This window comes from Peromyscus maniculatus, chromosome 18, assembly GCF_049852395.1.
Source record: "Peromyscus maniculatus bairdii isolate BWxNUB_F1_BW_parent chromosome 18, HU_Pman_BW_mat_3.1, whole genome shotgun sequence".
NCBI lineage: Eukaryota > Metazoa > Chordata > Mammalia > Rodentia > Cricetidae > Peromyscus > Peromyscus maniculatus.
Window position 1 is genome coordinate 20,865,529 of NC_134869.1, and position 70,608 is coordinate 20,936,136.

Sequence of the window (70,608 nt, forward strand, 5' to 3'; positions counted from 1 at the left end):
GGAAGGGAGAGAACAAGGGAATCTGTGGCTATTATGTAGAACTGAATAGTATTGTAAAATAAATTTAAAAAAATAAGTTAAAAAAATAAACCTATAGTGAGAAACATTAAAAAAAATAATAATAACTGTGTAGCTGGAAGACTTTCTGTGTCCTGCCTGGCCCGTGGTCGGGACAGATCTCTCACCCACAGTCCCGCAGCCTTTTATAAAACAATCACACAGAGGCTTAATATTATTTATAACTGCTTGGCCATTAGCTCAGGTTTATTACTGACTAGCTCTTACACTTAAACTCAGCCCATTTCTGTTAATCTGTATGTTGCCACGTGTTCCGTGGCTTTACCTGTGTGCCACTACATGCTGCTCCCTGGATGGTGGGCTGGCATCTCCTAACTCAGCCTTCCTCTTCTCAGAATTCTCCTCTTCTGCTTAGCCTACCTATACTTCCTGCCTGACTACTGACCAATCAGTGTTTTATTTATCAACCAATCAGAGCAATACACACTCACAGCATACAGAAGGACATCACCCATCATAACTGTAATTTTGCTAGTTATGAATAGTATTGTAAATATATGTGCTTTCCAATGGTCTTAGGCATTCTCTGTGAAAGGGTCATTTCAACCTACACAGGTTGAGAAATGCTGGTTTAAAGGACCTTCATATCATCAAACTAATCTGTCAAATTTCAAAGTCAAGTTCTAAAGATCCAATTTCCTAGATGTTTTCCTTTCCAATCACAGATGCTTAAAACACTTAATTTAAGCGAGTATCGTGTGGTCTTTGTTTGTTTGTTTGTTTGGTCTCATGCAGCACAGGCTGGCCTTAGACTTGCTCTATAGCCAAAGATGGTCTTGGACTTCTGATTCTCTGCTCTTCATTTACCAAGTCCTGGAGTGTTACAGGTATATGTCACCAGGCCAACTTGGTACTTGTTTTTTTTTTTGAAACAGGAGTCCAGGCTGGTCTTGAACATACAGTAACTTCTCTGCCTCGGCTTCCCAAGTGCTGGGGTCATAGTTGTGATTCACTCCATCTGACGGCCTTTCTTCTTTTTGTATGTGCATATGTGAGTGTAGGGTGTAAGCACACATATATGTGGAGGAATGCATACCTGTGTACAGTGTCAGAGGATGCTGGATGTCCTGTCCTACTACTCTGTGCCTTCTCTAAGACCATGTCGCAGTGAATCTGGAGCTTGGCTGGCAAGCAGCAACCTCCAGCAGCCATTCTGTCTCTGCCTTCCCAACAGAGCTGGCATTATGGACGTGCACCACCATGACCTGCTTTTTACGTGGGTTCTGGGGCTTTAAACTCAGGTCTTTTGTAGAGACCCACAGAGGTTTCCTAGTGAGACCTTACTCAAGGCCCAAGAATCTGAGCTTGTTTTACCCAGCAGGGCTGCATAACGGGATGATTTGACCATGGAGCGTGGAAGGGTCTACACTTGGCTGTGCAGTGTGCTTTGATCTAGCAAGGGGGAGGTCTTTTGCCCCACCCCTTGGCATTGTTATAAAAAGCCCTTTTGAAGAGGCAGAAGGGGCCGATGTGTTTTGATCCAGATCCTCCCAAAGCTATCCTGTGTTTCTATCTTTCTCTTCTTCACTATCTTTCTATCTAAAAGTTTAGTATTCCTCTCTCCTCCTCATAGGAGCCCTTTAAAAGGTTGGAGCTGGCCTCTCAACAGTCCTTATGCTTACATAGAAGTAATTTTACCCATTATCTCCCTAGCCCTTTTTAAAATTTATTCTTGAAGTTCAAAGTCTTTTGCTCTGAAATGTTAGGTTCTATTAAATCTTTGCAGAGTCCCAGGCTTCCACACTGATGCTGGGAATCTGAATATCTGGAGGAAGTGATGCATAAGTGCTCTTCCTAGCCTGCATCCAAGATCATCTAAGGAAAACTGACCAGGTTTCCATGTAGCAGAGGCGGTTTCCAAGGTTGGTCCTAACCACAGCTCTGCCATTTGTATTCTGCTAGTTTCTGGGACACTCTCTTTCAAGAAGTAGACTCCATGTCACCTACGCTTGAAATGGAGTGGATGTTTTGTTGACCAGTCGATTGTGATGCCACGAGGCCACTGGCTTTCACAGCTGGGTTAAGAACAGCATCACCATCGCCTTCTACTTTTGCATACCAGAATTCCTGCTCTCTTGGAGCTCAGCCACCTGGTTGGGGGGATATTCAGGAAACCCACTTGAGAGGAACTAACTACCAGCATCAACTTGCCAGTGCTGTGAGATGGCTTGGAATTGGCATTTCTGGCCATCATCAAGCTTTCCGGGCTGGTAAAGCATGGGGCAGAGTTATATCTTCCTTGTGGATCCCAGGGAATACTACAGATTTGTGTATTTCTAATCTTATGGTGGCTCTATCTTCCTACAAGGGTACATTCTCTTATGCTTTTTTCTAAAATATTCTGAAGAGCTCTTTAGGGTCATTAACCTTCTGGGTTCCTTTAAGCACAGAACCAACCACTCCAGATTTCTGGTTACTTGAAATTCTTGTTTTCAAGTTCTCATCATTACTCCTCAGCCTTCATTTTTTCATTTAAAAGGAGCTGGGGGGGATGATGTGGGCTGGAGAGATGGTTGCTCTTCCAGAGGTCCTGGGTTTGGTTCTCAGTATCCACCCACACGGTGGTTCAGAACTGGAGTCTGTAACTCCAGTCCCAGGGAAATCTGATGTGATCTTCTAGCTTAACACATTAGACTGCATCACTGTGTCCTTTTCACAGTGGACTCTTGAGTTCAGGAAAGCATGATTCACCTTTTCTGTAGTCTTCTGCTGTAACTCTGCACTAAGCCCTGTCCTTCAGGCATTCATTCAGCATTTACTGTTTGTGCTGGGAGCCATTGTTAGGTAAGGCCTGTGTTTTGGCAGTCCTGCCTGGGAAAGCAGCTGCACTGTGGTGCTATAACCTTAGAAAACCTTAACCCCATCTAAACGACACTTTAAAATGGAAGCAGCAACGTCTCCGTAACAGTCTCATGAGCGGGGCTGGAGAAATGGCTCAGCAGTAAAGAACACTCCTTGCTCTAGCAGAAGACCCACATGGTGCCTCACAAGCACCCTTAAGTCCAGTTCAGATGGAGCTGGCTCCTAAAGGCGCCAGACTCATGTTGGTTAGTATGGTCAACTTGATAGAATCTAGGAAAAGGGCCTCTGGGCATGCCTGGCGGGGATTGTCTTGATTTAATGGAAGTACGGGTACTTAATTGTGGATGTGACCTTGGCTGTATAAACGGAGAAAGATGAGCACTAGCAGGCAAAATTCCTGATGATGGATTGGATGTGACCAGCTGTGTGTTCCTGCTGCTGTGACTATACCCCCCTTACAAGGGACTGTAACCTGTAATTTTTGAGCTGAAATCAACCCTTTTTCCTTTAAGTTGCCTTTGTGGGGTACTCGATCGCAGCAATAGCAAAAGAAATGAAAACACCCAGCAGCCTGGCGGTGGAGGCGCGCGCCTTTAATCCCAGCACTCGGGAGGCAGAGGCAGGCGGATCTGTGAGTTCGAGGCCGGCCTGGGATACAGAGCGAGATCCAGGAAAGGCACCAAAACTACACAGAGAAACCCTGTCTCGAAAAACGAAAAAAAAAAAAAAAAAGAAAGAAAACACCCAGTAATCTCTTTAAGGGCCTTCACTCTGCAGGCAATCCAACTCTTTCAGGGATCACTGAGTGCTCCGATCCTTCAGGTGGATCACTCTAGTTAGGAAATAAGATTGTTGGGCTCAGCTGTAGGTGGTGGCACAGGCCTACACTCCCAGCACTCAGCCGGCAGAGGCAGGAGAATCACGAGTTCCAAGGCAGCTCAAGGGGTACAGCGGGGAGCGCTCCAGGCCGGACCGGGTTCTATAGCGAGCCCTTTCTCAGAAAAACCAAACCCAAAGGATAAAGACACTGCTAGGCTCGAGCATTTAGGTTGCATTCCTTTGGCCTCCTCCCTTACTTGCTCCAAATCCTCTTTTTTTGGGGGGGGGTTTGGAGGGGTCAGAGGGGTCCCCCTTTTTTTTTTAATGTGAAATTTAAACACTTAGAATTGTCAGGGCCTTGATCACTAGCGAGTTCCCCAGGTAGAAGCTTGGCCATCGGGCGCGCAAACCGCGGGGGACATTGAATGAACAAAACCGACCGAAGGAATGAATGGGCTTACGTCGGGGGGCGGGGCCTTTGTTACGTCGCCCACCGGCGCAGGCGTGGTCGCACGGACGCCGCGGGCTCGTGGGCGCCGCCGGAAAGGGGGACGCTCCCCCCACCCCCACCCCACCCCTCCACCCCACCCCCCGCACCCCCACCTGGCGCAGATCCCGCCGCGGGGCCAAGAAGTCGGGCGCCGCCTCGCGCCGCCTCCCCCAAGTCCCTGCCCCGCCGCGGAGCGTCACTTCCGCCACCCACCCCCTCCCCCGAGGGGGCTAGGGTTGGGGCGGGGCGTGCGGGGGAGGGGAAAGGCCGCCCCGCAGCTCCCGCGCGCGCGCGCGCCCGCCCAAGCCGGGACTACATTTCCCGAGGGGCCACGGCGGAGGCGGCGGCGGCGGACGCGGCGAGCGCGAACGCGGCGACGTCCCCCGGAAGTGGAGCCCGGGACTTCCACTCGTGCGTGAGGCGAGCGGAGCCGGAGACAAGAGCAGAGGCCGAACTCGGGATCTGACAAGATGGCCGGGCTGCCCCGCAGGATCATCAAGGTAACCGCCCCGGGCGGGCATCTTGGGGGGGGATGAGGGGGCTGCTCGCTCGCCTTCTTCCTCCCGCCGGGCCGCCGCGGCCATCCGCTTCCCCCCCACCCTCGGCAGCCGCCGAGACGGCCCGAGGGAGGCATCGCGGAGAAGGGTCCGGCCGCGGCGGCGGCGGCGAGGAGGGGGCGCCCGGGAGACTTCCGGCCGCCGCTGAAAGCCGGACACCGGGGCCGAGGCCGGGGGGAGAGCGGCTCCCGGGGGCTGCGGGAGCCGCGGCACGGGGAGGCCCCGGCCGGTGCCGGGCGGAGGGCGGGGCTGCGGGGCTGCGGGGCCGGCTCGGGCCTCGGCGGTCTTTTCTCGATCCCCGGGCCGGCGGGCATCGCGGCGTGGCCTGGGCGCGGGGTCGGGGGCCCCGGGCTAGCCGCTCCGCCCCGGAGCCTCCCTTCCTTTGGGACGCCTGTCCCGGGTGCAGAATGAATGAGCCGGGCCCCCCGAGAGAGAGAGAGAGAGAGCCGGGCGGGGCCGCGGCGGAGCGCGAGAGGCGGCTCCGGGAGGGCCGCGCGTCCTGCCACCGACCCCGCACATGTTCGTCCCGGCCGCTCGCACTCGGCGGCGGCCTTGGGGGCTCGGCGGCGCCCGGGGGCCCTGGCTTCCGTGTCCGCTTGCCCGCGTTCCGCGTTTCCTTCCTCTGCTCGTAATCTCTGCGAAGTGATTTTACTCTGGTTGGCAAACTCTTTTTTTTTTTTTGGCCAACTGTTTTCCATTCCGAGGCGCCCGTTTAATTACCCAAGGCTTCTCGGAGGGGCCTCAGTTAAATGGGGATGAGCTGGGAAATAGTTTGCCTGCCTCGCAGGTGACCTGCGCCTTAAAGATTAAGCGCTCCCGAGGCTCTTGAGGAATACCGTGTTTCGATAAGTACATATGGAACCAGGGAGGAACTCGTATCTTGGTTTTCTAAAGGCTTTACATAACCCCGTTGAGTCTTCAGACACGATAGGTATAGCAATCCAAGAAAACTAAATCCTAAAAAAAAATATCTGGCATCTTTTTATGAAGGATATTGGTTAAAAATCTGCACCGCTCGAGGTGCCAGCGAAGAGCCCCAAATTGAAGCTTCATTTTGCTTGCTGTAATCTAGTGAACACGTATTTATAGCGGTGTTCACTCTCTGAAGGATGTCCTGCACTATGTCACAAATGTGTGAGATGGGGGTGTGTGACAGAAAGGTGCTTAAAGTAAAAAAAAAAAAAAAACAAGACCATTGTAAGAGTTCTTAGGAAGAAAGAGTACATTGTCAGTGAGCACTGGAGTCTTAACATAAACTTCCACTGCCGTATTTTGAATCTCAGATTCTTTCACAGTGGATTTTAATTGTTGGGCCGTGCATTAGAAGGCCCTGGCCGTCGTTTAATTCTGAAACAGACACATGGCCACTAGTGATCGTGTTAATCAGTATTGCATTTGAAAAATGAGGGCTCCCCACCGCCGACCAAGTTTCTATTTATTGTTACTTTGATTGTGGACTAAACATAGTACAGATTGCTAATGAATATAATTCTATAAAATGCACAGCATATCTATCAGTTGATGTAGTTTTTCATTTTTGCTTGATTCTGAAGATTGGTATTCTGCAGTAATATGAAAGTCTTGGATGGGAAAATGAATTCTGTGGAATATTGGTTATAAATTTACGGAAATGGTTTAAAGTAGAAAGTTGAAAGTGGTGCCCACAGTTGAGTTCATTTGGTACACAATGCTTAAGCATACATTCAGGTTGCCATTTTGCTATATAAAACAAGGTAGTGGTAAACTCACGCTCTAATATATAATCTTTGCAGTATTTTATTGCAGGCACCTCTTTTGATTTAATATTGACTTTAGTACTTTCAGCTTTAAAGGATCGCCGCCCCGCCCCCCCCATCACTAGGGCAGATTAAGAGATTAGTATCCATTTTTGTATTATGTAGGTTCTATAATCAGTATAAAAATTTTTTTTTCTAGTGTTGGGAATTGAATTGAAACTAGTTATGGCTTTGGTACATGCTCTGCAGATGCTTTACCACTGAGCAACACCCCAAGAAGAAAAACATATTTACATTAAAGTTTCCGTGCAAGCCTACTGAGTGCTATCCTCAACGCTGCACACAAACCCATCATGGTGTTATTTTGTTTGTTTGTTTGTTTTTTAAACAGCGGTTCTCTCTAGCCCTGGCCTGCCTGGAACTCAGATCTACCTGACTCTGCCTAGAGTGCCGGGATTGAAGGTGTGTGCCACTGCACTCATCCATCGTGGTGTTGTATACTTCGGATCCCAGTGTGATAGAGGCAGAAGGGTTTAGAAATTAATCATCCAGCTGGGAGGTGGTGGCGCACGCCTTTAATCCCAGCACTCGGGAGGCAGAGGCAGATGGATCTCCGTGAGTTCCAGGACAGCCAAAGCCACACAGAGGAACCCTTAAAAAAAAAAAAAGTTAACCATCCTTGGCTCCTTAGGGGGTTGAGGCCAGCCTAGGATATATATGAGAGGAGGTTATTTCAAACAGGTTACTATACAGGGGGTCTATGTCATGAGAACTGTGTGGTAAGGGTACTTGAGGCCATAGGGACATACTTTCTTCTATTGGATTAGTATTTTATTTCTTGGTAACCTTTAACTTTCAAAGGATAAGGTCTACTATTGCTAAGAGTTCTTTGTTTTTAATTTTTTGAGACAGTACCTCTCCATGTAACTCCTGTTAGCCTCACACTCAGAGATCTCCCTGCATCTGCCTTCCCGTTCTGGAATTAAAGGAATTAATTCCCGTTAGTAATTAAAGTGTAGGACACTATACCTGGCAGTGTTACTATTCTTATCTCACAAATACCAAATAGTTTGATTTAGACAGTTTGGTTTGGGCAGTTTAGTATGGTGCTTTCTACCTCATGATGGCTCTTATATTTGTTCATTTCTAAAGCTATTTGATGACATTTTGTGAACCAGGTAACATGTTTTTTGCAGCCTAATGACTGATTCAAATGACTTTCCTATGGTCTTAAAACTGGAAGTGTGACCTTCCTGTCTCTTATTTGAGAATGACATAAGGTATGTAAAAAATAACCTTGATAGCAGTGAAGTGAAAGATAACCCCCTTCACTTTAGATGGGGTCTCACTGTGCAGCCTTTGTTGACCTCAGAATGCTCTGCTCCTGATTGCTGGGATTAAAGGTTTGTGCCACCATACCCAGTGGAAGTGACTTTTTTTTGAGTTACTGTTCACCTGGTGGATTCTGCTCTCAGATTCCTGTGTTCACTCCATTAGAAATTCTGTAGGCTTGCTGGGTGGTGGCACCGCACGCCTTTAATCCCAGCACTTGGGAGGCAGAGCCAGGCGGATCTCTGTGAGTTCGAGGCCAGCCTGGGCTACAGAGTGAGAAACCCTGTCTTGAAGAAAAAAAAACAACGAATCTTGAAATTCTGTAGTCGCTATTTCGTATGTTAGGCAGATTTTCCCATCTGTCAGAAGCCGCTGGTCAGGTCTGTCCTTTGCTGCCTGCTTTGTTGCATTAGTGCCTTTCTAAGCAGCAGGTGGTTTCTTGTTTTAAAGATGCTGTACTGCTGAAAACTGTAGTGGTTCTCCAGCACATAATAAAATCAACGTCTTGACTAACTGTCCCCAACTACAAGACCCTGCATATATATATCTGGGATCGGCTCATCTCTTGTACTTGACTGAGGCTATTTTCCTACAGTTAGAGTGTTGGCTTGCTCTGCCTTGGGTAATGAAGGGTTAAACTTAATCCACTCATGGGCCTTCTCTGGTGTTTGTTGGCTTGCTCACTTTGGTAATGTGTATTGTGTTCTTTTCTCATAAGTCCTGTCCCTAGAGAGGTCTACAGCTGTGGAATAACCCTTCTGTACACTGTGATTCTATGTGGCTGTGATTGGTTTAATAAACAAGCTTACTGGCCAGTAGCTGAATAGGGTAAAGTTAGGTGGGAAAGCCAAACTGAGAATGCTGGGATGAAGAAGGGTGGAGTCAGGACTGGCTAGACAGACCTGAAGGAAGCAGATGAATGTGCCATGCTAATGGGTGATTTAAATTGTAGAAGTTAGTAATAAGCCTGAGCTATTGGCCAAGCATTTACAATTAATATAAGTCTGCATTTACTTTGGAGCCAGTGGTCAGAAGAGGAAAACTCTGCCTACAGTCTACCTTAATTTTAGTTGTCTTGTTTCTTTGTCCACACAATCCCCTCTTTTTCTCTGTGTAACACTTAATACTTCTTAAACCTGTAGTATGACTTTGGGTGATTCTGGTATTGCTCCTTAATGTCAAGAGAATCTTTGGCAAATACATAATAGACATTGCAATACTAATTGACATAATGAATGAGATTTATGTGGAAAAATTTTTACAGGAGCTGTGATTGTATATTATAATTTGACGTTGTTGCTGTGTTTAGTAGTGTTCATTTGAACTAGCAGTGTCTGAAAGGATATATATAGATATAGATGTTCTCTTTTCTTGGTATACAAGAGTTCATGTGAACCAGGCTGGCTTCAGACTTCCTCTGAACGCCTGATCTTCTTGCCTCCAAATGTACCACTGCACCTAGTTTTATGCGGTGCTAAGTGTTGCACCTAGGGCTTCCATGCTAGGCAAGCATGCTGCCAACTGACATGTCTCTTGTGTGCCTCCTCCAAATTCATCAGAAAACAAAAGGCTAGGACCAAATGGGGGGAGAGCTCTAGAGGGGGCAGAGATGATTAAGATTGACACATCTGCCTTTCAGGGTTTCAGGTCTTCACTGCAGACACCAGAGTTTTAGTGTCCTGTCAAAGACCACAGTAATTCAGCTCACGTGTACTCGGCTTCTTCCCCTGCTCATGCACAATCCTGATAGCCTCCCCACCCACCTGCCAACAGTTTACCTTCAGGGTGACTCACTTTATAGAGCTGCCTTGTAGGATTGTAACTAATTGCTTGTTGATAGCTTTTAAATGGTGCCCTCTAATATTAATAGCTTTGTCTATATGGCATTGTGTGGATGACACTGGGTGTTGGTAGTTGTTTTTAGCTACTAACTCCCTTGCTGCTGCTCTTCTACAAGTTCTTGCTAACTACCCCAGATTATCCTCAGACTTGAGATCGTGCTTCAGCCTTGAGAAGGCTGTGAGTAGAAGGTGTGGACTACCAACCACATCATTTGGCATTAGAATTTTTCTCAGTTTAAAGCTAATAAAGGTCACTCAAAAGTATTCTTAAAGTGAGAGATTTCTCTTATCCTGTTTATCATAAAGAAGAACTGGTTATTTTGGGAATGGATAAATCTAATTTCGGCTTTATGTTACACTGATAGGATACTCTGATCTTTAAAAAAAAAAATCTTAATTTTTAGCTGGGTGTGGTGGTTGTGTGCCTTTGATCCCAGCCCTCAAGAGGCAGAGGCTCATGGATCTGAGTTTTGGGCCAGTCTGGTTTATAGAGCAAAGTCCAGGACAGCCAGGGCTACACAGAGAACCCCTGTCTTGAACCCACTCCCCATTTTTTCAAGTGCATGTGTGCTTGCTTGCTTGTGTACACATGGACCATGGCACACACATGGAGCTCAGAGGACTATTTTGGGGAGTTGGTTCTCCTTCCCTGACTTCTGGGGATGGAACTCAGGTTGGCAGTTCTATGCTTTTACTCACTGAGCTGTCTCTGATCCCATTTGATTGTTTTTGAGACTTGGTTGGTCTTGAATTTGACATCATGCACCAGCTTCCAGAGTGTTGGGATCACAGGCATGCCAACACATCCAAAGTGACATTCTTTTGACTTTTTAAAATTAGTTATGGATAAGAAAATACTGTCTGATAAAGCCAGGTGGCGGCGGCGCACACCTTCAATCCCAGCACTCAGGAGGCAGAGCCAGGCGGATCTCTGAGTTCAAGGGCAGCCTGGTCTACAGAGTGAGATCCAGGACAGGCACCCAAACTACACAGAAACCCTGTCTCAAAAAAACCAAAAAAAAAAAAAAAAGGAAAATGCTGTCTGATAAAATGGTAGCTGAGTTATTCAAGGAGTTGATTAAAATGTAATAAGCTGGCAGTGTGGTAGCTCATTTGGTAGTGCTTGCCTAGTGTGTAAAAGCCCTGGCTTTGGTGGCCCATGGGCGCTAGTTTGAGCACTCAGGAGGTAGATGCAGAAGATCCGGAACTTTAAGGTTATACTCCTCTACCGAGTTCCATCCAGCCTGGACTACGTAAGGCCATCTCAGAACCAGCCTGTCAACCAGCCAGCCTCCTCACCTAGCACACTAGTTTCTTTTCTCCACTTTTCCTTTCTTGTTTGGTGGGAGTTTCTGCTTCTCTTCTCCCCCCTTTCCTCCTCTGTCTTTTCCTAGGATGGCTTCTTGCTTGTCCTCCTGTTTCAGCCTCCTGTGTGTTGAGATTATGGAGGCATGCTTGGTTTTTATTTCCTCAGCCCTGCAACTCGCCATGTAGTTTAGACTCACTTTGCACATTTTAAGCATGAACTCCTACTACTGATCCATAGCCAGCCCCTAGATACTTTGAAATGTTGGCTTCAGCATCTAATTGCGGATACATCTTGGTTTAAAAAAGAAAATGGGCTGTTCAAATTTGCAAGCTCTCCTTTAATTTTCAGTGCTATCATTTGTTTTGTCTCTGTCAATTTGGTTATTTTTAGGCAAATCAATTTGTATTCTCACAGTCTTTACAGATTTAGGGATTACAGCTATCATAGCTAAGAAAACACTTCAGTAACCTAGTAAGGCTTGAAGGGCACATTTTTCATTCTTCATAACTGATTTGTCTGCCTTTCTGTCCTCTACTGGAAAGTCATGTTCTTACGCAGAGGGACTAGTAAGTATGAAGTGTGGAATAAGGTAGAGAAAAAACAGGGGTATATTTTATAAATCCAGTATGTGTGGTTGTCTAACATCTTAAAAAACTTCAGGGTTAGGGTTTGTTGAAAATCATGACTGTTTAGTCACTGTGTTCCAAGTTAGCACTGATACCTGTTGAGCAGCCAGAAGTAGTGGTATGTCACTGTTATCACCTCCCAGGAGTCTGAGGCAGGAGGATAGTGAGTTTGAGTGTCACCTCAGCTACATAAGGGGTGTATGGGAAGGTGGCTCATCGGTACAGTATTTGCTTACCATGTGTGAGGCCCTGGATTTGATCCCTACCTAGTACTACAAAACAAACTCTTGGGCAGGCAAAGCTTTGTCAGCTTTTAGATTGTTAAATTCAAATTTAGTCTGTAGATAATGTTCATTAGAGAGTTGTTGTATAGAGTGACTTTTTCTTCTAGATATGGTCTTACGCTATAGTCCAGGGTATTGGTTTCTTACCCTGTTGCTATGATTAAATAAACTTCACAAAAACAACTTAAGGGTCTTTAATCCCAGCACTTGGAAGGCAGAGGCAGGCGGATCTGAATTTCAGGACAGCCTGGTCTACAGAGCTAGTTCCAGGACAGCCAAGGCTACACAGAAAAACCCTGTCTCAAAAAAAAAAAAAAAAAAAAAAAAACCAAATACAAACAAAAAACAAACCCCACAAAAGTTAGGGGAAGAGAAAGAGTTTCTTATTGTTTTAAAATTATTTTATTTGTATAGGTGTTTTGCCTGTATGTATGCCTGGTGTCCATAGAAGCCAGAGAGGGCATCAGATCCTCTGGAACTGGAGCTTAACATAGTTGTGAGCTTTTGTGTTGGTGCTGGGAATTGAACCCATGTCTCTGGAAGAGTAGCCAGTGCTCTTAACCACTGAGACATTTCTCCAGCCTGAGAAAAGGTTTATTTTGACTCACAGTTCATGGATAACAGGTCATCCTGGTGGGGAAGCTAAAGGTAGAAGTTTTGAGGCTCCTGGTCAAGTTGTATCTGCACAGAAAGCCAAGAATAGTGAATGTTTATGTTCAGTTAACATCTATCCTTCTACAGTCCAGAAACCAAGCCCAGGAAAGGAATGGGGCTACTACCTTCCTTAAGGGTGAGTGTTCCCATCCTAATTAAATCAAGGTAATGCCTTATGGGAATGCCTATGTGCTAACTTTAATCCAAATAATCTCTCTTATAGGTATAACCTAGAGGTTTGTCTTCCAGGTGATACCAGATATTGTCATAGTGATAATCAATATTTGTCATAATCAGGCTGTCCCAGAACTTACTATGTAGCTGGCCTTAGACTCTCTGCACCCCTCCAGTCTCAGCCTTTCAAATAATTGAATTCTAGGCATATGAGACACCATGCCCAGATTTGTGGCAACTATTCTTTTTTTTTTTTTTTTAACAAATTTTTTTAAGATTTATTTATTTATTATGTATACAGTGTCTTGCCTGCATGCCAGATCTCATTACAGATGGTTGTGAGCCACCATGTGGTTGCTGGGAATTGAACTCAGGACCTCTGGAAGAGCAGTCAGTGTTCTTAACCACTGAGCCATCTCCCCAGCCCGGCAACTATTCTTGAAATGAGGTTAGTCATACAGTTTTTTAATTCTTTATAATAATGAGATCTTACTGACAATGAATTGGGCATTGTTCTAAGCACAGTGTATGCATTCATTTAATTTCAGCAATAATCCTGTGAGTGTATTATTCCCTTTTTATAGATCAACTGTCTTGCACAGGGGGTTCAGTAATTTATGGAATATTGATTTGAACCCAAGTGGTGTAGTTCCCTGGGCTAAATACTACATACAGCAATGCAATTTTTTTTTTTTAATATGTGGACCAGTGAAATGGAAGCATGTTCAAGTGAAGGATTTAGCTACTTTGTTTTCTTGATTTACAAAAAAATGTGTGTGTGTGTGTGTGTGTGTGTGTGTGTGTGTGTGTGTGTGTGTGTGTGTGTGTTGCACCTCGTGTGTCCATGGTGTCTGGAGGCCAGAAGTGGAACTAGAGTTAAGGACAGTTGTAAGCTATGTGGGTACTAGGAACCAAACCTGGGTCCCCTGCAAGAATAGCAAGTGTTCACAACTGCCAATCCATCTCTCCAGGTCCTGTCTTTTTGCTTTTTTTTGTCCAGAATTCTTTACTGTTTAATCATAGGCTTTTGCCTATTGTTGCATTGAAGTTCGTTGTACGTTTGCTCAAGTTCCCTGACTTCAGAGTTTGTGGTTCTTTGAGACTAGACTAGAAAGCAGTTATTACCACCATGCCACTCGATATTTCCTGTCTTCCCTTTGAATCCCTCCCTGCCTTCCCTATGAGATGAGGTCTTGCTGTGTGGCCAGTATCCTCAGTCAGTCAGTCTCCTTGCACTTCAAATGCTGGGATTATTAATTACAACCCTGTGATACCAACTTTGGCTCTGTTCTTAGGACACTCAGGTTGTCATATCACATTGAAACCATTTTAATGTTAACTGATTTTGGATGGGTGGTGGTGGCACGCACCTTTAACCCCAGTACTCAGGAGGCAGAGACAGGCAGATCTCTGAGTTCCAGGCCAGCCTAGTCCACAGAATGAGTTCCAGGACAGCCAGAGCTGTTGCACAGAGAAACCCTGTCTCAGAAAACAAAAGAAAACAAAAACAAAAAAGCCTTTGTGTTCTACTAAATAAGCCTAGAAGTAGATTTCAATTTCTTTTTTTGCTTCCATTGTGTTTTCAACTCAGAGAAGGATTTATTTGTATCTGACTCCCATTTGGAGAGAATAAAAAAAAAATACCTTCCTCATACAGTTTTCTTCTGCCTGCAGATAATTCTTGGTGTTAGCTTAGGGGAAAAAATATTTTTTTCCACAGTTGGAAATAGTGATTTACAGCTATAAAACTTGACGTTTCTTACCCTTGGCTGTGAAAGAGCTATTCTCATTACCCCTCCCCCAACACCGTGCTTTGCTGTTGCTTTTCCTTTCTTCCTTTCTCTCTCTCTCTCTCTCTCTCTCTCTCTCTCTCTCTCTCTCTCTCTTTCTTTCTTTCTTTCTTTCTTTCTTTCCTCCTTCCTTCCTTCCTTCCTTCCTTCCTTCCTTCCTTCCTTCCTTCCTTCCTTCCTTCCTTCTTTAACCTCCCTTCCTCCCTCCCTCCCTCCCCTCTCCTCTCTCTTTCTTGTTTTGTTTTGTTTTTCGAGACAGGGTTTCTCTGTATAGCTTTGCGCCTTTCCTGGGACTTACTTGGTAGCCCAGGCTGGCCTGGAACTCAAAGAGATCCGCCTGCCTCTGCCTCCTGAGTGCTGGGATTAAAGGTGTGCGCCACCACTGCCTGGCACTTTTTCTTTCTTTTTTTTTTTTTTTTATTGTGCAGGAATTGAACCTAGGGCCCCATGTATGCAAGTATTCTATTGCTGATCCTCCCCCCCCCCCCCCCCCCCCCCCCCCCGCCTTTTTTTTTTTGACTTTTTGAGATAGAGTCTAGCTTGAAGTTGCCCAGGCTGGCCTTGAATTTGAGATGATAATCTTGCTTCAGCATCCAGCCATGCCATCCTGCTCTACTAAGTCCAGCTTGTAGATGGAGTTTTTCGTCAGGAGTGCGGCTCCTAAATTACCACTTGGAGACTTATTAATTATAAATGCTCAGCCAGTAGCTCAGGACTGTTACTAGCTAACTCTTACATTTTAAATTAACCCATATTATCTACACTCTGTCATGTGGCTTGGTACCTTTTCTTAGTACAGCAAGTTCATCTCCCTTCTGCTTCCTCTGCATCTCCTTGAGACTCTTGAGATTCCTCTTCCTCTTCTTTTTGTCTGCCAGCCCCACCTATCCTCTGCTTGTCCAGCTATTGGCCAGTCAGTTTCTTTATTAAACCAATTACAGTGACATATATTCACACAGTGTAAAGGAATATTCTACACCAGCTGTTTTTGTTATTTTGTTTTGAAGACAGACTGATCTTAGTCCAGGCAGTGGTAAATTTTAAAATTTAGTGTTTTTTTTAAAAAATATATTCAGAGCCTCTTTAATCACAGAACTCAAGAGTCAGAAAAGAAGCAGGTGCATCTCTGAGTTTAACAGAGTGAGTTCCAGGACAGCCAAGGCTGCACAGAGAAAACCTGTCTGTCTCAAAAACAAAAACCAAAAAAGACTGGATCTCAAGTATCACAGACTGGCCTAGAATTTGCTGTATGGAAGGTCCTTAAATTTCTAATCCTCCTGCCTGGAATTCTGTGCATTGGCATTATAGGAGTACTACACCACCACCACCACCACCACCACCACCACCACCACCACCACCACCACCACCACCACCACCACCACCACCACCACCACCACCCTTCACATTTTAATTAGAAAAGTTCTTTCCTTTCAGAAGGTTATTTATTAATACATTACTAAAAATGCAGTTATTGTACCAAGTGTTATATACTAAAAATAGTAATGGGAAAAAACTCCTCCCCTTTTTTCAATCTAGCCTAGTAAAATGTTACTTTCTCACTGAATATTGAAGTGAAAACTAATTGCTTCATTTGTTTTATTATCTATTTATCTATTTTTTTATTTTCTGATTTTTTTGAGACAGGGTTTCTCTGTGTAGCCTTGACTGTCCTGGAACTCACTCTGTAGACCAGGCTGGCCTTGAACTCTCAGAGATCTGCCTCTGTCTGGGTGCTGGGATTAAAGGCGTGCACCACCACCTCCTGGCTCATTTGTTTTATTTTAAGGTATAATTTATATAACATAAAATTGAGTACTTTCAAATTTTAAAATTTAGTGTTTTTTTTTTTAAAATATATTCAGAGCCATATGACCAACACCACTAATTCCAAAAGAAATATTTCCGTGACCTGTGAAAGAAATCCTTTACTTACATGTATGTATTGCTCTAGGACTGGACATATATGTAGCTCAGTTGGTAAAATATTTGCCTAGCCCTCACAAGGCCGTGAATCCAGCAGGTGCTCATCCAGCAGGGTGTGGGAGTGCATACATGTAGTCTCAGCACTGAGGAATTAGAGGCAGAGGTAATCTTGGGCTGTACAGTGAGTTCCAGACCTGGGTTCTGGGTGATGGCCTGAACAAAACACAGAAGAGGAAACTGAGTTTCAGATTCACCTCACTTCCTGGTGCTCGTCTGCACTTGGATGTTTTATCCACCTTGGTTTTACAGAGAAAGACTGGCGTGCTGGCCTGCTCTCTGTTGTGGGTATCAGCAGCACTGCTACTGTTTCTTTCCTGTTAGCCTCACCAGTGCCAGCCTAGTTGTCGGCAGCCAGCCGTTGCTCTTTCCCCGGAGTGTTTAGGGGGGTTTTGTCTCTTCTGGATGTTTTTCATTACCTCTTCTTCCTTCACAGACACCTTTTCACGGTGAAACATCTAAAATGTAATCTTGAGGGCTCTCCATTGTGGGTAGGATTGGGTTCCAGCTCCATCGGCCACGTGAGACCTCAGAGTTGGGCTGCTGAGATGGCTCAGTGCGCAAAGGTGCCTGCTGCCAAGCTGACAGCCCGAGTTCACTTCCTGGGGACCAGTACTGTGAAAGGGAGAACAGACTTCTGCAAGTTGTCCTCTGACCTCTACATCATGTGCAGTGTGCATACATGCACACACGAAAGGAAGTGAGATGTGAAACCTCACAGTCTTCCCTTCATCTTAACCGTTTCATTGATAGTTCCTTTCTGTGCTGCTTTCCCTGTGCAGTTTCTGAATTGTTTGATCACAGTGATGAATTTGCCTGCTCCTGAGTTAAATCATGCCTGGCTGTCTAGGGAGGAATGATGATTAGCATGGTTCTCTCAATATTGGATAAATTACAAATTGGATGAGTGTCAGGTGATACTCAATAGGACAAGAATCCTTGAGAAACAAGTTCTCTCTGTTTCCACTGACACCTCCTTTGTTTAGAGTTTAGCAGTCATAGGAAGATACCGGAGAGGTGTTGACTTCATAGCTAACACTGATTTTCCAGGGTAGCTGTTTTTAAAGGAGAAAAAGAGCTGACATGGCCCTTCCTGTAGGTAGGAATAAGACACTCTTGTGATATTACTGTACTTGGCTTCCTTCAGTCCTGCAGAGATTTGTAGGCTGTTGGTTAAGCTTAGGGGAACACTGCTGTACTTTAAAGCTTTAAGTAAACATTACATACTAGATAAAAAAGACTCTTAATGTAGTCCATAGTCTACCATTGTAGATGTTTCTGTCTACATTTCTGTAAAATGTTTTCAAAGATGGTTCTGGTGATTAAACAACTTACATGAATACATAAACCAGCTTCAAGGATTAACCTTCACATCAGTCTCTTTACATAGATATTCTGGCTAAATCTAGCTAGTTTTTTTGTATTTTTATTTATTTATTTCAATTTTTTATGTTGTGTCTGGCGTTTGGTTCACATGGGTTGTGGAAGAAACAGGGTCACTCTAGGATGATTTTCAGCCTTTGCAGCTGCAGGGAGTTAACTTCTGGTGAACTGACTGACTAGCTTTATACAAGCTTTTTTTATTGTTACACAATTTGCACCTTAGCAAGTCAGTTTCCAAATACCAAAACCCCTAATCTGAAGCTCCCCAAAGAGACAAATGACAAAGCAATTTCCAGTCCCAGGACAGCTCAGTTTTCTGAGTCCTCCCACAACCAGGTTTTGCACAGGCTCTGAACCTTTTAGGAAACAGTTGATGAAAACTTCACACAGAAGGTAGATCTGAGCCAGGTGCTAGCCCTCCAGAATCAAACCAGCTGCATTTTTAAAATTGTTGTATTTCGTGTGCATTGATGTTCGCCTGTGTGTATCTCTGTGAGGAAGTGGAGTTACACACAGTTGTGAGCTGCCATCTGGGTGCTGGCAGTTGAGTCTGGGTCCTCTGGAAGAGCAGCCAGAGCTATTTATTTTGTTGTTTTTCTGAGGCAGGGTTTCTCTCTCTCTGGCTGTCCTGGAATTGGCGCTGTAGAGCAGACTGGCCTCAAACTCAGAGATCTGCCTTCCTCCGCCTCCTGTGCTGAGATTAAAGGTATGTGCCACCATTTCCTGGCTTAAATCAGTTATTCTTTTTTTTTGGGGGGGGGGGGTTGAGACAGGGTTTCTCTGTGTAGCTTTGGAGCCTGTCCTGGAACTCACTTTGGAGACCAGGCTGGCCTTGAACTCACAGCCTGCCTCTGTCTCCCATGTGCTGGGATTAAAGGCGTGCGCCGCCGCCGCCCGGCTAAATCAGTTATTTTAAGGGTAATTTTTTTTATGACTTTGTAGCTCAAACTGGTAGCATGAAATGAGTTTCACGTTTATATTTTGAATTTTTTACATTTTTATTGATTGATGCTGTGTATGTATCTGTATGTGAGTGTACACATTCTATAGTGTGCAGGTGGAGAGCAGAAAACAGCTTTTTTGAGAGTCTGCTCTCTTTCCACCCTGTGGGCTCAGGTTATTGAAGGTAGGTTCTCAAGCTTAGTGGCAAGCGCCTTTTACCCGTGGAGCACCTTCCTGCCCGTGGGTTTTGTTTCAATGTGAATGTGTGTGCAGTGGCCTGTGTGTGGCCGTCAGAGGACAACCTTTGGGAGTCGGGGCTTTCCTTCCTCTGAGGGTTAGAATCCAGCAAGTACTCTTAGCTGCTGAGCCATCTCATTGGCCCGCTGCATTCAGTCATTGAATTTGACCTGATATTTTAAATGTTCTTTTACATTGTGTGTGTGTGTGTGTGTGTGTGTGTGTGTGTGTGTGTGTGTGTGTGTGTCTCCCCTATGTGTGCCCTGTGCACATGTGGAAGTCAGAAGACAAGTTGTGGCTTTTAGGGATAGAATTGCAGTTGCAGGCTTGGTGGCTCGTGCTTTCTCCCTTTACCAGCGGAACCCTTTATTTCCCTGGCCCCAGCCTTGTCTCCTTCTACTTTAGTCAGGATCTCACTGGGTTGCCCGGGCTGGCCTCCTTTACTACCTTAGCTGGACTAGAGCAGATAGCACCATGCTCCAGATCTTGTTTCTCATGCTGTTTAATTTCAAATTCTTTCACTTGATTTATTTTTATTTTACATGTATGTATGTGCACCACATGAATGCAGGATTTGCCTGTGGGGCATTGGATCCCCTGGACCTGGAGTTAAAAGTGGTTGTGTTCTGTGATGTGGGTACTGGGAACCAAAGCTGGGTCCTCTAGAATACTGAACTATCTCTCCAATCCTTCAAGTTCTTAAACAAAACAACAAAAAACTTTGAGGTAGAGAGCACACACACTAACAGTGATCTGTGTGGAAGCAAGAGGCCTACATCAAGTATCATTCCTCAGGAGCTATCCATCTTGTTTTGTGAGTCAGGGATCTGCCTTGTTGATAGGCTAGGCTGGCTGATAGAGAACCCTGGAACCTGCATGTCTTTGCCTTGAATATGCTATACAGTCACTATTGAGGCTGTTTGTTCATTACAGTCGAGACGCTTCCACGGAGGAGATACAGCAGCAGGAGGACCGACCTAAGTTTGAGGTCAGCGAGGGCTACTTAGTGAGTGAGAGGGCTCAAAACCCAAGGAGGGCGGAGAGGAGAGAGCTAAGTGTGGGGGGGTGGGGATGGAAGGAGAGAAGGAAAGTGGACAGAGTGTCAGAGCTGCTGGAAGAGCAACAGAGTGAGCCTGCTGCTGTGGGCTTTGGAATTTGGTGTTGTAAGTGTATAGCCTGTGCAGTTACACTACAAAAAGCTGGAAGTTGGAACAATCTGTCCCAGTGTTCCGGCCACCCCCACCCCACCCCCACGTTATCGACCATTTACAGCCACTTTCTGACTTCCTAAATCCTTAGACTGCATTTAAGTTCTTGAGTGTCACCTCTTCCCAGTTGGTCATCTTCTTTTCCCATGGAGATGCTCATCTCTTCCACTAGGACAGGATTGAGACACAGATGTGGGCACTTGGGATTGGGCCCCTGTTGGTTGGTGGAGACAGCATAAAGTAGCTAATTGTGTCAGGGGTGGTCTACAGAAGGGGTGTAGGGGACCTAGTGGGCTACAACAGGTCCCGCTTCTTTGTATTTTAAAAGAAAAAAAATTCCTGATGTAACCTCAGCAAACTTAAAGACTAACAGGTTAACATAATTCTAATATAAATATTGCTGTGCATAGTTACAGTTTTCTCAATTTTACATCTTAAAGCAAACTCTTTAATATTTCTTGCTAAGAAAACAAAGAGTAAACTTCTGATGTATACATCTTAAATACTTTCTTAACTTCACCAAACCATGGTGCATCAATATCAATAGGTTAACATAATAATTTCTACAAGCCTACTCTCAACCTACAATTTAGAACTATACAAAACATAACATTAATTCACTCAAGTAACACAAAAAAATTTTATAAGTTAAATATTCTGAGGAACATTGACTCCTTTTTCTTTATATTTTAAATTAAATCTCCAGCCTAGTTAGAAAACCTAAATTTCTCTATAAGCAGTTCCGTTTTTACATAAACAGTTCCATCATCTGTAGCTAGAGTTTTCCTGCCTTGCCCCACAGTCAGGACAAATCTTTGTCACCTGCCAGTCCCACAGCCGCTCAGACCCAACCAAGTAAACACAGAGACTTATATTGCTTACAAACTGTATGGCCATGGCAGGCTTCTTGCTAACTGTTATTATAGCTTAAATTAATCCATTTCCATAAATCTATACCTTGCCATGTGGCTCGTGGCTTACCGGCATCTTCACATGCTGCTTGTCATGGCAGCGGCTGGCAGTGACTCCTTCCGCCTTCCTGTTCTTTCTTTTCTCCTCTCTGTTAGTCCCGCCTATACTTCCTGCCTAGCCACTGGCCAATCAGTGTTTTATTTATTGACCAATCAGAGTAATTTGACATACAGACCATCCCACAGCAATCATCACTGTTGATAGTCTATATGGATTAGCAAATTGAAACTGTCCCATTGTAATGAAATCATTTACTGTCCATTCCATTTCTTAAGTTCAAAAGTTCAAAGAGTTCTGGTACCATTCCTAAAAGTTCCTTTGAGCACTGACTCGTACACAGGGCCTGGCTTGTCAGCTGCCCTTAAGTCTGTATAGCTGCCAGAATCGTAATGACTCTGAAGCAAACAGTTCCAAATACGAAAAGTCCCATAACCAAAACTTTGCAGTTAAAGCAAGTCTCTTTGAAACTTTTGCTTTCAGCTACATGTGCTTTGCAGTCTGTAGCCTTCCGCAGTGGGGCCGCTCCCGGACCAGGAGCTGAAACTGTGGCCTTCCCATGGCAACCCCGGCTTTGGGAGGAAAACCCATTCATTATCTGTATTGCTGACTCCATGTGCTCAGCAAACCAAGTCCTAGAATCCTCAGCGCCTTGTCCTGTTGTACCACGAGTGTAGCCTCAAGGCAGCTCCTTGATTGCATTCACATCCCACTGCTGGGAGCTCAGGCTGCAGTCAGTCTCAGGCTGGAGTATGGTTCTCACCTCCACAGCTTCCTGCTTTCCAAAGTGTCTCAGCTGCTTATCTGGCACAGAGGCTAGGCCTCCGGAAGCAGTCTTGGACTCTGCCATCTCTGCGGTTCATCTTTCCCCAGGCGACGCAAACCTGGGCTCTCTCCTCCGTAGCATCTCTCAAAGGTTGCAGAACCTTACTGTTCACCTTTCCTGCAGCGCGGCATCTCTGCAGGGCTTTCCAAACTGCTGTTTGTCGTTAGCCTCTCTCGTGGCTTAGCTTGTTTGTTTTTCACTGTGGCTTTCTTTGGGTAGAAAGCTTTGTAGACGGCGTTGATGCCTTGAGGGTTTCAGCTTCCGAGATCCTCTGGCTCTATTTTCTGAAGCTGGCAGTCTCTGGAGCTGTTTCTTGTTACTGGTGGCTTTCTGGAACTGCCATGTCCACAGTCCACCATGGACATTGCTCTCCGAGTCCCGGCTTGGGAAAACCTACTCTAAATTACTGTTTTCATCGTATCCTTAAACCTGAGGCCTATGTATTCTAAACCTGCATTTCTCTGACTGACTTTATACTAAACCTATGGCCTGTTTAAATCTATATTTTTAAGTAATTTTTTTTCTACACTACCTTATACTTCTGAGTTTTTCCTGCACTGTATTGCTACAGTCTACCTTCCTTATTTTTTTTATAGTTAGAAAAGGGGGCGGGGAGCTATAGAGAGAATTCTAACTCAGCAGCCTTGCGGTATTTCCTTCACTGCCTACCTATACACCCGAGAATAAAATACCATTGCCTTCATTTTTCAATTCCTTCTCGGCATGCCTACACTCAACAATGCCCCCTACAATTCTTTCACCAAGTTCTAGGGCTTGCTTGTTTGTTTTCTTTATCTTTTTCTTTGTCTCTGTTCAGGCGCCATCTGTAGAGGACCAGCCCCCACACTTATTTACCCCAGGAACTCTTGAGGAATGAGGAATAAGAGACTTAATTAGAAATAGGGGGAGAGAAACAGAGAGAAAACACAGACTAGACTCGAGTGGGCCTGGACCCTTATCCACCGGCCCAGAACTTTATTCCCGAGGTCTATTTATAACAATGCCAAGGGGTGGAGCAAAAGACCTCCCCCTTGCTAGTTACAGTCACCTGGTACCCAGGCCCGTGGTCCAGTCAACCTCCCATGCAGTCCTGCTGGGTGCAGCCACTAGGAAACCTAGTGGGCTCCAACACGGGCTCAGTAGTACTTCGGCTATCATTAGATTTTCCAGATAGTAGAAGTATTGGCATTTGGGCAGCTAAAATATGGCTCATGGCTTAGTCTTATCCTCCTAAAATTCCAGAGCAAAATGCTGATTGTAGGGAGTGTGAAGTGTGGTTATCTAGAGTGGAAGCACAACACTCGGGGCTAGATTCTTTTGGCTTTACTTTTATGTCTGCCAAGTAGTAGCTTGAGGAACTTCATTTGACCTTTCTGGGGATGGAGATGCATGCACGCGCATACACAGTTAGCTTTAGAGTTGTTAAAGTGCAAAGAACAGAGCCTAAAACAATTCTGAGCATTATGTAGTATTGGTTCTTACTAGTAACTGATTTTTTTTTTTAAACAAAGATTTTCCTTTACTATAAAGAAATTTAGTGTATCCTACTGAGTGGAAAATTTAAATCAGTTACACAAAGTATATAACCATTTTAATTCTGAAATGAACCAACCATTTTGAAAGGCAATGATACCCATTTACCAATAGTGGTTAGGAAAATGGGCTAGTTCGTGCAAAAACCAGCATGTAGAATCCATTTTCTATGTGTTAGACTATAAAAAGGTTGGCTCTGGAGCCAGCAACATGGCACCCTGTACACACACAAGCTTTTTGCAGCTGATAAATTGAACTTTTATTTAGTTGAAGATATTTGCATTCTTGCACATCCCAGCTGTAGAGGCTGCCATTCATGTAGACTGTATTGTAAATGGTGCTGTCCTGAAATTATGCAGCCTTGCCAAGGGGGCTTATCTGGAGGGTGACAACCCCTTAAAAAACTAATGCTTGTAACACAAATTTTAAATAGGTCTTATAATAATAAACCCAGAGCCAGATATTGAGGAAAATGCTGAAAGATCAGAGAGACAAAAGAACAAGCCATTGCCATGTCTCACCTCACCAGCTCCGCAAAACCTCTGACTGAATGCCTCTGAATCCTCAGCTGAAAGCTCTCCAGCTGAAAAACCTTAGTTCCTGTCTCCTCATGCCTTATATACCTTTCTCCACCCAGCCATATTACTTCATTCTTAGTGCAGAGATTAAAGGCGTGTGTGCTTCCCAAGCAAAGGCTTGAGATCTCACTGGGATTAAAGGTGTGTTTAATCTGTTTCTCTCCTAGACTGAGTCAATCTCATGTTGTCCAGGATGGCTTTGAACTTCTGATCCAGATGGATCTCTGCCTCCCAAGTGCTAGGATTAAAGGCATGTGCCACCACTGCCTGGCCTCTATGTTTAATCTAGTGGCTTATTCTGTCCTCTGATCTTAAGGTAAATTTTATTAGAGTACACAATATATCACCACAAAAGCTCCCTACAGTCTCTCTTGTTCTTTTTCTTTTCTTTCTTTTGTGTGCCACTACACTCGACCATATTATTTCATCTTTAGTGTGATGGTCTTTGCTTTGGGTTTTATTATATTATTGGGGGGAGGGATGGAGATCAGAGGAAAATTTGTGGGAGTTAGTTTTCTCCTTTCATTGTTGAGTACTGGAAGTCAGACTTGAGCAGGTCATCAGGCTTGGTGACAAATGAATTTATCTTTGAGCCATCTCCTTGGCCCTTGGGCTCTAAATTCTTGTTTGGAACTAAATTACACTGTTGGCATAATTGGATTGAGGGCAGATCTTAGACCAATGTCTTTGCATGCCTCACCAAAACAATTGAGCTGCCCTCCTTCCGCTTGTTCTGTATGTTACTAGAAGCATAGGTCGCCTCTGCTGGGGACATCTGTAGGAACAACATTGTGATCCAAATTCAAGGGAGGAAGAGCTTGTATATTACATTAGGCTTGCTTTGGTAGCACATAGGCTGAGCTCCGACAGAACAGGGTCGTCTAGTGTCACATCCCTGCTCTAGTGGGACCCCTAGCTTCTAGGCCAGGGGTAGTTGTTGGTGCCATTTGCAAAGAATATTGATTTATCAGTTATGCAGCTAGCCTTGAGGGATGAAGTAGGCAGTGTCACAGTCAGTGACAAGTGTGACCTTAAACAATGGCAGGGATTTTGGTAGCTAGGAATATGACTAATTTCATTTAAAGTCCTATTTTATGAACAGGTTAACAGAACAAAACCTTTGGAGGTTGGGCGTGGTGACACATGCCTGTAAATCTAGTACTCCACTCAACTGAAGCAGGGTCAAGATTCAGAGGCCAGCCTGGGCTGAACAGCTAGACTCTTCCTCAGAAATGAACAACCCCAAACAGCAAAACTGGATTTCACTGGTAACAAATTCCTTTCTTGTTTAGATACTAAAGGTTCACATACATATGTACCGGATATACAATCTATATAGAGAGTTCTTCCCCTTAGCCTCAGAGATACTACAAAAGGGGAGTGTCTAGTCCAGAAAGATTGAATTCATTCTAATAATAGAATGCTTAGTGAATTTAGTGCCAGAGAGTCTTTGTTCCGGTAGGCCTCCGTTTTAGAAGGCAGTTGACTAGTGGATAGTTTTGTCGTGAGCGTGTCTGGCTAACACTCCAGGCTACCTAACTGATTTCAGCTCTGTAGTATGAATGAGCACTGTCTTCAGAGAATTAACTGTAGAAGGTCTTTGAGAGGTTATAACTGAGTTAATCTAGTTCCACAGGGATGCTTCATCCCCCTCACTCCACCCAGTCCGTAAACCTCCCGTCCTGCCTCGTTTCTCTTGTGTGATGAACACCACGACCAGAAGCAACTTGAGGAGGAAAGGGGGACCATGGAGGAACACTGCTTACTGGGTCGCGTCCCATGGCTTGCTCAGCTTGCTTTCTCATACAGCCCAGGACCACCCACCTGGGATGGTATTTAACCCACCTGCTCAAGGGGACCAGGCCTTCCTCACCTGAATATTAGTCAAGAAAACACCCCCACAGATTTGCCTTCAGGCAGTCCGATGGAGGCTGTTTCTCAGTTTAGGTTCCTCTTCTCAGATAACTCGTTTGTGTCAAGTTGACAAAAAACTAGCCAGCATGTCCCCTTTTCACTTCTCTAATTTTAGACTATCTCGTTACCAAGCAACCAAGGCAGCTTTAGGTAATTTAAGCAGGAACAGCATCTGTTGCATTATTAGGTATCTCAATCTTCAGGAGAGTCAAAGAGCTGGTAACAGGGTTTAGAATTGGACCACGTGGTTTCATTGAGTTGATGTATGCAGTATGCTCTGCATTGTGTGTGCTCCTGATGCCCGTGACCAGTACAGGATGCTACTGTTAGAACTCTTCCACTATTGGTTGCCTTGTGGTGACTACTGTTGGTCTTTTTAGGATGGATGCTTTTGATTTCTTAGCTGCTGTTGTTTGCTTTGTTTTTAAAAGACAGGATCTTACATAGCCCAGGTTGGCTTAAATTTGCTGTGTAGCAAAGGATAACTTTGAACTCTTGATCCTTTTGCTTCTGACACCCAAGTGTTAGATATTACAGGAGGGTGCCATTGTGTCCAGAAGTGAGGAATTAATATTTCAACTTCTATTGAGGAGGTGATGGAATCCATAAAAGTGTGTGGGTGAGTGTTTTATGTGTGTCTAGGGGTGTGTGCTGATTGCCAAACAAGGATGTTTGTTTATGAAGTGGCCAACGGAACTATGGATAGCCACAAACCTCATTCCCATGACTGTTGCCATGCAGTCTCACTGTGGCCCTTATTTTGTTTTTTCTCTTCTCCAGCAGTAACCTCACATTTCCATATTCTTAGCGCCTCAGCTCCAACTTAATTAAGGAAAGAAAATATGAGTCAACTAGGCACAGTGGTGGTACGCCTTTAATCCCAGCACCCGGAGGCAGAGAGAGATGCATCAAGGCTAGCCTGGTCTACAGAGCAAGTTCTAGGACAGCCAGGGCTAGACAGTGGGGAGGGTATGAGCCAACAAAGGAAATTATGAATGATTGGGGAATTTTTTTTTAACTGAAATTCTCATTGTTCAGTTTTGCTAATGTGTCACATGGGATTTACGTTTGCCACATAGAAATGCAATTTAGCGAACAGCTCCCTTTGTCTCTTGCCCTGCCTATTGAGTTACTACTATTCCATCCAGGATGTTGGATGTGCAAGTTAAAAAATGAAGCCAGCTTGTTGAATTTCCTATTAGTGCTTTAGAAACGTGGCCTATTTGTTACTAAGGTAGGTCCTTTTTCTCCTAGTGAGGAATAAAGACTCCTACTTGAAATAACCGAGCACTGGGACTCAGCAGATTTAAGGTGCTGCCAGTGTGGGTGCCCTGATGGAACACAGAGAACAGTTTTTAGCCCCTTTCTTTATTGGCTTTGTAATGGAGGGTTAGTCTTTGTTGTTGTTCTAAAGATGTATTTATCTTAATGAGTGTTTTGTTCATGCACCACAGTTACAAATGGTTGTGAGCTGCCATGTGGGAGGTTGGGAATCGAACCTGGGTCCTCTGGAAGAGCAGCCAGTGCTCTTAGCTGCTGAGCCATCTCTCCAGGCCCAAGGGTTATAGTCTTATTATATATCATCTGCTGCCACTTTCTCAACAAAGACACCTGCATGGGTTAAGCTTTACATCTTTTACATCTCACTGATTTAAACATGGTGCAGGTGGGTGACCTTGTCGTATCTTCAGGTTAGGCAAGCTTAGCTGTTCCTTTTCTACTCTACATTTGAGGTTTGGTGGGAATAGCTGGACTATTGAGTGTTAGCAGGCCCGTTCTGTTCCGTTCCTCTGTCCCTGGGCCTAAGCTTCTGTTTTGGAAACAATCTATTAAACTCTGGTTCCGGCTTCTTAGTAAAAAGGAGGAAAAGTAGCATTATTGTTTAAACTACTTTGGTGAACTAGTGATTACAAAGGTCAGAAAAGGTCCCTTCCTAACTCCTATATGCTCTTTGCTGCCCCAGCAGACCAGTTGGGCCTTTACAGTTCACAGTCGGTACCCTTGAGATTAAAAAGCCTGGACTAAGCCTTGGCTCTGGTTTTGGGTCTCACTGGTTAGTTACTCTTTGTTTCTCATTTATTAAATGAGTGTGAGGATTGAGTGAATTTATGTGAAACACTTAGATCAACATTTGGCCTGGATCATTGTATCCATTCTTATCTGGGAATAGTGCATTATCCCTGTTCTTATGGAGCCTACAGGTGTGTTTGTGTGTGGTTGTAAACTACAATAGTTGATGTGTTTAGGCATGTTTAGTTGAGGCAGAATTGGGAGATGGTAGACAAGGACATTAAGAAATTAAGCCTAATTTACAAGGACATTACGTTAGGCTTTTTTCCTTGTCAACGATTGGATTAAATGCTCCTTGCTCTCTGCTTTCCTTTCTTCCTCCCTCCTCGACCACTCAGGCTGGCCTCACAGGTCCTCATGCCTGAGCTTCCCCAAGAGCTGGGATTGCAGGCAGAAGTCACCACCTGTGCCTTTAAACGTGTCGTGAGGTAGGCGTTACCAGTTGACACATGCATTTCTTTGCACTGATTGTCATTTACTACCTGGGGTTCTTGACGTCAGATAGTTAAGGGTTTGGCAAGTGAACCAAAACCATTGTCAGTTTGAGTGATGATGGTAGAGAACAGGAAAGCGGAGACAGGAGAGCTTTCCCTTCTGATTTAGACCTGAGAAACAACCTGATCATATAGACTTGGTCTTTCATAATTTCTCCTTCCCCAGTCTCCATTTCTCTCTCTCTGAACCTCACAGAGAAGTATTGATTTAGTTTAATGGGGAGGGATAAAATTGAGAGTAGATTTCTAACCTATAAATAGCACCTGGCCCCACCTATTACGTAGTAATCTTAAGTGGAGGAGAGTACTTTTCTTACCTGCTAATTACTGTTAGGGTGAAGCCAGGGCCGTTGGTTGTTGTACTGGATCCTGGTTGTTGTATTTCTGTGGAAGTTAGCGTGCAGACGTCTCTATCCCAGACTGGGCCAGGCTCACTTTATAGCTGAGGATGACCTTGAGTTCCTGTTACTCTAGCCTCTGCCCTCTGGTGTATGTGATGCCTGGTATTGACCTCGGGGCTCACCGCGTGCTGTGCAGGCACTGGCCAGCAGCGGCATCTTCAGCCTCCAGATGGAGCTTTTCTCCAAAGGCTTTATAATACAAGATTAAAAATCCCAGATTTAGTCCTTGCTACTTAGTCTTGGAACTCTCCGGGTAGAGGAGAAGGGGGAGTGTGTGGAGAACCATCATCTTCTTTTGGCTTTAGGATAAAAGGAGGTCCCATGGGGCCAGTGGCTTGTCCGGGGTTACAGAAGGCAGTAGAATACAGGGAATTGAGGGGTAGCCTAGTTTTCCCGATGGCTTGCATTAGCTTCCTTAACCTCTTCAAGTTGCGTTTGAAATCTGGATCAGAATGGGCTCCTTTTAAGGACCTACTTACATCAGAGTTAACCTTAGCTTAGAGAAGTGACCATATGCTACAATTTGAAAAGCAAAGCGGAAGGGCAAGCTACTGGGATGAAGTAATGAACCTTTAAAGGGTAGTTTGTGTTTTTGTTTCATCTCTTGCTGTCTGTCCACTAGAGGGTGGTGTTCACTGGAAGAACTGAAATTGTTTCTTGATTAACCACTGTTTTCTGTGGTGCCTTTTGTTATGTCGTTTTTTATGCACAGGGTTGACTGCCGCGGACAGCACTTCTGACAGATTATTGTTGAAGGGAAAATGGTGATAGTTTAAAGTTTCTCTACAAAATTACCCCCTTACATTTTATTTATTTATTTTTTTTTTAATGTGCATTGGTGTGAAGATGCCAGATCCCCTGGAACTGGAGTTACAGACAGTTGTGAGCTGCCACGCGGGTGCTGGGAATTGAACCTAGGTTCTCTGGAAGAGCAGCCAGTGCTCTTAACCACTGAGCCACCTCTCCAGCCCCAAGTTGATTTTCCTTAATGACATGTCAGTAGTAAGATTACCTTGGGCCGGGCAGTGGTGGAGCATGCCTTTAATAATACCAGCACTTGGGGGACAGAGCCAGGTGGATCTCTGAGTTCGAGGCTACCCTGGTTTACAGAGCAAGATCCAGGACAGGCACCAAAACTACACAGAGAAACCCTTTCTCAACACCCCCCCCCAAAAAAAGACATTTATTTATTTATTTAAATTTTTACTCTAGGTGATAGATAGCATCTTGTGGCTAAGGAACAATTGAGAAGTGGCTAGTTTGACTTGATATATGTGCTTAGTGTAAATTACAACCTGGAAGGCCTGGTATGAAAAGAGAGCTAAACTATTCTGTTAGTCATTTTATACTAACAGCATGTTGATAGTATTTTGAGTATAATTGGGTGAAAATACTAGAAGTTAATTTTTCTCATAAATTACTGTTCTAAGAACACTGTGTGTGTGTGTGTGTGTGTACTTAGCTGGTAGAGGCACTTGACTGATACCTGAGTTTTGTCCTTGGGACCCACATGGTGGAAGGAAAGAATCAACCTCCACAGATTGTCTCTTTGACTTTCAAAGTAAACATGTTTTTAACATTGTACACCAGTTTTAATCCCAAAGCAGGTTGATTTTTGTAAATTAGAGGCCAGCTTGGGCTACATAAGAAAGACCCTGTCTCAAAATGAAACAAAATAAAAATACTATTTTTAAAAATAAGTTTGTGTGTGTTGGGTTGCTATGTACCTCAGTATTGTTATGTATTTCAGTATAAAATACCACAGTATTTTGTACACATACATGTGTAAATTTCATATGTGCATCTTAAATATTGCAACTTTTCCTCTTATGATTTGAAGTATGACAAGAAACTTGGCAAATTTCCTTTTTCATAATTTAGATTAAGTTAATTTTTTTTTTTAACAATCTCACTATGTAGCTTTGGCTGGCCTAGAACTCACAATGATGTGCCTGCCACTGTCTTTGGTGCTGGGATTAAAGGTGTGCTCTACAGAAAATTCATTTGAGCAATTTCCACACCTCTAAGAAATTACTGAAATCAAGAACTTGGACTGTCAATGCTTTCCCCATTCCTACACCCCCATGCTGGGGCAAGGTCTCACAGAGCCAAGGGTGACCTGGGACTTGAAATTGTCTTGCCTCTGCTTCCAAGTGCTGGCTATTGCTAGGTGAAAAAGATCATCGTGCTAAGCTCACCCTTCCTAATACTGAGACCCTTTAATCCAGTTCCTCATGTGTGGTGACCCCAACCACAAAGTTAGTTTTGTTGCTATTTCATAACTGTCATTTGTGACTGTTAGGAATCATGAAATGTTTTTGGAGATAGAGGTTTCCATTGTTGCTACTCCCAGGTTGAGAACCACTGTTAAAGGGATAGAAGAGAGCACAGTTTAAATTCAGAAATCAAAGCCAGGAGTGGTGGCAGTGTGCCTTTGATTCTAGCATTCTGGTGGTAGAAGCAGGTCAGTCTCTCGAGTTTGAGGCCGTTTGAGGCCAGCCGGGTCTATATAGTGAGTACCAGGTCATCCTGAGTTGTCAAGACCCTGTCTAAAAACCAAAACAAAACAAAAAGACCAACAATAGACAAACAACCTTATAAATCAGTCTTTTACTTAGGAACATTTCCATTTACTATTTTAGGAATTAGTCTTAATTGTTTTATGTGAGTGTGAAGGGGGAGGGGAAACTCCTGCACCATGGTGCCCGTGTAGAGGTCAGAGGGCTTCAGTGACAGAACTCTGGCTGTCATGGTTGTGTGGCAAGCTTTACCTGCTGGCCATCTCGCTGGCCCATCACCTAACCGTTTTTGATTGAGGTGACCGAGGATAATTGCAGCTGTGGGAATACAGATTGAGTGGGAGGGGAGAGCACCACAGCTGCATGAGTACAGAGGTGAGGCTCAGAGACAGTGAACAAGTGCAGAGACCAGACGGCACCTCACTGTCTTTCTGGTAAAGAACCACCATAACCCTGAAGGTCCGGGACAGTTGACCATGTGTTCTTCTGTGGTAAAGAGTCTCAGGCACTGGTGTCAGAGCCTTGCTTTAGTCGGACATTTATGCTGACTTTGGGAAATTCAGGACGACCTGAGAAGGGATGGTTTGTGCATCTGAAAACTTACCCACAGTGTATGTTCCAATGAAATCTTGTGATCGATTAGGTCACTAGTATGTACTTTTTGTTTTTGAGACAGTCTTGCTGTGTAGCTGGCCTGGAACTCAGTACACAGCCCAGGCCAGCCTTGAATGCAAAGCTACCTTAGCCCAAGTGCCAAGACTGCAGGCATACACTGCAGACCCCACTTATGCATTCTTGGGGAAGGGTGCCTAACTAAGGGTAGGTAAACTGATGGCAGATGTGTGACTGTGGCATCTGGCGAAGATGAGGAGTATTTAGGAGCTATTTTAGGTTCTGATGTTGGAGGGACTCTTGGTAGCTTGTTAGAGCTTTAAATAGCTGCTACTACTATGTATAATTGGAGAATGGTGACTTAGATTTTTCGACCCTGTCCTCCTCCTCCAGCTTCCCTTTTCATGGAAACGGGATAAACCCAAGTGGAGGAAAGGCCCAACTAGAAGACATGTTACCACCTAGTTCCCTTTCATTTCCTTGCTCCTAATACTCATCTTTACTAGTTCTTTTTCCCCCCTTAAAATAAAGGCCAGGCTCTTGTCTTGTTTTTCCTAGTTGAGTGTTCCCGGGGAAGGGAGCAGGTGGAGTCTCTGAAGTGGAAGTATGCCTAGTAGGTTGAAAGACTGTAAGGAAGTGAACGAGGATTGAACAGAGGTTGGTGTGGAGGAGAGCTGAAGGGGAACTGGAAAGGCAGCAGAGTGCAGCAGTCCACACGGAAGGTGGACCCGGGAGTAAAGATAGCAAGGTCGAGGTCAAGCCGGGGAGAGCATGTGAGGTTATTTTAGTCTGCCATTTGAGAGCTGGTGGGGGCCTGGGCAGGGTGCAGGAGTGGGGAGAAGCAGTATAGTCATGGGCAGATTTCGGGAGCCAACCAAGGGCCACACACACGTAATCTTGCCCCTGAGCATTGCGCCAGTGGGAGTTTTTCAAACAGTTTTTTTTTAAACATCAGGTTAGATATTTAGCCTACAGGAAGAGATGGATTAACAGACAGGAAACTTTGGGGGTGGGAAAGATCAGAAAGTTGAGTTGGGGTTGCTGGGTTAGTCCATTCCCCCCCCCCATTGTACTCGTGTTAAAGGTGGGTACTTGAAAGGAAGAGTTTTAGCTCACACTTAGGGGCTGAAAGTGTAAGGTCAGGCGGCTTTTTGCTTCTCATGAGGACCTTTCCCACGCTATCACGCCATGGCAGAGAGGCTGGAAGGGAAGGAAGTGGTCATGTGCAGAAGATGCGAAGCTTGCTGTACGAGAGCCAGCCTTGTCTCCTCAGAAAGGAGAGGACTGATGCTGAGATGTTGGCGCAGTGTTCTTGTGCAGGGGAGGAGAGAGCTGTGCTCAGGTGGAGAGGGTGGCCTTGGGCAAGGGCTCTGCCAGTTAGAGCAGGAAGTGAGGAGCAGCCCAGCAGCAGCACCTGTGTGCAGAAGCCATCATGGAGACATGGAAGAGGCTGCCTTCTTGTCGAGTAGGAAGCAGGCATGAGGATGACTATTTTGAGGTTTCAGTAGTCATGGAAAACAGAATGTGGTATGATTTTTTGGGGGTGGGGCATCAAAGGCCATTCACAGAGTGTCAGTTTTAGGCCTATCAGCGTGGGCCAACGCACTCTGCCTTACTTCCTCCATTCCTTTAGGTGCCCTAGACATGTTCCTGTTTCCCCCTCCAGAGATAGGGTTGTACTCTAGGTCTGGCTGACCTTGAACTCAAGAGACCTGCCTGCCTCGGCCTAAGGACTGGGATCCGAGGGTGTGCTTCTGCCACCACCCAGTTGTCATCTCCAGTCCTTCCTTATAGTTAGCCCTCTGTGTGTAGGGTTCCATTAGATGAAGATGGACAAACCCCACGGGAGGAAAGTGTGTCTTTAGTGAACATATAAAGAATGTTGTCATTCATTGTTGCTTAATTTGTATTAGCTACTTACATGACATACACATTGTAGAAGGCACTACAAGTCATCTAGAGATGGTTTGAAACACACAAGATTATTTCTGTACTGTACATACAAATACTGTACTATTTTATGTAAGAGACTTCAGCATCCAGAGATTTTGATATCCTTGAGTATTCTAGACCTAAGCCGCCCTTGAATGCGAAAAGTGACCACATTTTTTAGAAAGGTAGAGTTTAGTGGCTTAGGTTTTAGTAAAGTTTAGAACAAGTTGCCTTACCCATTGTGGCAATCCTGGTGTCATTTTTCTTTTCTTTTACATGAATGTATAATCAGTTTTCTTAATCTCATCCCTGGCTATCCTGGAACTCACTCGGTAGACCAGGCTGGTCTCAAACTCACAGAGATCCATCTCCATCTGCCTCCCTAGTGCTGGGATTAAAGACGTGCACCATTATGCCCAGTGTTAACAGTCTTTTTAGCATTTAGTATGTTATTATTTGGGGGGTGTTTGTGCACATGTGTGCCATGTTTTGGCATGGTTTAGAGGTAAAATAAACATTCTTTTCTTTGATTTTTACATTTGATTGGCTAAATTATGTATCATTGGGAGATTCTGTTATATCTAATTAAAAAGATAACTAATTTTAATTTTGGTGTTTAGTGAGATGACATGTGTTTCACAAGTGTATGTTTTTCTGTTGTAGGAAACCCAGCGTTTGCTGGCTGAACCAGTTCCTGGCATTAAAGCTGAACCAGATGAGAGCAACGCCCGTTATTTCCATGTGGTCATTGCTGGCCCCCAGGATTCCCCCTTTGAGGGAGGGACTTTTAAACTTGAACTATTCCTTCCAGAAGAATACCCAATGGCAGCACCTAAAGTACGTTTCATGACCAAAATTTATCATCCTAATGTAGACAAGTTGGGAAGAATATGTTTAGATATTTTGAAAGGTAAGTGTTGTCTGTCACCTGTGCTATATGAGTGTGTCTTTCTTTCTTAAGCATTCCATATTTAGATGTAAACATTGTAATCTCATCTTATGCTAACACCAGTGTGTGGGAGGGAAGTTCAGTCTGGGCCTGTGTTTTCACGCTTTATCATATCATACTGGGCCTGTTACCTTCATAGATAAGTGGTCCCCAGCACTGCAGATCCGCACAGTTCTGCTATCAATCCAGGCTTTGTTAAGTGCTCCTAATCCAGATGATCCGTTAGCAAATGATGTAGCCGAGCAGTGGAAGACCAATGAAGCCCAAGCCATAGAAACAGGTACTGCATACTTATTCTTTGTCTGCTTCTGCTTCTGCTTTTCAAAACAAGTCTGTTACCATTTGTTTGTTGTTGTCGTTGTTTTCAAGTGAGCTCAGGTTAAAAATAATCTAGAAAAGGAGATCTTGCACTGTGGGTTTAACCACATGGATCTAACAATGAGTATCTACTGTACTAGCAGTATGGGAAGAGACTAGAAAACTTGCAACTGTTTTGTACTGTTTTTATGGTCCATTTACTGTATAGAGCAGTTTGTAAAGTGTAGAATCAGCAAGCATCTTCCTGCTACGGTCACAACAAAATTAGAGAGGAATATCATTACCTATTCTGAAGTGAAAGATAAAACTTTGTCCATTTGTAGAATTTTATGAAAGGTTTGAAGCTAGTCTGGTCTAAATAGTGAGAACCTTAGAAAACAAACAAAACCCCTTTCTAATTAGTTGTCCTGTTTTGGTAATAAGACATTCAGAAAATGATCTGATCCAGTTTATAGGAGAGGCTCTGAATTTAGGAGGGTATAAATATTATAGCATTTCCACACATGGTGTTTGTTTGCTGTTTTTGGTGTTTGGAAAGAAATCTACTGACTCAGTAAACTAACAATTGCATATTTGTTTCTGTCTACAGCGAGAGCATGGACTAGGCTATATGCCATGAATAATATTTAAGTCGATCAGATCATCGAGTGTACATCACTTCTCCTGTTCTGCCAAGACTCTTCCTTTTTTTGTTTGCATTTAATGGACACAGTCTTAGAAACATTACAGAATAAAAGCCCAGGCATCCTCATCTTTGGTGATTACATGCACATTAGCAAATCTCTGTCTTGTCCTGATTCACTGTTGTAAAGCATGAGCAGAGGCTAGAAGTATCATCCGGGTGTTGTGACATGTTGAAAGCAGTGGCTCTGCTGGGATTCGTTTCCCCATCATGGTTTAAGTACAAAGCACTGTGAAGGAAGGTAGTTGTCAGGGTTAGCTGCCAGGGGTATGGGTGTTTTTATTTTATTTTTTAGGGGGAAAGTAGTTTTATTTTAATTTTACGGTCTCCTTTCCCCCTCCCCCTCTTATGGGATCTAATTGCAGTGGTTAAATGCAGCTAACCAGTTTTTTAGAATATGCTCTCTAGCCAAGTCTAACTTTAGACGCTGTAGATGGACAAGCTTGATTGTCTGAACCAAATGGGAACATTAAATAAACATCACAGCCCTCACTAATAACATTGTGACTTTGCTGTCGAGTGTAGATTCTCTGCCCCACCCCCCAAGAAGAAACAAAAGCTTGTGACCATTTTGTATGGCTTGTCTGGAAACTTCTGTAAATCTTATGTTTTAGTAAAGTATTTTTTGTTATTCTCCTTTGCCTTTGTACAGTTTATTTTACTGTGTTTACTTTGCTTTCCCCATGTGACAATCGTATTTAAAATGAAAACGATGGAACATTCTGTTTTGGTCCTCGCCATCTGACAAATGGATTGGCAAGAGGAGAATTTGACCAGTTTGTTTCATTGATGCAGATTTGTGTTAGGATTTTACTGAGTGAGTATTTATAAACTGGCTGAGCATGCATGAAGCATCAGTATCTGTCCCCTCATCCCCCTTTTTTTAACCTCCTAGAAATTTTAAATAAATGTTACTTGATTTAATTAGGTGATCCTTGGTGTCTTGCCCAAATGTTTGAAAGTTGATCATACCTGACAGCCACAATAAAAAGGACAGGTGGGGTCATAGAGGACTCTCACATGTCCACATTTGAGCCTCGGATGTAGGTTATGACTTTTCTCTTGGTTCTTGTCTGAAAACTCATGTGTGTTGTTTGTGCTGCTAGGAAACCAGTGGAGGTTTGTGGAGGCCGTTTGAGTCTGTCTTCCTTGCAGACATTGTAAATCCCAAGCAACTGGCTTACAGGAAAGTTGTCAGCTCTCCAGCTCCTGTGCATTGCTCTCCCCTCCCTAGGGTTGGCCATGAGAACTCCTTCTCTCCTCCTTTTTTTCTGGAGGGGGTGTGTGCGTGTTTCTGTGTGACCTTGGGTGTCGTGGAACTCAGTGTGGAGACCAGGCTGGCCTCCGCCTTGCAGATCCTGTTGCCTCTGCTAGGATTATAAAGGCCGCTATGGCCAGCTGCTCCTTTTATCCTTGACTTTGGGGTTAGTTACTAAAGAATTATTCCGTTCTTCCCATGTGCAGCCGTCCTTCTCACCTTTTCCACTGGACTTTCTGGTTCTCATTACACTCAAGTCCCATCCATGTGAGTGCTGACCTCATGGTCAGGCATCTGTCTCCTACAGTGGATACTGTAGTCCATCTGCGTTTTCCTCACTGCAGAACTTCTGAGTTTCTTCAGACTGTGGTATATTTCATTGTGTTCCTATGTAAAATGAAGAATTATCTATTAAAATTACATTTTCAACATGTAAGAGCTTTTGGTGACTGGTAACTGGATCCTTCCAAATAAATGCATTTTGTTAACACATACTAAGTTTAGAATAAAATTGCTAATGGCCCTACCTGATACTGTAAATTTTAAAACTAATAAGCAGTTGTTATAATTCTTGGGCAGAGGGCATCTTTGGCCACAGCTAAGAAAACACTCTCATTTAAAAAAAAAAAAAAAATCACAGGACTTGAAGTATTTAGCCATTGGGCAGCGTTTCTTCCTGAAAGCCATAGGCTGCTGGTTATGGCTGGTGTCACCCAGTGACTTACAGGTCACCCACACATGGGGTTCTAGTGTGCACTGTGGTTTTAGTTTCCCGGCTTACATTATCATTTCCTAATTTCATGGCATCACTTTTTTTTTTTTTTTTTTTTTTTAATGAGTCCCCGCTGTTTTGATGAGGCTTGCACTCATCCAGTTGGAAAAAAACCATTATATATGCCTGGACTCCTCCTAAAAGACTTAGAGAAACAACATGTCAAGGTAGAGGTTGAATCCTAGCTACTGCATCTGGCCCATGGTTTCCTTGATTAAAAGCAGTTGGAGTTACATGGCAGTATTTGGGAAACTCAGGATATTCACACCATGACAGTTGGTAACATTTGAATGATCTGAAGATGTGGCAGCAGTAGATTGAGACCCACTGTAGCCCAGAAACCTGCTGACAGGAACTGAGTTGCAGACACAGTACGACATTCTGTATCATTCTCTTTCTGTAGGAATGGTGGGAGTCATTCCCAGCCTACCTGGTCTTGTATGTGGTCCTGTTTTCTTATAAACCTTTGACTTTGTAGCCCCAGATGAAGGAAGAAAATTCAATTGACAAAAGTATTTGAACATTTGCCTAATAACTGGCTGTGGGTGTGAATGAATAGCCATTGTGGGCATGAGGCACAGCACAATAGTTGCAGCTCTTACCCTGGAGAAAGGCCGGACAGACACCTCCAGCCTCCAGACAGTGTATACAGAGCCCAGTGAGAGAGGAGATCCAGACTCCAATTGACATCTTGAATTCAGTTCTGACGCCCTAGAGCAGTGGTTCTCAACCTTCCTAATGCTGCTACCCTTTGATACAGTTCCTCGTGTTGTGGGGACCCCCAACCATCACATTATTTTCGCTGCTACTTCATAACTGTAATTCTGTTACTGTTAGGAACCGTGATGTTTTCGGGTTGCAGCTTAGAGGTTGAGAACCACTGCCCTCAGGTGTCAATTTGAGCTTTGTGGTTTGAATGCTTTTTTTTGTTCTGCTCTATTTTGCTGGGATTCACTTCCACTCACTGTGAGACTAGTTAGTTATTCTTGGTTCTCTCAGATGCTTTCTGTCTATGATGCTGAAAACCTTACACTAGACCAGGAATGTACTTGTAAGAGAAGCCTCATTGCAAATTGGTTTATTAAAACCCCAGATGCTGTGGTTAGTATTTCTCCAGAGGGCGGGGAAGAACATCGGGTGTCCTGTAAGGTAGTAAGTCCAGCCAGCCAGACTGACCTCAGTGGTGCTGGAGGACATTCTGATGGTTTAGGAATGTTCATTCGGTGACTCTTAACTACATCAGTAGCAGAGTTTTAGGAACACAATATAGGAAAGCTGTCCACATACAAATTATAAAAGATGAAAAATTGGGTATTCCATAAGAAATATGTAATATTGGAATGTATTCTGGGGTTTGGTAACGTTTTGTTTAGCTATGAAGCATGCTGCCTATCCTAAGGAACTATATCAGGGTTTATATTTTAAGTAACAAGGAAAACATGTTGAATGTAATAATTTCAAAGAAGTATAAATAATAAAAATCTATACCAATTGGATGTGAGAATTTGTCTATTTCCTTCACTCTGCAGTCACTGATATTACTGAGGCTGGAGTAGTATTTGTGCTAAGAATTAGCCTTTCCCACTACACATTTTTGTGGTGGTACTGGGGGTTGAACCCAGAACCTTTCTTGCACATGTTCAGGCAAATTCTGCCCCTGATCTTTATTCTAGCCCTATCAACCACTTGTATATAGGACAAAGTCTTTTGAAAGATACGTAACTTCACAAGCTTAACACAGCCTTAAGGACCCTGTCATTGCTGGAATTTAGCCAGTGACATTGGCCTGGAAGGTATTAAAAAATGGAGAAGCTGGGCTTGGTGACTCATGACTTCTATCATCAGGAGGCAGAGGCAGGCAATCTCGAGTTCAAGGCTACCCTGGTCTACAGTTGTAGGAAGTCAGGACTATTTCAAGGAAGATCCTGTCTCAAAAACACTGGGAGAAACCTTTTTTTGTTTTGAAGTTTATGTGAGTGGGTGTTTTGCTTGCATGTTTGTGGATACTGCCCTTGGATCCCTGTAACTGGAGACACTTAAGTCACTGTATAGGAATACAGTAACTTGATTTTTCTGGGAGGTCCATATTACATTTTGCTAAGGGACCATGTTTGTTTGTTTCAAATACTACTTGAAGTCTACACAAGAAATGAACAAAAAATGCTATAAAAATGAATTTTAGGAATGTTCTTTTGGCTAGTGAATTTTAGTAATCTCTAAAGGTGAGCTCCTAAGTGGACTATGGGCTCCTTGTCAAGGAAACTGCCACCAGGGGTGCTAGCTGGGTAAGGCATGAACAGGTGATGCTTTATAGAATTCCATCCCCCATGACCGAAAAGATTCTGAGATGTCTCTGTAGCCCTGGCTAGATTTACCTGTGTCTTGACTGCTGGGATCAAAGGTATGCACTACCATGCCTGGTCCATCCAGAAATTCTTCAGGGTCAGGTTCATAGAGGACTTTGTGGAGGACAACCCTAGGTTTTGTTCCTACTCAGTTGCTTTCTACTGTGTTTGGAGACAGGCTGTTACTAGCCTAGCCCTAAGGAATCACGTGTACCTTCCCATGCTGGGATTACCATCACAGCTTGACTTTTCATGAAAAGTGGGGATGGAACTTGGGTCCCACGTTTGCTTAGCGAACACATTACTGTCTGGACTATCTCACTAACATTTAATGATGTGTGTAGAGACACATGCATGAGTGTAGGTGCCTGCCCACAGGCCACATTAATCTGCTTTCTGTATGTGTGTGTGTGTACCCGATTTATAGGCATTTATGATCTCTGTGTAGCCTTGGCTGCTCTGGAAGTCACTGAAGTTGTCCAGACTGGTCTCAAACTCCGAGAAATGCCTGCCTCTGCATCCTGAGTGATGGGATTAAAGGTGTTCACTAACACTGCCAGGCTTGAAGTTCTTGAGACAGGGTCTCTTTATATAGTCCTGGCTATATTGGAACTCTACCTAGACCAGGCTAACCTTGAACTCAGATCTATGTACCTCTGCTTTCCCAGAGCTGGGATTAAAGGCATATACTTGCTGCCCACCACACTCAGCCCAAACGGCTATCTTTAATCACAGGCCATACACTTCTAATTCTTTATTTGGTTTAAAAATGTTGGTTATACACAATGGAGTACTACTCAGCAGAGAAAAACAATGAAAGCATGAAATTTGCAGGCAAATGGATGGAACTAGAAAAAAAAATCATCCTGAGGGAGGTAACCCAAATGCAGAAAGACAGTCATGGTATGTACTCATTATAAAATAAAGAACAATCAGACCACAATCCATAGAACCATGGAGGCTATATATATATAGCATGGAGGTCCCTAGGACGACTGTGGCTTATAATAAATTTCTGTTTTACTCAATGAAAAAAATAGCCAAATGAATGGAAACACATGAACTATGAACCAAAGGCTGAGGGGCCCCCAGCTGGATCAGGCCCTCTGAATAGGTGAGACAGTTGATTGACTTGATCAGTTTAGGAGGCAACTAGGCAGTGGGACCAAGTCCTGTGCTCATTGCATGAGTTGGCTGTTTGAAACCTGGAGCTTATGCAGGGACACTTGGCTCAGTCTGGGAGGAAGGGACTGGACCTGCTTGGACTGAGTCTACCAGGTTGATCTCAGTCCTCGGGGGAGGATTTGCCCTGGAGGAGGTGGGAATGGGGGGTGGTCTGGGGGTAAGGGGAGGGGGTGGGAGGGGGGAGAACAGGGGAACCTGTGGCTGATATGTAGAACTGAATGGTACTGTAAAATAAAAGGGGAAAAAAAAAATGTTGGTTATAGTAAGGAATGTCCTAATGCTTTCTCTAGTTTTGGTCATTAACATACTTACTATAAGGCGAAAAACGATTGGCAACATTTTAATGATAGCTCCTTTTAAGTCACCAATCCCAGTTAGTCATAAATGAAGACACAAGAGCTTTGTACGTGAGGGCCAATGGATGATGGTGAAGGTTTTACTGTAGAATGCCAGGCAGGTTCTCCCATGGAGGTATGGATGGTTGAATAGTTGAATGAACATTGTATGATGGATCCTGAACAGCATGTAGCTTTGCCTGGGTGGTTACTTTATGGATATACTTGTGTGTGTATGGCTTGTGTGCGGTTGTCTGGAGGCCAAAAGGATGTATCAGATTCCCTGGAGCTGGAGTTACAGGAGGTTGTGAGCCTCTCATGTGGGTGCTGGGATCCAAAGCCAGATCCTTTCAAAGAACAGCCAGCCCTTTTAACATCAGCCTCCTCTCTAGCCTCCTGGGTAAAGCATGCACCTGGCCCTGAATTTCAGAAAGCTAACTTTGAAAGCTCTTATGCTCGAAAAGAAACCCACACAGATTATGTTTCCATTTTTATTTGATATTTCCAAATGTAAAAAAGTCAAGATTCTTACACCAGTTCGAATGAGACCATCTCAAGTGAGACCATGCAAAGCGATTCTTCCTTCTCTGCTTCCTACAATGTGATTGACAAAAAGAACTGGATCTCATGTGCTTGGTGGGGAAACACCACACAGGGCTGCTTCTACTTTTCTGCAAGTCAATTTAATTAAAACAATTTCTTTGTTGTTGTTTTTAACTTAGGAGGCACATGGAACTGAAGAATTTAGCTGCCCGATTTTATTCAGCTACTCCACAAATAAGCACACACAGAAGTCTCAGCACTGCAGACGGCAGAGGTCTGAGATGGGAGACATTACCTTTTTAGTAGACTCAACTACTTTTAAGAGAACTGAATCACCTCAGTTCTTTTCCTCTATAATCCTGCTGGTCTCTGGGTTCCAGGAGAGAAATAGGGAGCCCTCGGGTGAAATTGAACAGTGAAGCTGCATTCTGGAAATCCTTTGCTACTGGCAGAGACTAAAGATAGTTGGTTTGCTAAGCAGCACTGAAGAAAATCCTGACCCAGGTGACATGACGTAGTCCAAATGTTCCGACCAAAGAAATTATACAACAATATTTATAGGCTAACTTTAAAGAGATGGTTGACATTAATACTGTACATATTTTACATGGCAATACATAGTCCAAGGGTTTATAAAATGAGTTCATGCACTGTTACTCTGAAAATATCATGTACATTTAAACCCCCAAGCACTTGTGATAATGTTAGCTGGAAGCAGTATTCTTCTATACAAAGCAGTCCAGTTTCTCTGTTGTGTTTAGTACATAGAGAAATTGCAGACATTTGTGAGGAAAAAGTCTATTGGCAACTGATAGAAAATGTCAATCTGTGGGTTTTAAAATGTTTCCTTAAAAAAAAAAAGAAAGAAAAAAACAATACATGACCTCTGTACAAAGAAAAATATAAAAGGTCTGAATGATCATGTGTGATTACATAATTCAGAATGAATGTTACTGGTTGAGTTTTTCTACTTTACTCATTACTTTGACAGCGTTAATTTGTAAACTAACATTTTTATTTAGTTCTGCTGCGTTTGTGGCACAAGATCTCATTTTCAGAACCAGTTTTCCTTACACGTAAGGACCATTTCAGCAGCGATTACATTTTAGAGGTTAACAAGTTACAGAACAAATGTCTTACTGGATTCCCTGTTTTATGCTTGCCAGTGAGAGTATTTACAAAAGGTTAACGATGGCTACATAAAGAATGATCTTTTCCTCATCCCACATCTGCCGAAGCTTTCCCTCCCCTGTCACTTCCGACCTGGAGGAAGTGTACGAGTTCCAGACCAGGTTCTCTTTCACAGGATGGCTCCTACGTTCTGGGTCCCCTACAGTTAACTTACACCACAGACCACTCACTGACACTCGGACAACAGGGGAGAGTCAGACGCGCCCTGTCTTAGGCCTGGAACAGCGAAGAACAGGAATGGCCATTTTATTTAGCCGTGACACAGTCATCACTGACTGGGACTCGAGGTTAGATTCGAATCCTGCGGTAAATTGATTGTTTTAACAATCACTAAAAGAGATGTCACTAAATCAGAAAAAAAAAGAACAATCTCCACCGGAGGAAATGTGGCCTTAATGTATCCTATGTTCAAAGGGTCCCAGAGGGAACTGACAACTGAGCATGCTAATAAACGCCTATAAATACAGTTCTCAGGATGAGATGCACTCAATCACATGCAAGCTGCTGACAGTATTTCCCCAGAAGGACGAGCTCTTTGTGTTTTATATTGAATCACTACAGTGGTAGGGGAAACAGTCCTAGTAGGTTGACCGTGACAGTAGGCTGTGAACATTCCAATTCTTGGAGAGAGTGAACTGAAGTACTTGGTCAAAGACTACAGCCCAAATCTGTAGTTTACAAATGGAGATTATGACCCTCTTAAACAAGCTTTGGGGTGGATATATCTTTAAATACTGAGGATCTCTTCATTAATTCCCAACACAAAGATCTGGTGACTATTTCATACTCTAAGAAAAAAAAAATGGTGTGTGTGAAAATACATACCCAACAACTTATTTAATAAGACCAGGCAAAATAAACCACAGAATGATGTCAAGTGGACAAAAGTGGGGGTGGGGGGTCATAAAAAAATGAAAACCAAAGTAATGGGGTGGAAGGTTATAATTAAGGCTCTAAAAAAATCCCATATGGCTTTGGCATCTTAAAATATTTTTATGCTATTTTGTTGTTTACTTTAAAAGACTTGAAAGCATCTGAAACACATGCAAATTATTTGAAATCCCTGCATGGCAGATTCCGAGTTTGCCAGCAGCAGTCGGATGTGTTAGAAGAAAAGTAAAAAAGCCTCTCCCTGTGACGTGGTGACAGGATGTGGTGGGGGAAGGTCCCCAGCTCTATCTTACACTGGACGGCACCCCGGAGGGCTGTCCAGCGGCCGTCACAAACAAGGCATTGCTGTCCGGGAGGGAAGAGATGGTGGAATTCCCGTTGGCTGGCGAGCACCCCAGCTTTAGTTTTTCCAGATACTCGGCATGGACAGGCTTATGACACTGCAGGACCTTGATTGCGTCTTCTACTTTGAACCACTCTCTCTTCCTTCCTACAGAACAACAGTAAAACAGCGGTTACTGCGAGGTCAGTTTGAAAAAGCATACCCTATCTCACCACAGTGGACCCTCACGTCTCCCAGACTTGCTACTTCTTAAACGACAACATGGCAGGGTGAGGTCATTCAAACGTAGAGACATGTTCACCTTCCCTCTCCAAAGAGCAACCATCAGTTTAGGTGAATTGGAAAAAATGTGTCAGCAGAGAGACAGGAGCTCACCTATATTCACAGAATCTTCCCAGTCTTCCAATATTTCAGTGACTGTCAGAACATAAACATACGTTCTATGCTTCCGGTCTTGGTTCTGCTTGAATAGAAAAGCAAAGCATTTTAATTCACAGGAGGCAGTCATGGGTGGATTTTTCAATGGGAAATCGGCTCTGGCACAGTCAAGTAGTCTAGACGGAAGTGCATGCATGTAAGATAAACATTAAGAAACTGGGCTTTCAAGATGTCTCAGCACATAAAAGCACTGATCTGAGTTGGATCCTGGGAACCTCAGTGGAGAGAACCCATTCCCAAATGTCGTCCTCTAACCTCTACGTGCCTGCATATATGCCCGATTCTTGTTTAATTTAAAAAACAGTAGGGCGGCCGGGCGGTGGTGGCGCACGCCTTTAATCCCAGCACTCGGGAGGCAGAGGCAGGCGGATCTCTGTGAGTTCGAGGCCAGCCTGGGCTACCAAGTGAGTTCCAGGAAAGGCGCAAAGCTGCACAGAGAAACCCTGTCTCGAAAAACCAAAAAAAAAAAAAAACAAAAAACAGTAGGGCATGGTAGTTCATGGCCGAAATCGGTACTTGGAGGGCTGAGGCAGGAAGGATCCAGTTCCGGGGCAGCCTGGACTACCTAGCGAGTTCCCAGCCAGCTGAGTTACAACAAAAGAGGCATGAACTAGCTCAAGTGTGGTGGTGCACACCAGGACTCCCAACATTCAGGAGGGTGTGGCAGCAGCCTGCACCACGGAGTGAAGCCGTCTCAATCAGAAAGAAACCAGAGCTTCGGCACTGTCAATGGGAAAATTGCCAATATGAAACTCGAATAGTTTCATTTACGTATATATACACGCAACTTTGTTTTGTTAAAGAAATCCTTGAGATCTGAATGGAATCTAAAAACTGTAACCCCCCCCCCCCCCTTTCTGCTTTGATGCCTGCAAAATCAATGCATTTACTGCCCCATTCACAAGTCACTGAGGTCACTGATGTGGCGTGAGGCAGTTCTAACGTGCTGGGATACTTTCTGAAGGGGAAAACACGCAGGCTGACGTTTTCTGTTAGTGTGCTGTCTCTTTCATAAGTTTTGTTTATGACTTTTCAAAAACTGGGCGCACTGACCGAGGTGTTAATTGTATCCACACAGCACGAAAAAACTGTTGTTTCTCAGTTTAACCAGGAGATGGTGCTGTGGAACTGCAAAACCAATGTTAGAGAGGAATTTCGAGTCCTACCTTAAGAACTATTTTTTTAAATTTTTATTTTATGTGCACTGGTACTTTTGTGTGCATGTACGCCTGTGCGAGGGTGTCGGGTCCTCTGGAACTGTTAGTTACAGACAGTTATGAGCTACAATGTGGGTGCTGGGAATTGAACCCGGGTCCTCTGGAAGAGGCACCAGTGCTCTTAACCACTGAGCCATCTCTCCAGCCACAGGGTTCCCCCCAACACACACCTTGGTTTTTTGAGACAAGGTTTCTGTGTAGCTCTGGCTGTCCTTGAACTCAGACATTCTCCTGCCTCAGTGCTGGGATTAAAGGCATGTGATACCACCATTTTTATACTGAATTCCAGTGAGTCATCAGTTCCAAGTAATTTCTAAAGGCTTAAAAATAAATTTTATATGGTTCCATCAGAAAGAGCGAGCTAACTCTTAAATTTTGATAAGGGAAGGCCCCGTGTTCTGAGATACCACATATCTATATCTGAAAGTATGAAATGAATGAATGGACTTGAGAACCCAGCTGCTTTTTTCCATTATCCTGATCACTTCCCAATCCCCTGACTGAAAATTCCATTTAGTTAGTTCCTCTTCAGTTATTTAGTAAGGAGGTGCAGAAGAGGCTCTTATTTTAGCATCTATTCCTTATACTGGTTCTTCAAGCCATTCCAGATGCTGCGCAGGGTCAGGGATCGCTCAAATTGCCGTCTATCCCTTGGTGCGCACTGAATCCATTTCTGTGTATGGTCAGACACAGGTAACCATGGCAACGCCCGTGTGTACAAACTTGAGGGGAAGCAACCTAATCCTCACCACTGACTTGCCTACTGAGTTTCAGAGGAAACGGATTCAGGTTGTTGTGAAAGAATCATGAATTCTAGATCAGTAGAGTGGGGGCTATTTTGTAACTCACCTCGAAGATTCCCAGGAGTCTGCCTAATTTTCCCTTGACTCCAGCCTATTAAAGAAAAAGTTGGTAATTAAAATGTTTATCTTTCATAAGCATTATATTTATAAGCTATGTTGTTTCAGTTTTTGAATTTATACAGCTCAGGCTTTCCCCTGTGAGCTATTACCTAATCATGTAGCTTCTTGGCTCAACTAAGATCCACCACCTAGGGTTTGCTATAGAAACCCCGACTGTCTGGTTGGTTAGGCTGATTTTTATTTATTTCACACAATACACAAAAGGGCAAAGAGTGATAAAAATTAGACTTCTTGACAATTTGGAAAAATCTGTGAATAAAAACAGACATTTCTAACAGAAATGAACTAACAGACTCAGTTCCTTCTTAAAAGCCTGCCTTTTTCCTTCGCCAGGGCTAAAGGGCTACAGTTCTCTAGCTACCTCCCACTGAAGGGTCTTAATTCCTCACCCTGTTACTGCAGCAACCCCAGGGCTTCCTGTGTGTGAAGATGGGAAGCTCTTCCCTCAGGAAGAACTGTCAAGACTTCCCATCTGTCAAGATTCTGAAGCCTTTCCTAATGTACCCCCAAGTCCAAAGGAAGAATATAGACATGCGCTCCCCACTTACACCTTACATGGTCTCGCCTGTGAGTAAGGCAAGTTCTATCCTCAAGGGAAGGGACAAGCAAGGCCACCCACTTGTGATTTTGTACATGAGGATGTGACATATTTTTACGACACAAGAAAATATAAACAACTGGTTTCTTTTTGTTTATTTTTTGAGACAGGGTTTCTCTGTGTATCCCTGGCTGTTCTGGAGCTCACCCTATAGACCAGGCTGGCCTTGAACTCACAGAGATCTTCCTGTCTCTGCCTCCTGAGTGCTGGGATTAAAGGCGTGCACCACTACTGCCCAGCAATTGGTTTCTCATTAGTTTAAAAATTATGGTACAAGTGTCTCTGCTCAATACAATACTGATGCAGCCCTCAGGCAAGGCTATTATATTATACGTTGAGCATTAATCAAACAGCAAATCTGATCAACGGTGAACTAATGCTAATATAATACAATTGCATGTTAATCTAATTCTAGAGGGCTCGCATTCATTTTAGTTGTTTACCATGTACAAAAACAAAACAAAAACCTCTTAAGCAAAATGTTAACTATAGCAATATACAATAACCACTTCGATCTCCTCCTCATTCTTGCCTTTCCTCAGGATCACCTGGCAGAAAGCCAGAAGACCCTCCTGTAAAACCCCTCAACAGTGTGTGTGTGAAAGACAAAATACTTTTCATCTCACCTCTTCATATACTTCCCTCACAGCAGCACCGCCGGGCTCCTCCTCTGGCTCCATCCCTCCTCCTGGGACAATCCACTGGTCTGGGTACCGACTGCTACTCACCAACAGCACCTGCAAGACCCATGATGACCAGGCACTTAAGGCTGAGAAGCACTAAGATGCAACATTCCAAACATTTTCAAGGCTGTAGCTGGAGTCTACATCAGTCTACTCTTAAATGTCACCAAAATCATTCAGGGCACACATTATAACACACACCAACTGTAGCTTATGGTGGGAGATACACCAACAGTCCCATCCACCAAACCATCCTGCACCCATGGACTCATTTATATTGAGACAGGGTTTCACTGTATAGCTTTGGCTAGCCTAGAACTAACTCTGCCCTCGTGGGATCATTGAAACCACCAACTTAAGAAGTACAGCTTTCCAGTTCTTAGGCAAATGTATTATTAGCCCTACAGTTGGATACACTGCGGTCATATCAGTTACTGGCCGGATGCTGGGATCCACACTCAGGTCTCCAGAATTACAGGCACCTTCCTTACCCACAGCCCCACATGTCAGTTACTCCTGAGCTAGAGAACCTTTGTTCTCCCAACAATACAGCCAGGTGGGATTGTGTAACGTTCAGATTTCAGTGCTCACAGATAAAACTATTAGAATTAGTCACTCTTACTCGCTTTCACATATCCCCTGGCTTTTTATGTCCCTGTGACAGCAGAGTTATTGAAAACAGAGACCACATGGGCTGCAAAGCCTAAAATATTTGCCTGCCTTTTTAGAGTAAGCAAATAGACTTCTGACCAAGAACAGCATTATGCCGGGAGAGGTGGTGCCCAACCTTTAATCCCAGCACTTGGAGGCAGAGGCAGGCGGATTGAGTTCAAGGCCAGCCTGGTCTACAAAGAGCCTAGCACCACAAACAAGGACTTGGTTGTTAACAGTTCAGTAACATGGAGTATCACACAGCCACTGTACAAATGAAAAACAAAACTCATTCAAGTTTTAGAAAGGCCAAGTTTGTGAAAGTAACAGATGTCTTAACCATCTTCAACAAAAATGCTGCAAAATTACTGTAGTATGCTTATTTAAACAGGTCTTCCTGTGGGTTGTGAGTTTGTTTGGGTGGTACTTGGGATCAAACCCAAGGCCTCGAACGTGCTAAGTGTCCCAGTGGCTTTCCAATGCTGGGATAAAACACTGATCAAAAACACCTTGGGGAAGCAAAGGGTTCATACTTCCAGGTCACAATCCATTATTGAGAGAAATCAGGGCAGAAGCTGAGGAAGAAACCGGAACAGTGCTGCTCACTGGCATGTGTTCACCTTGGTTATACAACCCAGACCCGCTTGCCTAGGGATGGTGCCACCCACGGTGGGCTGGGCCTGCCGCGCTTCACTTACCCGGCAAGACAATCCCTTACAGACATGGCTTCAGGCCCATCTGAACTGCAATTACCCAGTAAATCTCAGTTGTGTCAAGATGACAATAAAAGTTTACCAGCACACCAGGCAAACACTCCAGAGCTGAGCTACACTCCCAGCATCCCCGCCCTGAAATTAATCCCAACAGGGACACTGCCTTGACAGACACTAGCCACTGTCTTTTCCTCCCTTCTGCTGGGGAAGCTGCTGGCTCTCTAGAGCTCAGAAGCATGGGTGTTCACTCCTGGAGAAAGGACATGCGTATGGGTGAATGTGTTCATGCACGTGTGCAGGACAAAGTTGTCTTGTGTCTTCTATTTTTACTTTTTGAGACAAGATCTCTCGTTGAACCTGGTGCGCCCCATTTTGGCTAGACTAGCCAGCAAGCTCCCGAGATCTGCCTGTTCTCCACCACTCTGACACCCCACCTACCAAGAGCTGGATGTCAGCATGCCTAGCGCTTTATGTGGGTGCTAGGGACTCAACCTTCCTCAACAGGAAAGCTCAGTGGACCACAGCAACTCAACAACTCTATACCCTTGTTCTTGTCATACAGATTTAGCAGAACACTGCTGTACTGCTCCTATCAGTCCTAAGCATGCACCTTACAAAGACGGTGGCCAAGGCAGGGAAATACTCAACCCATAGAATGGCTGGCAAGGCCTGAAAGCACTCATGGCTGCTCTGAGGACGGGCGGCAGCATCATGCCCAAAGAAGGCTTTAAAGTTAAGATTTAATATCTGCAAATAGGGCATGAGTTCATAACTAGAAACCAAGGAGCCAGAGTTAAACAAATCCGGCAGTATCAGAAGACATGGGTCTGAACTTGATTTACACATTGATGGGAGAATAGTGACCCGTTAGTGCTAAGGATCTTCTCGTCTGGCAGGGCTAAAGCTCTGAGACTCGGGCCTAGGCAGACCCTGCTGGCCACTGTGAGCTCCATGCTCTCCAGCTCTCCCGCCTGTGGAGCAGAATCAGCTCACCAAGAACTGCTTGTTACCAAGTACTGCTAGCTTTATAATTCTGAGAATGGAGACAAGATGGCAGAAAGGAAATATATATATATTTAAAAACCTGTAAAGACTCATAGCCTGTAGGGGAAGAGTCTTTATGTTCAAATTCTACTTTGCAAATCCCACTTCAATAACTGTTGCCTAAAGGAGGCTCAATGAGGCTTATTAAAATAATGAAAGGTGTTGGACCTTTGTATCCAGACTGGCTAACATCACAGGTGTTGATACGACCTGAAGCGTAAACAACCCCGGGTCTGACCCCCAGGCACAAGCCTCTTATTGGGGTCAGAGTTAGGGATGCCCTGGTACTGGTGGGATAATTCTATGCTAAAAGACTTCCCTGACCTTTTATAATGGGTCGGAACAGTGAGGACACATGACAAGCCACTCCACGAAAGCTATTGTTTAGTAAAGGAATTTCAGAACCCTTGGTATTCAGAATGTTTGAGCCCTAAAAAATGAAACCCAGTGTCAGGAGTCTAGGTGGACTCTGGACACCACATTCCCTATATTCTCATGTTCATTCCCTCATCCTTTTCTTCCCTCCAAACCTTTCCGTTGAGATGGGGTCTCATGTAGATTATGTAGCTAAGGATGACCTTGAACTTCAGATCCTCCTGCTCTGCCTCACAAGTGTTGGGGTCACAGGTGTGTTCCATGGTGCCCAGCTCTTGAAAGGAGATTTGTCAATGTCCATGTTTGGTGATGGCTGATTTGCAATCTAGTACATTTCATTAAATGCTTCTCACCCTGCACCCTAAAGGCCCCTGGATCTGCCGATCCACTGTCTGGAACCCAGTGACCTCTGACCTTCCATGCTTCATGGAGACCCAGAGCTGTGTCTACCAGTTACCACTAACAGCGCACATAGCTATTTAAGAAACAAAATAAAAAGTTCAGTACCTCAACCCTCCAGTCCTATTTCAAGTGCCCATTCCAAGGGGGACAGACTAGATGACAAAGATCCACGGCAGTTTAGGGGCACCCTCTTCAGAGCAGGTCAAAGGTGTGACTTAGTTATCCACTTCCTCCACACGAAAGATCACCACATCGATAGGAACCCACCCATTCACTCCTGCTCTGTAATCCTCAATCTTCAGCCGGTAGAGGATGATAAAATCAGCAGAGCCCTCTGCTTTCAGGGAAGCACCCAGGAAGCCTGGCTGAGCTTGCTCGGTACAGTGATGCTGAACAACACTGGATGGATCAATGAACACCTTTTCCTCAAAGTACTCAGTCTTTGCGGGGGGAGGGGGGAGAAAACCATACAGAGGGCTAGCTTTTATGCTGAAACTAGCCCTCCCTCCCCCAAAGGAAGTAGATCTATAGAAAGCCATATGATAACAGACCTATATAAATTTTGGACTAGTGATTTAGCCTAACCCAATAATTTACCAAGAGTCTCTTGATACTCTAAAAAAGATTAACTTTGATCAACCCATTAACCTCAAATGTACCTTTCCAAAACCAGGATCGGTTTTTAAATAAGTAATACTTATCGGTGTAGAAATAACTATCACATCTAGCTACTAGCTTAACTAGGTTAAGAGATGTGATATAAATACATGGCAGAGATCCGAAAACCAGGGTGTTTGATTAAGTACTTGTCTACTCAGCTTGACTATTTCATTAAGCAGAAATGAGGGTACAGCCACATTTGGGGTCAGGAAGGAAAAAAGGCTGACTAAGAGTCCTGTGTGGTGACACATGCTTATGACCCCAGCATTTAGTAAGAGGCAGGATCAAAAATATGAGGCCTGACTAGGAGGAGGTGGCACACGCCTTTAAGCCCACTGCTTGAGAGACAGAGACCGGGCAGATCTCTGTGAGTTCAAGGCCAGCCTGGTCTATAGGGTGAGTTCCAGGACAGCCAGGGCTTTTACACAGAGAAACCCTGTCTCAGAAGAAAAAAAAAAAAAAAAGAACAAAAAAAGAGTTCAGGCCAAGGGAGGAACCGTGACCCCAGGCTTCAATTCCAGCTATTCTAGAGGGAAGCAGAAGACCACAAATCCAAGGCCCTCCAGGCTCATCCATGAGAACTCAGTGCTCTCCCAGAGCCACCTTCAAGCCTCTTGTTCTTTTTTTTTTTTTTTTTTTTTTGAGATAAGGTGAGATAAACACAAACCAGCCTGAAGCCCTATGTCCACTGAACTGACCTTGAACTTATCTTTTGCCTCAGGCTCCCTAGTGCAGAGATAAGAGCATGCACACTCATGCATAACAATAACAATTAGCCAGGAAAAAGGTTTGATATAATTAAGTATCCTCTATAGTATGAACTATTTAGAAGCAATCCACCTTTCACTACAAATATGAAAGTCTTCCACAAACCAATCTCTTTTCAGTGCTGGGTCCTATACACGCTAGGTACGTATCTACCTCTGCGCTATAACCCCCACCTTTAAGACAAACCGAGACCGAAGACAGACACTGGCTCATGCCTACAGTCTCAGCAACTGAGGCAGGATGACTGGATCAAATTCAAGGCCAGCCTGGGCTACCTAGGAGATATTGTCAACAAATAGAAAACAAAAAAGGCCAGCAGTGGTGGTGGTGCATGCCTTTAATCCCAGCACTTGGGAGGCAGAGCCAGGCGGATCTCTGTGAGTTCGAGGCCAGCCTGGTCTACAGAGCCAGATCTAGGACAGGCACCATAGAGATATCCTGTCTCAAACTCCCTCCCCAAAAGCATGCCAATACCTATAGAAGGGTGACTGCCACAGGGTAAATGACAACTGATCCTACTTGTAAAGGATGCTGGGGGAGGTTTTATCACACCAGTCAGTATTCCTGATCAGGACTCATCTTCATTGCTCTGGTGTAGTCTAATGTTGAGATGCCATCTTTTTTTTTTTTTCCCCACCACACCTCACTTTTTACTGTCTCATCTTGCTGGATTCAGACGTTCCCGATACATCAGACTCTATCTATAGCAGACTCTCTGGAGGAGCTGTATCCCCTAACTCTGAGAGGCTAACCAGTGAGAGTCACAGATCCAAAGACAGAACTGGTGTGGCTCTCAAACTCATCTGCCCAGACCCCCCCCCCTCCCGCAGCTGCGCCTGGATTCCGCCCAGCATCAAGCCACTTCTAATTCCCCCTTCGGCAGTCTACGGCCCATTTTGCCGTCAAATCCTCCTCAAAAGTCTAGAATTGAAACCTACTGAAACTAAGAGCTCCTTTCTTGCCTAGCAAGTTGTCAGGATTACATGTGAGGTGCTATGTCCGTCCCATCCCCCCCCCCCCTTTGTAGCTGGTAGGAAAACATTCCACCGCTGACCTACACCCTCTACCCAGGCTCTTGTTTTTTTTTTTCCCTTTGCCATCCCAAGCTGACCTTGCAGACCACAACCCCAAGTCCTCCTCTATTTGGGATGCTTGGTCCCTCTCCCATTTACAGAAATGACACACATTGGGTTCCAAACCCAAAGCACATAAAAGCACTTTAGGCCACTGCATTTTCACCGTCTGTTTCACCTAATTTTCCACTACAGAAAAACGTTCCTCACCAGCTAAAGCTCCATCTTTACATCCACCGTTCAAATATACATGCAAATATGTTCAACGGAATTTATTTCTGGTCACCTACTCATAATGCTACAGTGATCTGTGTCTATACAAGCAGGATCCCAGCCACTCTCTGCACGAGGCTTCACAGAACGAGCTAGCTAGAGGTTGGTCAGATGGACTGAAGATTTAGTAACAACAGACCTGGACTTAAAAAAAAAGTCCCGCTTGTTCTGTGACCCTGGGACAAGTTACTTCTGCAAGCTAAATTTGGGGTTTGTTCTTTGCGAGACAGGGTCTCACTATGTAGACAGAGATCCACACACACCCCCCACTCCACCCCGCCTCCCACGTGTGGGTATTTAAGGCGTGTACCACTATGCCTGGCTCTACCCACCCACCACCAGGGTCTTCCTATTTAACCCAGGCTAGCCTCCTAAATGCTGGGATTCCTGGCATATCCCAGCACCATGCCAAGGTCTAACTTCCTTCCCATCCTATGCTATGTTATCTCTTAAGGAAGAAAAAGAAAACAGGAAAACTAAACAGGATGAAGAAAAAGTGTGTGTGTGTGTGTGGGGGGGGTACCTAAAACTATCCCACCCCCAAAAGCAAACCACTCTCCCATTAGAAGAACCTATTCTACCTGGGTATCAAGGCTAACGCCTGTAATCGCAGCACTCAGGTGAGCCAATGGAGGCTCTCCATAGCCTTTTAGGGTGAAACAGTAATTACTCTTTTGATTTGAAATTACTCGCATCTTTAAAACATACATTTAAATGTCCGGAACCAGGACCTACGAGTTCTTAACCCAGTGGAGAAGCATTTCTTACCCATTAGCTAGAGAGGTGGGTTCCAGCAGCTCTGTAGTCTCTGGAAGGCTAGTAATCTCATTTCAATAGGGAAAGCACATCTCTCTCCTAGAGATCTTACAGTCTGGCTAAGAGTTCGTTCTGTAATTATCAGACAGCAGAAAGAGCCTCAGCTGTACACAGCCACAGAAATACAAATTCTGACGAGCTAAACCAGATGTCCAAAGTTGGCTGTGTGTTCTGGAGAATTCCACCCAGAGTCTTCCCTTAGCAGATCCCCTAACAAGCTGATTCACCAGGCTTCGCAGCCTACAGGTTCTAAGAGCCAGAGTTTTATATAATGGATTCTAACATACTCCCCGAATCCTGCTCTGCTTCCTTTTAAATAAAGTACTTAGTCTCATTTTGAAAATGGGCTGTAGCAGTTACTTTACAGTAACTTCCCAGAGGGGGGTGGGGGGCCCTGAGGATCGAACCCAGGGCTTCTGCGTGCTAGGCCAGCTCTCCACCACGGAGCACCCTGCACCCACCAAAATGATTTCCAAGTACACATGAACCAACCCATGTACCTGCTTAAGGTCATGTATGAAGCAGTTAGTTGTTAAGACTGTTCTGTGAGACCCACAATTTAGATCATTGTGATTTCTCCCCATTTCCATGACTTCCCCTAGGGGAGACACACAGACCGACAAACACACACCACTCGGGGGAAAAAAAATGGTGCCCGATTTTTCAACAACATATGGCACAATTTCAAAGATAACTTAAAGGCTCTTATGGAGCATGGGATCGCTGAGCAAAAGAGGCCCTTTACCCAGACGCCCCAGCTTCTGGAGTAGGAACTGGACCCTGAATTCCAACTCTACTGCCTAATTCTGTCATGTGGGCAGAGTACTTCTGCTCACTCAAAGCTGTCTTCTCACCTATAAAACAGGACTGACCAGTGCTACTTCCAAGTGCTAAAAGGATTAAATGTAACAAACATTCCCCTGGCTGCACCTAACACATTGTAAACGCTCTACTAAAAATATGAGAGTGAACAAGTCAGACGGGATTCTGGGTCTGTTCGCTATTATACGCTTTTCTATTTACTTTGCCTTCCCTAGCACGGCCCTTCCTTTAAAGAGATCCCCCCCCCACACCCCCTTGGTAGACTGCATTTAACGCTTGTTGACGTCTTTCCTTGGTGCACTTTTCAAAAGTCCTTGTATTTATTTCTCTCCTGAGTAGAACCACATCAAAGATCTTTCTCTGGAAGTTCCTTCAGGATTCGGGTTTAAACACTGAAAGGTTTCAAAAATCAACCCGAAGTGTTTGTTCCTTTAAAAAAAGAAATAAACCCCAAATGGGTTTAAAGATCATACTTTTCAAGCACGCGGCTTTTGTTAATACAACAACTAAGCCACTGACTGAGTGTATGCCATGTCATACTCATCCTAATTTCAGGGGCTAGCTGCGCGGAAGCCATTACATTCCCATCTCCAGCTTTTACGCCTGGTGTTTTCCTGGACACGGTTATGGAAGCAGAACTCAGAATGGTTAACTTTCTATCAATTCATTTTAGGCGTGGCAACGCCACAAGATTTTCCCCCAGCGACCTAACTAACCGCTCAGACCAAGTTTGAAAACAGAGAGCCGTTTAAAACAAAACAAAAAAAAAAAAAAAAAAACCAAAAAACCACGAACACATATAACCGAAACAAACAAAAATCGCCCTCCCAGCGGATACTCCAGAGGCCCGTCTCCATCCAACGCAGAAGGGGGGTAGAATTACACACCGCTCCTTCGCAGATGTCAAGCCACACCGCAGAGAAACCAAAAGAGCGAGAGATCACGGCGCTGAAAAGGGCAACTTCGCCCGGTTTCAGGCCTATCTATCTTGTCCCTCCTGGCGTCGTCATCCCACATCTCCCGCTGGCCATCTCTCGGTCGTCGGACAAACTTTAAAACAGCGGAGGCCGTTTGGCCAAAAAGGAGGGGCACACGGAATCAACCCAACTGCGTGAGAGCGGATGGACGGAGGGGTAGACTTAATTAAACCAACTGCGTGCGAGCCGATGCACACCGCTCCCAAGGCAGGCTGGGGAGGGCAGCGGCGGGGCTCCCAGCTCCGAGCGAGCTGGCTGTCCGCGGGGGTGCGGGACGGATCCCCCTCGCCGCCGCCGCCGCCGCCTCCGGCCTTTGTCCCCGCGCTCACCTCGTCCTCCTGCTCGCTGCGGAAGCACAGGCAGGCCGCCCGCTTCTTGAAGCCCTCGCGGTCGTACGTCCGCGTCTGGTTGGGCTTGAACTTCATCCTAGAGCCGGGCTCCTGCTCCTGCTCCTGCTGCTGCTGCTGCTGCTGCCGCCGCTGCTCCGGCCGCCGCCGTGGGGACCCGGCCGCCGCCACCCCGCCGGGGAGTCGGGCCGAGGACGGTCACTGCGGAGTTCGGGCGCCGGCGGGGACGGGGCGGCGGCGCGGACACGGACGGCGAGGCGGATCGCGGGTCACTGCAGCCCGGGCGCAGCGGTGGGAGCGCCGCCTCTGCTCGGGCGCCCGCCGCTCTCCATGGAGCCCGCTGCTGCTGCCGCCGCCGCCGCCGCTCGCAGCCACTCCCTGCCTGCAGCCGCCGCCGTCTCCACCGCCTCCTCCGCCGGGGGAAGAGCGCGGCTCCAGGCTCGTGCCACGCGGAGACAGTTGGAGGCGGCCGTGCCGAGCGGGCAGCGACGCCGAGGATGCGCGCCGCCCCCTTCGCCCGCATTTAAGCCGGGGCCCCCGCGCGCGCGCGCGATCGCCCGCCCGCCCGCCGGCGCGCGCGCCATCGCGCCTGCGCGCCAAGACCGTTGCTGGGGGGAGGGAGGATCGAGGGAGGGAGGGAGGGAGGATCGAGGGAGGAGGGAGGGAGGGGGAGCGGCTTCGGCCCGCCCCGGGCGGGGCAGGCGGCCTAGGTCTAGGGCTCCACCGGCTCTACCCGGCCCGCGGGCAGGCATGGAGGCGACGCGCTTTGTGCAAAGCCGGGGACGGGAAGCGAGCCGAGACCCGATTGCCCTCGGTCTTTAGTGGTCCGGTGGAGTTCCCCTTAGGGACGGACCCCAATACTGTGTCCTGGGAGAGGGGGCTCCCCAGGTGCCCGGAGCCGTTGCAGGGACGGCGGAAGCTTCGCGGTTAGCGCGGCCAGCGGAGGCTGGCGAGGTTAAGTTCATTGAGTTCTCGCTCGCTCCTCTCCCCCTCCCCCGTCCTTTCCTCTTTCTCAATGAGGATGCAAGTGTATCCTCTTGAGTCAGCAGCAGCTTTGAAACGGTCTGGGCTCCAGACCCGTGCTCCATGCTGGAGCATCCCGCAGCGCGGCTCACCGGTGCTCCGGAGCGCGTTCGTGAATACCGCCTACGGCTGTTACTTTTCTGTGTGTCTCTCATTCTAAGTAAACCGATGGGATTCTTGTGGCGTTTGGAAGCTGACAACCTTAGGCACTTGGAACAACTTCCGATATTTCGGTGCCGTGGAAGGGCTGAGATAGAAGGTAGGAGGCCTGACATCACTGGAATTCAAGAAAACCCCTAATCCAAATCAGGTGTGGAATCCCAAGTATGTAATCCCAGCACTTGGGAGGCGAAAACTGGTGGACTGGGAATTCAGGGTCATCCCCCGCCATACATTTGGAGCTGGAGGCGAGCGAGACTGGTCTAGATGAGACCCTGCCTTCGAACCCCCCCCCCCCCCCCAAACCCACTAGAGCTCAGCTTCCCACGGAACTGTTCAGACAGCCACATCCGTTTGTTTTTCATTCCTGGAAGGCCTCCGGTGTGCCAGGCGCTGGCATCTTACAAAACCGGTCAGACCCTGCCCCTCCAGGAGAATAAGAATCTGAGAATAGAGAAATAGAGACCGAGCACAGGAGGTGACGTGGTCGGAGGAGTGTAGGGTCTCAGAGGGGAAAGAGGCAAGCTAGGCAGCCGGGGGAGGAGGAGACACTGAGAACAAAGAGACCTGGGGTTTATGCAAAGGTCAGGCAGGGAGGGAGCAAAACTCTAAGAAATGAACGAAGGAGGCCAAGGTGGCTGTAAAGACCGGAAGCTCGCGCCCCAGGCTGAGCGCTGTGAGTCCTCTTGGTGAGCTGGGGCACTCCTTTGATTGGAGACTGCCTGTCTCTCTCCCGGAGCCTCGCAGATGCAAGTTTGGAGAATGAGTTAATGTTGAATAAGTGGTTTAAGGAATGAAGCGTCACCACAATTAGAAATCAAGTCTGTACAGAGACATTTTCCAAGCTGTGCTTACTGAAGCCACTTGAAGTTTAACTTGTTTCCGGGATTTACAAACACATGTACCTGGGAATTTCAGCGGACTGGTATCACAAGTGCTGTTTTTAAACAGTTGACTCCCGTTGATAAAGTGGTCTTTTTGTTTTGTGTTGTTTTGAGGTAGGGTCTCGAGGAGCCCAGGCTGGCCTCGAATTCCTGATCTTGACGCCTCTGCCTCTCAAGTGCTGGATTACAGGCATGTTCCCTCGTGCCTGGCTTCACTGTAATGCTTTCAAATGGAGAAAATTCGATTTCCCTCTGCTCAAATTCTTCGAAGATCTGGCTGCTAGCTGTGCTCAATAAATAGAATGGCTGAGCGAAATGGTGGTTTACTCAAGTCCCATTTATTTTTTACATTTCTTTTATTTTTGTGTGTATGGATGTTTTGCCTACATGTTTGCATACATACCTGCACCATATGTGTGCCTGGTGTCCTTAGAGGACAGACGAGGAGGTGAGATTCCCCTAAAACTGGAGTTAAGGGTGGTTGTGACAGCTAGGATCTGAACCTGGGTCTTCCAAAAAAGTAGCAAGTGCTCTTAACTACTGAGCCGTCTCTTCAGCCCTTCTCACTTATTAGTTATCGGAGATGGGCTAGAGTTAAGAGACGAGGGGAAGATGCCTGGAACCAAACGGTGGAAGCGGAAAAAGGACAGCAGGTGAGGGTGTAGGGGAGTGTCTTGTTTCAGCTTGGACTTGGTTAAAAAAAAATCTGGGGCCGGGTGGTGGTGGCGGCGGCGGTGGCGCACGCCTTTAATCCCAGCACTCGGGAGGCAGAGCCAGGCGGATCCCTGTGAGTTCGAGGCCAGCCTGGTCTACAGAGTGAGTTCCAGGAAAGGTGCAAATCAAGTCTGTACAGAGACATTTTCCAAGCTGTGCTTACTGAAGCCACTTGAAGTTTAACTGTTTCCGGAATTTACAAACACATGTACCTGGGAATTTCCTATATCCTACACAGAGAAACCCTGTCTCGAAACAAACAAACAAACAAACAAACAAAAAATCTGGGGTTTCCAAACTTCCACGTACCAGTGACTATATGTTGGGGTGTCTTCGAGCCTCAGCTGTTCTCATCCTTCTAATGGGTACAGGATGATTTGTTGCACTTCGCACAAAGTTGTGCCTCTGGAAGTGCTTAGAAGTCGCGAAGAATTTGAAGAAACACATGTTAACAGCCAGGCGTTCTAATTGCGGCTTTGGGAAGGAGTCTTCCTGGGCAGCTCAGGCTACCCTTGAACTCTGAGTTCTCTAGCAACAGTCTCCCTGGGATCACAGGCCTGCCCTATTCAGTTTTACAGCAGAGAAATTTTTATTGGCGAGCTCTCCAGGTCCCCCCTCCTGCCCATATTCAAACACTAGAGGAGTAGTGAAATGTTGGGAGAAGGCTTGGAGTTTAACATGGGACAGAGGGGTCTTAAATATTGTAATAAATTTTATCTAAACGGAACACTCTTTTAATAGTATAAATTGCCTACTCCTTCCGCACTTACACATTCTTATTTATTGACTTGCAATTATTTTGGAGAGGCCCAACAGAAAAGGAGACTTGTCTGACTAAAATCCGACGAGAGAAAGGTCAGCCACAACGCCAGGTCTGCATGTGCCCCCCGTCAGTTCCTGTGAATCGGGGTGGCACATCTCAGCTCAGAGGCCCCAGCTTAGTATTCTTTAACGAGTATTACGCGCCTGAAATGAGCTTAGGCACTGTTCAGAGCTTAGAGCCTATCCCCGAGGATCACAGTCGAGATAGACAGGCTGTTTTTCTTCTGCAGAACCAGTAAGGACTGAGCTCTACCGGTCAGTTCACTCGGGAACTGGAGTCCGGTTTCAGATTAACGTCTGTTTGGTTCGTTCGCCACAGTATTGTGTTACCTGGAATTTAGCAGCCACGGTGCTATTTCATACCTTATTTCCAACTTTTCTGAACCTTCAGAGAGGGAAGTGGCTTAACATGGTGTACATGGCTGTATAGGGTCTTTTCTCCTGGAGTGTCGCCCCAAGGTAACAGAGACTCCTCCGAGCCTGACCCCCTGGGGCAGAAGGGCTCTGCTGTGTCCTGGATCAACTGAATTCTTTCTCTTGATGCAACTGTGATCATGAAATGGTCCTTTCAATGTCTTTCTTCTGATGACAACGTTTCTTTCTCGCGTTAGCCCGGGCATGGCATGATCTCACTGGATGATCCCAGCTGCAGCCCTGAGGACAGCTGCTAGGGCTTTTGTTATTCTTGTTTTGCTTTTGTTTTCTCAGTCAGGTTTGGGCATATAAACCCAGGCCAGCCCTCCCTCTCGCTCTAGCTCAGCTGACCTGGAGCACGTTCCTCTGTCTGGGCCTCAGGAGTTCTGGGCTTGTAGGGCCTGTCGTACCACCCCCAGCAGGTTTTTATTTATTCCCATTTTACAGACTACAGAACCCGGGGTAGTTCCCTGCCACGCCTGCCTGTTTCTATTACAGAGTAACTATTAGTTCACATGTGTTTCATTGTAACACAGAGTTTCTTTTCCTTTTTAAAATGAAAAGGGAACTCAGTGGGGCTCAGAAGGGGGGACTCCCAGGTGAGAAATGGAAGTGGAAATCAAGATTACAATTCCATATACCCTCAAGTGGTTTCTTTTACAGAGGCACCAATGAGTAAAAGCCATAGATGCATACATACACCTTTAAACCAGCAGTTTTGGGACCCTTGGTGGGGAGGGGCGGCGTCGAATGACCCTTTCACAGGGGTTGCATACATATTAATGATTCATAATAGTAGCAAGATTACAGTTACGAAGCAGCAAAGAAAGTAATTTTATGATTGGGGGTCGCAGCATTAGGAAGGTTAAGAACCACTGCTTTAAACCCACCCACTCTGGAGGACTAGGCAGGAGGAACAGAAATTCAAGGCCAGCTGGACAGTGTAGCAAGTTCAAGGCCAACCCGAGCAACTTAGTAAAACCTTGTCTCAAAAAAGAAAAGAAACCGAGTAGTGGTGGTTCAGGCCTTTAATCCCAGCACTTGGGAGGCAGAGCCAGGCAGATCTCTGTGAGTTTGAGGCCAGCCTGGTCTACAGAGTGAGTTCCAGGACAGGCTCCATAGCTACACAGAGAAACCCTGTCTCAAAAAACAAAAACAAAAACAAAACAAAAGAAAGAAAGAAGGAAGGAAGGAAGGAAAGAAAGAGGAAGAGGTGGCCTGGACATGGCAGAATACTTATTTGTTTGTAATTAAAGCCTCAGGTTCACCCCTCAGCACTGCAAACAATAAACAAAATATAAAAAAGACAGGGTTAACATTAAGCTGAAAGGTTTTTTAAATGAGTCATCGATCCAACTATTACTTAAACTTCGAATGCAGACTTTTGAGTTTCACTGTTTGTAAACTCCTCATTTATGAGAATACTGGACTTTCACATTTGTAATTGAATTCCTATTTTCTAGGTTCCTGTTCTCCACCAGGCCCTTGTCTGGAAAGCCTAGTGCGTCTAAGCAGTCCTCCAGCTGAGGAAAATGTTTGCTGGGAAGTGCAGTTCTCTGGTCCTTATCAGTCAAAGAGAGGCACATGCCAAGGAGTTATCTCCTTGCAAAGACATGACTTGCTGATCTCAGAGACTTCAGGGCAGCCTCTGGCTCTGGCTTCACCCTCAGAAGCTTGTTTTTTTTTTTTTTTTTTTTTTTTTTTTTTTTTTTTTTTTTTTGCTATATAACAATTCTTCACTTTTCTTTTCAAGATAAAAGCAATCACAACAAAGACATGCTAATTCGTCAAATACATGGAATTTGTCTTAATCTGCTTTCTAGCAAACTATAGGTATTGTAGAAGGATATTTGTAGGAGAGTCATTTGGTTCTGGATACCTGGCATCACAGACTGAATTTTTCATATTAAGCAACTGCTGTAATGGGGTTGATGTTGAAAAGGGGGGATCCTTGTTTTCCGGCAATGTATGCTAAATACATTCACTACAGTAGCATGGTATTTTGAGTTCTTCAGAATAACTTAGGTTGCTGGGGAGCAGGGAAAACAGAGTGTAGAATAAGCACCGTTGTTGATCATCATTGAAGCTGAGATATAGGTACAAAGGGATGAACTACATTCTTTGTGTAACTTTGAGATAGATGTGTGTGTGTGTGTGTGTGTGTGTGTATGTGTGTGTGTGTGTGTTTATCTTATTTTACTTTATTTTTTTTTATGTTTTGGAGAGGGTCTTGCTATACAGTCCCGGCTGGACTAGAAATTGTTATGGCCTCAAGCTCATAGAGATCCACCTGCCTCTGCCTCCCAAGTGCTAGGGTTAAAGGCGTGCGACACCATGCCTGACAATAAAAATACTTTTAAAATGTAAGGTGCAAGCCATTAAAATGAGAGAGAGAGAGAGAGAGAGAGAGAGAGAGAGAGAGAGAGAGGGAAAAGGAGAGAGACAAGGGAGGGTTCTGTATTTCCTCTGGGCATGGAAGTAAACTCTGACACTGTTGGAATGGATGTTTGCACACTCAGAAGCATGGGTCTAGAATAACAAAAGGCTGCTTACACTAATGTGATCTGAAATGGATGAGAACCATTGGAGTTCATTAGTTAGATTTTAGAGATCTAGTTAGCCCCCCCTCTTCCCATCTTCTTAAATGCTGGCCCACATAAAAATGTCTCCCCGGAAATCCCATCTGTACCTCCTGCCCAGCTATTGGCCATTCAGCTTTTTATTACACCTGTCACAGCATACACCTTCCCACGGTGTGCAGATATCCACAACGGTATAATAGAAAATGGGTGTGTGTGTTGAGAGTCTTCAATGGTCCACTTTGACGAAAGAGTCACAAGACTTACCAAGGGAAACATCAGTGCACAGGAGCATTTTAAAAGTTGTATTGTTTTCTTTTGAGACAGGGTCTCATGTGGCCCAGGCTGACCTCGCCTTGCTATGTGGTCAAAGGATGACTGAGGTTTCCATCTTTCTGCGTCTACCACTGGGTGCTGGGGTTGCAATTGTGTGCCTCCCGGAATGGGTTTTGTGGTGCTGGGGTCTTGTTCATGCTAGGCCAGCACTGAACCGACTGGGCCATGTCCCCAGCTGTCTCCGGGTTTCTGTTGCTGTGATAAACACCATGACCAAAAGCAACTTGTGGAGGAGGAAAGGGTCTATGTGGCTTCCACTCCCACATCACTGAAGGCAGTCAAGACAGGAACTCAAACAGGGCAGGAACCTGGAGGCAGGAGCTGATGCAGAGGCCATGGAGGGGTGCCAGAATTAAAGGTGTGGGCCACCAGGCCTAGCCTCAAGAATTCAATTTTATAAAGGTCCATCTTTAAATATTTGGAAAAATGAATCCAAACTACTTTTGGTTCTTAACATCTGTATGTGTTCATTAGTTTGAAAAATACACATCTAGAGAAATTTGGAAATAGTTTTTGTTTGGTTTTATTTTGGGCAGAGTTTCACTTGGTATTCTAGACTGGCCAGGAACTCATTATATATAGCCCAGACTGGCTGAATACTTGTAGAAATAATCCTGTCTCAGCCTCCCAAGTGCCAAGATTGCAGGCTCGAACCCCTTTACCTGGCTTGAGGATGCTTTGAGATCGATTGTTGATATATGCTTGACATAAACTCTCAGGGTTTGTATGCCAGGTTTGGAAGGGAAGAACACAATTGCCTTGAGATATTTGATCTCAGAGGCAGCAGCCATGTGACCGTGGACCTTCTAGCAATACCATCTGTCAGAGCCACGTGGGAGCAATAAGGTAATGCACACCAAAAACCAAGCCACTAAGCCACTGGTGACATTGACTGTTTTCATGTTTCCTTCTCTCTGGGTTTATAGACATAAACCACGAGAATTGGAAACTCCCTGAGGAAAAAATAGGTAGAATATATTAAAAACTTTATTATCAATTTCTAACAACAAAAAAAAAAAAGTGAAGTGGAAATCAAATAGAAGCATAATGAAATAGCCTTTTGCCCCCGCACTCCCAGCCTGGTGCAAAAGTCCAGGGAAATGGGGTTTGGGAGACTCCAATCCCATGTGACTTTAAAGAGTTTCTGCTGGGCTCCTATGGGGAGTCTGGAATATCGCCCAGCTGCCCACTCTGTTGTTGGTGAAGTCTGGACAGAGCAGACAAACATGAGCTTTGCTGAGAAGTCGTGGAGGGTGGGTGAGAGGGGCCTCTCAGCAAACATTTGTTTCAGTTATCTGTGTTTCAAAAAGTGTCCACCTAATGCTGAGACACCTGAGATAGCAGGATTCTAGGGACTGGGGTGGAACCGTCATGAGCATGAAAGGCAGCCTGGGTGACAGACTGTCCAAGAAAAAAAAAAAGAGTGGGGGTGGGGGTGGATTCACAGCAAGCTTTTCAGAGTCTGCACCACCTAAGGCAGCCTGCCAGAGAGATGCATTCATTCTCCTTATTCAAGACGTCTCTTCCCCAAGCCCCAGAACCAGTTCAATCTTCAAGCAGGCCCTGGTTTAAGGGATGCCTTCTCAGGGGAGCTTCAGTGTTTCCTGCTTTTGTTTATAGTTCTGTAATATTCCACCTGCGTTTCTTGTGCTAAGAAAACCAGTGACTGTAAATGGATGGCCTGGTCCCAAATAATCACACAGAGGCTTATATTAATTGTAAATGCTCAGCCAATAGCTCAGGCTTATTACTAACTAGCTCTTACATTTAAACTAATCCATTTTTACTAATCTACATTTTGCCACGTGGCTTGTGACTTTACCTGTCCTCTAGCGTGTCTTGTTTCTCTGACATCTGGCTGGCAACACTGACTCCATCCTCTTTTTCCCCAGCATTCTCAGTTTGGCTTTCCTACCTAACTTCCTGCCCAGCTACCAGCCTGTCAGCTTTTTATTAACCAGTGAGAGTAATACATATTCATAGTGTACAGAAGGATTGTTCTACAGCAAATGACTGCCCAGTGGTGGTGGCATATGCCTTTAATCCCAGCACTCGGGAGACAGAGGCAGGTGGATCTCTGTGAATTATAATATATCTAATACTCTTTAAAATAGATATATTGTAATTAATGTAGCAATGTTACTGCTAGGCATTTAGTCTTTTTAGCCAACCATCTTTAAAACAATAGGTATTTCAACCTTTCAAAAGCTCTCAATACCAACCACAAGTAAATAAGAATACCTGAAAGGCATGGGCAGTGGTAATTTTTTTTTATTTATTAGCTTTCTTTTCTTCTTCTTCTCCTCCTCCTCCTCCTCCTCCTCCTCCTCCTTCTTTCTTTGTTGATTTTTTGAGACAGAGTTTCACTATGTAGTTCTGGCAGTCCTAGAACTAGCTTTGTAGAACAGGCCTCAAATTCACAGAGATCTGCCTGCTTCTGCCTCCAGAGTGCTGGGAGAAACCCTGTCTCAAAAATATAAAAATTAAAAAAAGAAAAGAAAAGAAAACAATGCCTACCTAGTTTCTAAACACAAGTCAAAAGTTTGTTACCAACCTTTTCGAGTTCCGTGTGTGAGTATGTGCGCATGCGTGCAGGGTCCCTGGAGGCCAGAAGGATTGGATTGCCCAGAGCTGGAGTTGCGGCCGTTGTGAGCTGCAGGACTTGGACGCTGGGAACCGGGCAAACCCAGGTCCTCTGGAAGAGCAGTAAGTGCTCTTAACCTCTGAGTCATCTCTCCAGCCTCCTTGTCACAAAGACTTGTAGGCATAAAAGTCTCTGAGTCGTCGTCGTTGGTCATAGACCGAGGCAGGAGGATTTGAGTGTGTCACCATTCTACACAGGGAGACCAGGTCTCAAAGAAGTAAAGCAGAACAAAACAGATTGTGAGCATAATGCAATATGAAAATTGAACAGAGGGGACTTGGGTTGTAGCTCAGGCACTTGCTTAGTATTTGCAAGCATGGATTCAGTCCCCGGCATTGCAAAAAAAAAAAAAAAAAAAAAACACCAAAAAACAAACAAACAATAACAAAAAAGCAGCCTCAATGGCCAGCCGTGGTGGTACTTGACTTTAGTCCCGGCGCATGGGAGGCCAAGGCAGGATGAGCACCGTCAGGCCAAGGCCAGCCTGTCTGAAAAAACAGTTCTTCTTCCTTTGGAGGGAGTACAGGTGAATGTCTCATCATGAGCATATCTCATTTGATTAAGCTACAGTGTTGTTTGTATGATTTCCCCCGCGCTAAGTTAACATGGATTAATAAGGATAAAAACACTCTAATCCCAATAAAGATAACAATGTAACATTCTGGGAGGAACTGGTATGTGATGAATGCGTTCACTCCAGACCACTGCAAGTCAAGCCTGGCATTCAGCCCAGCAGCACACCAAGCCGCTAGTCCCGAGCTTGCTGTGGTTTTCTGGTTCCACGACAGGCACAGACCACTTGACAACCCTCTGCTTCATCGTGCACCAGCTCTCCCCCTCCCGACTTCCTGTGTGACTGCTTTATTATCTAGGAGATGCTGGGAATCAGTGAACAGGAAGGCAGGAACAAACGGGGCGGGTCGAATGCAAAGGAACAGAAGGGCTTCTCTTCTCCACTTCCTTCTCTGCCGGTAGGATGGTCCCCGGGACAAGTCTGAGCTGCAGAACCAGTTCACATAGCTCAGACTCACTGGCTGAGCTAGTAGAGTTGGTGACCTAGTTGTGGGAGCGGAGATGAACTCCGCTCTAGTCCTTAAAATGACCGGGGGAAAAAAAAAGAAAGAAAGAAAAGAAAGGAAGAAAAAAGAGGCATTGGAGCATGTAATAGTGTCTGTCTCCCCTCTGCTCTTTTTCTTTTGACAACCAAGCTTTCATAGTGATTAATATTGCCTCATTAACATTTTGTGAAATTAATCAAGGCCTTAAGTAGCCTTTCTGGCAGCAAAATACCCAGCAGCCATTTAGGCTGCAAAGCTTAGCTGAGGACTCAGGGCAGCCAAGTTTGAAGCCCATTTTGGACTCTCTGTCAGCTCCCCAAAGACACCAACATTTCTTTCTAAGTAAAAATTATATTCTGTGTCGCAAACAATGATTTCTCGGTCTTATTTAAAACATCGGGCAGGAAAACCGTCTCTAGGAAAATTTGCCTCTGCTGTTGATTTCATAACATACAATTTGTGCAATTATAAGACAAGCCTCGTAAGTACTACTTGTAATGGAAGAAAAATAAATATTTGCAAGCTAGGGAAAGAACAATGGCAAATGTAAGTCCAGGGCTCAGCTTTCCCCGGGGCTCCACAGAGGCTGGCAGACAAGCCCTTGAAAATGAAGGTCTCCAAACAAGGCAGGGAGAGGAGAGGGACCCAGGCAGGGAAGGTCATGTTCACAAGCAGCCCAGTGTGAAGTGGGGGTGGCTGGCCGCGGGGATTCAGGCAAAAGAAAAACAGCTTGTGGCCAGTAGCCGAGAGGTCAGGGACACCGGCCTTGGCTCCAGCCCGGATGGCCAGACAGGAAGATGAAGAAAGAGGAGATAGTCAGACCTTGTATCAAAATGTGTACCCAGGGGCTGGAGAAAGGGCTCAGTGGTTAAGAGCACTGGCTGCTCTTCCGGAGTTTGATTCCCAGCTCCCCGTGTCTGTAACTCCAATTCCAGTGGACCCAACATCCTCTTCCAGTCTCCTCAGACAACAGCCATTCAAATACTGCACTTGCAGGTCAAATACTCATGCGTAGAAGATAATTTAGGACAACAATGAAACAAAAAAGCATGGACCAGAAGTATCCAAGTTGAATTCAGCCAGTGCAGCTACTTTAGGAGTCCAAGAAGTAGATCAGGTGAGGCAGGCTATCTGTGTACATCACACACCTCCTTGGGTGTGTTTAACTCTCTGACTTTGAACTCTCACCTGCTGGTAGTGCGAGCATCTATGTAGTTGCCGTGAGGCCTTGGGTCTCATTATGTAGCCCAGGCTGGCTCGGAACTCGTGGTCCCTCCCCAGCTTTCCATGTGCTGGGTTTACAGGCGTGTGGCACCCTGCCCAACAGGTATTTAGAGTCTACGGGGCCCAGAAACGGATGGATGTGGAAGATGAAGAAAGGAGAGAGGTCTAAAGGAGGGCTCCTGCCCTGGCAAGGGGGCCAGTTGGTGGTCCATTATAGGGGAAAGGCTTGCTGAAGAAGTAGAAGAGATAGTGTGTTCAGGTTAGACCTGCAGTTACGATGGCCCACCCCATGGGGCGCTTTTGCCAAGTGGTCCAGTGGTTTAGACACCCAGATCCCAAGGACACGTGGTTCCATTCCTCATCCAGCTCCAAGCCAAGCTGTTGGACAGAGCGTCTCTTAGTGCTGTGTGTGTGTGTGTGTGGACTAACTTCCCTGGCTGTACCCCAACAAAAAGCTGGGTTTCTGCTCTCACTTGGCCCCACCTACCACAGTTCTCTGGATGCATCCTGCAGGGGTTTAGAGAGAGGGGATGGGTCTCTGTGTCATCTTCTCATGATGCACCCTCCCTCCCTCCCTCTATTCAGCTGCCCTTCGATTGTTGGTACCGTTATTGTTAGTAGGCAATTGCGTCGGCATTGTTAACGGCCCAATAGCCTGTGCTGAGATTTCTGGGCTGCATGCAAATGTGAATAGCCACCAGCATGAGGTGGCTGATACCCAGCCTTGGCTGTGAATAGATCTGGCACAGAAGGTGTCCCAGTCACATGAAGACCAGCTGATTTATTCGTCACAGAGGGTGAAGCGCAGGCTGGGCTCTTTGGAGGATAACAGCTCAAGGCAAAAAGTAATCTTGGGAGCTTTTCAGGACACCTGCAAAGAATAGCTACTCTTCTGCTCATAAGGCATCCAAACTGCTTTGTGTGAAGCCTTTTCCTATGGACGCCAGAGGGGTTTGGGATGTAGAAATAAAGCCTACTATCAGTTTGATTCATAACGATCCAATTCTTTGTTTACTGTTGGCCCCCTCAGAGCTATCTCAAAATGTAAAAACAAATGACCAGCAAGTGC

General features: G+C 45.1%; 2 protein-coding genes and 1 long non-coding RNA gene across 6 annotated transcripts; 2 read left to right on the top strand and 1 right to left on the bottom strand.

Annotated features, from left to right (window-relative positions):
* The first annotated feature begins 2,871 nt into the window (after positions 1-2,871).
* Ube2n (ubiquitin conjugating enzyme E2 N) lies at positions 2,872-36,675 on the top strand. Of its 3 annotated transcripts, none has more exons than XM_006999074.4 (4): positions 2,872-3,125; positions 34,754-35,000; positions 35,179-35,319; positions 35,947-36,675. In XM_006999074.4, exons 1-4 carry the CDS (start codon positions 3,090-3,092, stop codon positions 35,985-35,987), a joined length of 465 nt encoding a protein of 154 aa, XP_006999136.2. In that variant the 5' UTR covers positions 2,872-3,089; the 3' UTR covers positions 35,988-36,675. The 3 variants fall into 3 exon arrangements, with proteins under 3 accessions (XP_006999136.2, XP_076410777.1, XP_042119592.1); XM_076554662.1 differs by lacking the exon at positions 2,872-3,125 and adding an exon at positions 4,433-4,689; XM_042263658.2 differs by lacking the exon at positions 2,872-3,125 and adding an exon at positions 22,649-25,416.
* A 5,736-nt stretch (positions 36,676-42,411) lies between these two features.
* Nudt4 (nudix hydrolase 4) lies at positions 42,412-57,796 on the bottom strand. 2 transcript variants are annotated; one of them, XM_016009000.3, is made up of 5 exons: positions 57,665-57,796; positions 48,705-48,815; positions 47,407-47,451; positions 45,278-45,362; positions 42,412-45,049 (listed from the first exon to the last, which is right to left on the bottom strand). In XM_016009000.3, the coding sequence occupies exons 1-5, from the start codon at positions 57,758-57,760 to the stop codon at positions 44,844-44,846; spliced, it is 543 nt and encodes a 180-aa protein (XP_015864486.2). In that variant the 5' UTR covers positions 57,761-57,796; the 3' UTR covers positions 42,412-44,843. The 2 variants fall into 2 exon arrangements, with proteins under 2 accessions (XP_015864486.2, XP_015864485.2); XM_016008999.3 differs by having other exon boundaries at positions 45,278-45,365.
* A 559-nt stretch (positions 57,797-58,355) lies between these two features.
* LOC143269422 (uncharacterized) lies at positions 58,356-60,064 on the top strand. Its single transcript, XR_013045841.1, has 2 exons — positions 58,356-58,964; positions 59,867-60,064. It is a non-coding gene; the product is annotated as an uncharacterized LOC143269422 (long non-coding RNA).
* Positions 60,065-70,608: the final 10,544 nt, after the last annotated feature.

Excerpts from the sequence above, each read along its gene's own strand:
- Nudt4 (XM_016008999.3), bottom strand. The coding sequence starts at position 57,760 with ATGAAGTTCAAGCCCAACCAGACGCGGACGTACGACCGCGAGGGCTTC. Across the intron at positions 47,452-48,704 it reads TGAGGGAAGTATATGAAGAG|GCTGGAGTCAAGGGAAAATT; the intron begins GTGAGATGAAAA and ends TTTCTTTAATAG. Across the intron at positions 45,366-47,406 it reads GACTCCTGGGAATCTTCGAG|CAGAACCAAGACCGGAAGCA; the intron begins GTGAGTTACAAA and ends TTTCTATTCAAG.
- Ube2n (XM_006999074.4), top strand. The coding sequence starts at position 3,090 with ATGGAGCTGGCTCCTAAAGGCGCCAGACTCATGTTG. Across the intron at positions 35,001-35,178 it reads ATGTTTAGATATTTTGAAAG|ATAAGTGGTCCCCAGCACTG; the intron begins GTAAGTGTTGTC and ends TTACCTTCATAG. Across the intron at positions 35,320-35,946 it reads AGCCCAAGCCATAGAAACAG|CGAGAGCATGGACTAGGCTA; the intron begins GTACTGCATACT and ends TTCTGTCTACAG.